Genomic DNA, 72,089 nt, shown 5'->3' with positions numbered 1-72,089 from the left:
AGAGAAAGATAGTCTGTACCGTTTTTTCCCGGAAAAACACAAGTGGCTGGAGGCGTGACGTGTTGGCGGAGCTAAAGAATCACGAGCGCAAGTAGGCTTTTGCGTTGAGAGCGTCTGGAAACTGTGACATTACCGTGAGGAAAAAACCATCATCCAAAACAAACCATGGCTAACAGTCAGATTCAGTGTATATTTATGATCCAGAATCAGATCCAGAGGCTGAAATTTAACAAGAGCAGCAGCATCAACGAATACAGCAGGACGTCTCTATGTGGTATGTATTGAAACTGTATATATTTGCACGGTTTTGGAAAATGACTAAGTTCCACTTTATGTCATCTTTTTTTTTTTTTTTTTTTTTTAAGGTGTACATTCGGAAAGTGCAGTTTTATGCCAACATCGCATGTTGTTTACTTGATGTGCTTATGCGCCGATAGCTAAGTTAACAACACCGAGATATTTGAAGCAGTTTTACTCACAGCCTGCGGTTCCAACACACAATCGTGACCCTTTTTCGTTGTGACTGCATTATCCTTAAGAAATAAACGATATGCAAACGATATGCAAATCCGGTGTCAAACTGGGCCTTGTTTGTAAAACAAGCATCTTCGAAATGCAGGGAACAAACATAAACACTTGCACAGCTCCGTTGATGCTCTGTAAAAATAAACTCCATCCACTGGTCCCTTAATGCGTGCTTTTGTGGCATTTCGCTCTCGCTCTGATCAGTGAATGTCTCTGCTCTCAGTGCTCTGCTCTACGGGAGCGCGTGTTCTTCCGGCAGAAGTGCCCTTAGGACCCATATTAGGAAATTCTGCTCCATCTAACGTCACACAAACCCATACTCGAAAAAAAAACTTTCAAATAACTTTTGACAAACCGGAAGGAGTGTTTTTGGAACAAACGTACAACTTAATTTTTGAAACTTTGTCCATGTTTAGCATGGGAATCCAACTATTTAACAGTGTAAAAAACTCAGTATGCATGAAATAGCATTTCACCCCCACTTTAAGGCCGTTATCGAAGCATCCTGGGCCTCCATACCACCTCAGCAGTGCCACAGGCTGATTTCCTCCATGCCACACCGCATTGAAGCAGTAATTTCTGCAAAAGGATTCCCGACCAAGTATTGAGTGCATAACTGAACATAATTATTTGAAGGTTGACTTTTTTTGTATTAAAAGCACTTTTCTTTTATTGGTCGGATGAAATATGCTAATTTTTTTGAGACAGGCATTTTGGGTTTTCATGAGCTGTATGCCAAAATCATCAGTATTAAAACAATAAAAGACCTGAAATATTTCAGTTGGTGTGCAATGAATCTAAAATATATGAAAGTTTAATTTTTATCATTACATTATGGAAAATAATGAACTTTATCACAATATGCAAATTTTTTGAGAAGGACCTGTAAATAGGGAACGAAGGCATCTGCGCGTAACCCTGATCATGCGAAATGGGTTTCCCCTCGTGGAGAACCTCTTGGTTTTCAACCACCACTGCAAGGGCCTCATGTGCAGGAGACCGAATGGAATGATATTGGATGCTGCTGCCATGAGACCTAACACTCTTTGGAAATGTTTTACAGTGATGGCCTGGCCTAGCTTTATCCTGGTCACCTTCGCCAGGATGGATTCGATCTGTGCAGGAGACAATTGTGCCCGCATCGTGACCGAATCCCACACCACTCCCAGGAACGTGGTTCTCTGGGCTGGTGCCAACATGCTCTTTTTTGTGTTGAGTCTCAACCCCAGGCTCTGGATGTGGGCAAGGACAACATCTTGATGCCGAACTGCCAGCTCTTGTGACTGGGCTAGAATCAGCCAGTCGTCTATATAATTGAGAACCCTGAGACCCTGAAGCCTCAGCTGGGCTAGAGCTGTATCCATACATTTTGTAAATGTGCGAGGGAAGAGAACTAGGTTAAACGGAAGAACCTGGTATTGGTACGCCTCGCCCCCGAAGGCAAACCTCAGGAACTTCCTGTGAGATGGAAGGATGGAAATGTGGAAGTATGTGTCCTTCAGATCTATCATGACAAACCAATCCTTGAATTTTGAATTTTGGTTCACGATGATGGGAATAGTGAGCTTCTTGAACCTGAATCTCCTTAGAGACCGATTCAAGTGCCTGAGATCTATTATTGAACCGCAACCCCCCATCCTTCTTGGGAACTAAGAAGTAGCAGCTGTAGAACCTGTACTCCCTGTCTGGAGGAGGAATACGTTCTTCTTGTTCCAATACCCCACTATGCTCTGGGTTGACTACAGTCCAGACCACCCCGTTGAACTTTGGTGGGCGGGAACTGAACTGTAGTCTGTACCCCTTTTGAATGGTGCGCAGAGCCCAAGGAGAAATATTCATGAGATTTGTCCATGCATATACTGGCAATACTGCATGCCGAAGACTCTCTTTTTGTGCCTATCTGTAGGCGGAGTAGCTGGCAGATGGCTGCGGCTGCCCGCTTGGGGCAGGCTTCTTAGGCTTTGAACAGCAAGGGAGGTATTGTCTGAAGGCTGCAGATTATTCTGAGCCTCCTGAAACCTGTCGATGATGACATTATACTTACCTAGTCGCCAAACAGGCCAGAAGGCGAACCTTCCTCAACTTCCGGAGTTGGATCCTCATCAATATAATTTAGAAGGTCGGCCTGGTACACTTGCAGTACTGCCATTATATTATCCCGACCCACAGCCGTATAAACCCTGCCCACTAACGTAGATGTATCAGCATGCTTAGGCTTAGTTTCATTCATGCTTCAGAGGCACTACGCTGAGGGGCTTCCCCCAAAGTGTCGTTCGACGTAGTTCGATGTTCCCTCGAAGGGGAATTTACACTGTAGAGCAGTTTGTCCATTTAGGGCTACTGTAGAAACATGGTGGTGACTTCCATGTAAGAGGACCAGTGGTGTATGTAGATATAAATTGCTCAGTCTAAGGTAATAAAACCATAACTGTTCATCAAGAAAGGTCTTTGTACACCTCTGAAAACATAGTTATGTATATTACATTGCATTTCTGTAAAAAGATTGTTGTAAATATTACACATTGCACCTTAAATGTCAGGAATCAGATACTTGTTGTTAAATAATCTATCTATCTATAATCGATTCCTATGCACTTTTTGTTTTTGTTTGTGTTGTTTGTCTGTTGTTGTCTGTGAGGACGGGACCTAGTGATCTGATCTGTTTTCCCAGTTACAAAGTTATGTAGCTGATAATTCAATGCATGAAACATTTCAGTCAGGCTTTTGCAAATGCCATTCCACAGAGACTCCACTTTTGAAGGTTCTTAATGATATTTCAAAATCCTGTTATTCAGGGGATTATGAAGTTCTTGTGCTCTTAGATTTAACGGCCACTTTCGAAACAGCTGACCATGCTGTTCTCAATGATCAAATAGACTAGTGTGTTGGCCCTTACAAAAAAGAAGTTTATTGAAATGTGCTATTAGTATACTTCTTTTAAACTAAATATAGGAAAGGTATGCTTTTAGTTAAATTTTTATGTAATTCCCAGAAATGGGCTGAATATGTACTCCTCAGAAATATATTTAAAATTACATTCAAGTATACTTGACTTAAACAATTACAAAAAGTCTAAATATATTTGAGCTATACTCCTAGAATCCATGTTTTCATTATTATACAGAAGAGGGCGCTACTACACATAATTTCAACACATAAAACAACAAGTGAAGAGAAAAAAGGAAACAACAGATACTAACACATGTAATCTAACATGACACGTAACACATTAGAGTTTCCACAAAACTAACATTATGGAAATTCTGTGGGTTGTTAATCTCTTATGGCTTATTTGGTGGAGGTGAAGGCTTAGCTTTCATTACATTTTTTACATTTTTAATGAAAAGAAAAATGAAATTGTTGTTTTCAGCCTGTCTGAATTTTCATACTACTCGAAATTGGATTTGGGTGGGATGTTATTGCGTATGAAATCATGGGTAAAATAACCTGGGTTTAATTTTTGACGAAGTTTGACCGTCAAATTAATTCCCTTGTCAAAACTTGCTTATTCCATCTTTGTTTGCTTTCTAAAGCAAAGCCTTTTATTTCTTTTAAAGATTTTGAAAAAGTAATTTACACCTTTATTTTATCTATCCTGGATTATTGTAACTCACTTTATTTTGGGATTAGCCAGACACATTTATCCCATCTACAGTTTGTTAAAAATGCTGTGGTTCAACTCTTGAGTGGGGTTAAAAAGAGGGAGCATATTACTCCTATTTTACGCTCACTACACTGGTTGTCTGTTTAATTTTATAGTAGATTAAAACAACTTGCTCCTTGTTAATAAATCTCGAAATGGTTTGGCCCCTACCTATCTATGCGAGTTACTGACTGATTATCAACCCAATAGATCCCTTCGGTCTTCCAACCAAGATTGGTTAATCCTAAATCCAAATAATCATTTGTAATTCCTAAATTACAATGATTCATCTGTTTTATTCCTCAACTTTGACATGTGCGATTACAGTGTTGTGACTTATTGGTTCATCCGTGCAGTTTATAGTCACATCAGTGTGATTTGAACTTTTACATTTGCGTTTGTGTTGCCAAGTGGAAAAAAACAGACCAGATTTTATTGAAAAAGTTTGTACTATTTAAATTTCAATAAAATAGGGTTTGTTTTTCCACTATATTTTGATAAACATAACACAGTATATAATTCATATATACAGTTTACATAAAAAGCTTTTACTGTTAACTTTTACTCTTTTAGTGTTAAAAAAAACTTGCGAATGTCCTATAAAACACACATCAGCTGTTTTACAATCACATTGCATCAATTAATAATAATTCACAAAGAAAAAGAGAGTATGTAAAGTCAAATTAAACTGGGGAATTAAATTAATTTTAGAGGTTCTGTAGCACATATGGCTCGACGGAGGTCCTTCTAGCATTGTTTCAATATAAAGACATTTTATTCTTAAACTGGATAATTTTGGGTTCTCTTTCAGTCGGTCACTCTCAATGTCATGTCGAGAACCGACGAAAGTGCGATAACGCTTCAATAGACCAATCTACTTCGAGTTTAATCTAAATGAGCCAATGCACATTGGCATGCAATTATTGCATCCAGCTGCCGCTGATCACAGCGTGAGTATAATAAGACAGCATAATGATCAAAAATGATAACGTATCAACACAAAATATACTAATATATATATATATATATATATATATATATATATATATATATATATATATATATATATATATATATATAGTATATTTTGTGTTGATAAGTTATCATTATCATCTGAATCTGAAAGCCTAGTCTAAAGTCTATAACATTTCTACAGTTGCTGCAAGCTAGCCTTCAAACCATCTAAAGCAGAAAAAAAATGTTTGCAAAAGAACCCGACTGTAAGTACAGTACATTAACATTATTAGTCTTAAATATTAACGTATGCCTTTATATTTCAAGTTGTACCTGCATTTTCCCAAGAAGTCTCCATTGTAAATGTATAACGGAATTACAGATACACTGTTTTGTAGAAAAGCAGAAGTTAGCTGACATCATTGTGAAAAGGGTCTATTGGATGCTCAGTTCAGTGAATGGGTAGTGCATGAGAATTAAAGCAAAAGTGATGAAAAAAAGCTAGCAAGTCAAGACGGCATAGACTGATTTAAAGTTACATTTATCTTACTCAAGCAATCCAATACGCAAACATTTTCCTAAAAACATGAGCTACTTAAAATGAAGAAAGTTATCAACATAACTGATATTCAAAATTGTAAGCAAGTTCTAATTTGTTTACATTTCGCAAATATGCGTATCTTGAATATCTTTGTTTCGTTTTTTCCTTTTGAATGATGAATGTATACTATATGCTGTTTTATAACAAAGTTCGGGAGGAACAGTCGCAGTTCATTAACCTGATTAACACAAGTGGAGACCAATCAGTAATCAACCCATGACAAGGTATAAATAACTGCAGAACCTACCTCTGTTCATTGACAGTTTTCAGCATCCCTCCTCCACCCCATTTCTCCTCACTTATAGATCCTTCTACTCTTACCACAACCGGGGGGAGTACTCTGGGTTCGGGCCACATCCCGAGCTCGGAGCCCTCCACCCGGACAGCACGACAAATACGCATAAACTTACGGTATTAATATACGTAGATGTGAACTCGTGAATGATACCTGCTGATATACCTGTTAATTCCTTGCACACAGGTGCAGAACGCACATGATCGTTGTTTTGTGGTAAATAAAAACAAACTGTTTTGTGGTAATTAAATTTTTATATTTTAATTTGAGTACATTTTTAGAAGATTGAATCAATTGTTAAAGTTATCAAGTTATTTCATTAGACACCATTTTTGATGATACATTTGTATTAAATTATAGAACAGACTCCAAAAAATAAAAATAAAAATAAAAAAATTCAGTGGAGAGCATAAAATGGGTTTCATAGGGCCCCAAATTGAGAGGTATCTTACTCTATGGAATTTGAACAAACAATGTATATTTGCATTCATTCTTGGCCTACCAAACATTGGATTGCATGTCCTTTTCCATTAATGGTAAATTAATATTGTGATATCAGTAATGTATGATATGGGACGAAATCTCATAATAAAATGTTTTAGTGTATCGCCCAGCCCATACTTTACAGCATAAGTTTAATAATAATTAATAATAATAATAATAATAATAATAAAATAATAATAAAAACCTTTGTTTCATGTTCATTTAATATGCTGATAACATTTTTATAATCCTGATTACTGTTTTCTCCTGCAAACTGAACTGTAATTCTGTTAAGAGCAAAATGATGAAACATGTTTTCAAGAGCAGAAGCTTATTCCGGTCTCGGTCAGGGCTTTAAACCAGATTACATCCATTTAATATTGGGATCCACCAACTTTAATTATCTTGTGGCGCTCTTTTTAAAGACATGCATTTCTGTGGAAAGATATTTTTATGTGTGAATATGACGTTCTTAACATCTTTTCATCAAAACTATTATTTCTTCTCAGCACGAACATGAATTAACAAGAAATAGACACATTAAGACCATTAGTGGAGGAAGTGGTTATTCACTAGTTCAGCTTCATATGAAGACATCTCTGAAATCCTTCTGTGTGCACTAAAAGCTGTTAAAAAAATGCAAATCAATAAACCAGCAATACCTAATCCACAGTATTCAGAGAGCTGCATGCAGTACAGTGTTCTCAAAGCAACTGAAGTTTATCGCTTTTCAAACCGGAGGAAAGAGTGACTAAGAAGGGACTCGTGATCATTTTCAAGGTGTATATTCTGTCTGTTTAAAATATATCACCTATGATGTTCCTGTCTGCAGCTGGTGAAATGCTTATTCCGGAGAGGGGGACAGAGGATGGATTTGAGCTGCACTTTGGGCTAAACTACCTAGGCCATTTCCTGTTGACAATCCTGTTGCTGGATGTGCTGAAGAAATCAGGGAAACCTGAGAAATTTTCCTGAATAGTCATTATGTCTTCAGCTACCCACTATGGAGGAAGATTAACTCTGCATGACTTATAGGGAAGGTTAGAAGCTTTTTTTATTATTATTATAATTGAGATTCTCATCTTGCCTCAAGTCTTTCAGTGAATGGAAAGGACAAGCCACTCATGATTCAAAATGTGAGTTTTGAGCAGTGTAGAGTAGGGCTTGTTGTTTGTTGTTTCTCCGATCACAAATGCAGACATGGTTTTATGTTTACACAGCACGATACACAACATGTAAAATGACAGTATAAGTTATTATAATCAGTAATTATGTCCCCACTGGATGCAACAAATGCCTTGTTTATAATAGGCTTTATTAATTTGTATTTATTTCATAATGGCATCATAGTATGGTAAAGGGCGTAGAATTTCCATAAAATGCATGAGGAATTCAGCCAATCACAATGCACTGAATAGCTGGCCAGTCAGCGTACACCATCAGTCAAAAGCTCTACAATGTGCATCTCAAAAGCACAAAACACTCTTAAGATTTTGTTTGTTTGTTGTTCAAACCTTTAACCTGGAGGGTTTGGGGCCTGTGGCTCAGCAGAGCGTTGCACTCAGTCAGTGCACACTCATCAGGCTGCTGAGTAGAGCTTTCACTGTGAGAATGATTACAAGCATTACGTAGCACGTTGACCTGATTAGCATGTTAAACTATATTATTGTACTAACATATGTAACAGGTAATCTGATTGCTTAAGTCACATTACATAAAAGAATGACAGCTGATTAGCATGTTAACAAATTACCAAGTTAAGCTAACTAGTATTAGTCAACAAACACAGGCACGGTCACATTTGGAGATGTATTTCTTGGGAGCGTTGAGAAATATCTTTTCAGTCTTTTTTTATGTGGCTCGGTCCAAAGATCATCTGATACGATTTTTAACAAAATTTGTAGGAGAAGAGAAAAAAAGTTTCCATACTTTAAAATGAGGGACAAACAAAATGTTGCGAAATTAAAAATGAAATTTCATCAGACTCGGCATAAATGAGCATTGGACAATGTTTTCAAAAGTTATAAGCATTTTTTTTTTTTTTTTGCCAAAATCCTTACATCTTTGGAACACTATAACTTATCAGGTACCTTCAATACATGATGTTGATGATAACAATTTTTGTGCTGATATGTCAAATTGTTCAAAAGATATTGCGATTTTCTGCAAATTTCTAAATTCTGTCAAAATTGGTGTCCTTGGATTTGGCATTGCCAAACATCAATCAAAAATTTGACCAAAGATACAGCTTCTGAACCAAGTTTGGGTCAACACCATAATTTGTGAACAAAGATGAATATCAAAATTCTATTTATTAATTTTTGTGCAGCTCGGTCTGAAGATCATCTGAGCCAACTGGGCAAATTTTTAAGAAGTAGCACCAAAAAATAACTCAATACTGTCTGTACTTTTCGAAATGGTATTTTATTTTTTTTACAATACTGTAATGGGTGGAGTCTTTATGTCAGCTATTGAATGTTATTAGCATGAGGAGAGTAATAGAGCAAACGCTATAACCATTGAAAAAGTTCATTTCTGAACTGGTGATGTCACTATAGAGTTGGTCCTAGGGCCCCAAAGTTGGTCATTTCACTATTAATGACCATCACTAAAAGTGATGAATTTCATAATTTTCCTACTAATAGTGCCATAGACTCCTATTGGGGGAAAATAATAATAAGATTAAAACTAACAGGTACAATATAGGGGTAGCTGCACCTCTGGTGCTTGACCCCTAACAAAACACATGAACCAGCAGTAATTGTCGTCAGATTCACAAACAAATTACTTTTGAGTCTGTACGGATCAGTCATTGAAGCCACCAGTCACACAGCATTAACATCTTACTTGTCATAACTTCCATATCCCACTCCTTATAACTTCCATTCCCAACGAGAGTTGTTATTATGCAATGTGCACTTAATGTTATGGATTTTATTATGAAATGTGGTTTATAAGACATGATCAGTATAAACAGTTATGTAAACAAGATGTTTATGTTTGTTTGTTTTTTAACAAAATATAAATAAATTCTACTGTGAGCTTGGAATAACTAGTAAATTGCATATTTATAAAACATGAATGTTTAGACATGAATGTATTTTTTTTGTTGTTGTTGTTGTTTTTTATGATTATTAACATGCAGGCAAAAGCAGCCTATTGTGCACAATTACGAATATATATATATATATATATATATATATATATATATATATATATATATATATATATATATATATATATATATATATATAATAAATATTCCACCTTAATATAAAAAAATAAATTAAGTTATTATTATTCACCATTTAGAAATTATTTAGAAAATGAATAAAATGGTAAATGTAGAAATAGTAAGTGTAAAATTGCTAATTTTCCTATTTCTGCATTTATTTCTACATTACACTTATTATCTTTCTCATAATTTTAACATTCAATAATTTTAAAACACTAATAATTTTGTCAAATAACACTGCAAAATGTCCGTCATTTTTAGCAGATCTTAAAATTAATATCCATACATACGATTAATTATAATACTGTGATGCCTGAATTCCTGTGTAGCATTTGAAACGATTGCCTTTAGTATTGGATTTTAATATTAACCATTCATCAGTTGCCATCATGAAAATAATATTGTCTTATCAGTATTAGCCAGAATTTTAATATTGGTACATCCCTAATATTCTTAAAGGCGAAAATGACTTTGTCTCATATTAAACAGGACTTCTTGCTGTGCAGATCTGTCCATCCTGTTTACATCTACTTTATTCCTCAAAATATTGCCGCCATTCAACTTTTTCACACGTCTGCATTTATTGCTTTTCAGTCTTGAGAGTCTTCATCCGTTACTGCAGTCATGTACTCCGCAGCTCAAGGACACTGTCGCTAAATCATGCAACGTGATTCAGAGCACCATGTGTCTACTGAATGCTGCAAAGACTCCTGGGAGGCAGGAAGGGGTGGTTATGAGTTTTCAATAAATACTGACAAATGATAAATCTAATACAGAAAACAAGGTGCCCGCCTGCAACTGGTGATGACTGGTGATGTCACACTGTATGAAAGGTGTGTGTTGAAATCAGAAGATTTTTTTCAAGGTGAGAGAGAGAGAGAGAGAGAGAGAGGCGGTGGTGAGTGCAAAGACATCTGCTGGTATAAATAACGAATAAATGAGAAATGCAAGATTTGTGGTTTGTTAATGTGAGGGTCACTGTCTCCTCTAGATGCCTGCAAGTGTATCTTATACTCAAACCTTCCTAAAGCATATAGCATCATCCTTAAACCAATGCTGGGGAAATGTCAAGATTCTCTATGACAATTTCAGTACCATAGCTACAACTAATATGCTTTTTAACAAATTATTTGATAAGTTGATTTTAAATATACAACATTACAAAATTAAATGAAAACTGCCATGTTGAAATCAAGAATTTATAATCGAACAATAAATAAACATAACATTCAAGTTAACAAGTAATTACAATAGAACAAACAGCCTAAAATTCGTTTTGATAGAATAATTGATGACCGGCCATTTAATTATTAGAAAAATAATGGACACCCAAGATCAGGTGTGCATTGCCGTTACACATTGGCTGTGCATTATTTTTCTACTAATTCAACGGCCCGGAGTCAATTATTCTGCTTCTAGTACAGTTGGCACACCTCACACCATCACATATATAACACAACCACCATTCTATTATGGAAAAATTGTTTTTAATTATCCAATCAATTACTGATGCATAAAATCTCTCTCTCTCTCTCTCTCTCTCTCTCTCTCTATATATATATATATATATATATATAATTGAATATCCAGTTTCATTCAGAAATGTATTATGATGGAAGTACTGTCAAATAATGAGTTGCAAATTGTGTTTGTGTTTTCTCAACACATTTTGAATGCCAAAACAACTTGGTCAACTTTTGGAAAGTCATCCAAACTAGGCCTGAGCCACTGGAGTGATGGTTTATTCAGACATCTCTTGGCAGAGTGTTCTTGAGGTGTGGAGCTTCCGTTTCTCTTGTGTTTGGGTTCTTTTTTGGCTTTGTTGCTTTTTATGAAAGGACAGAGAGAGAGAGAGAACAAGAAATGAGGTGGAATCGGACTAGACACTAGAGTGACTACCACTTTTAAGTGGGTGTAAATAAAAAATATATAAATAATAATAATTATAATTTTCAATATCAATAAGAGCAATTATTTTCAGATTATATACTTACTGTTGAATGAAAAATATAAAAAAATCAATACTATTTATGATAGATACCTTGGCTGGGACCCCTATTATCTGAAAGCTTTGTTAAATAGTTTTTCTAGCCCTTTCTTAGATCTTTCGAGTATGTGATGGCAAAATAAAAAAATCAGCAGAAGCATTTCTACCATGCACTTCAGACAAAGGTGCACTGTTGAAGGAAAACACTTTGTGACAAACCCACCTGCCCCAATATGTTGCAATAAGGCAATGTGTCAGGGCAGTGTATCCCGGGAGACACTGTTTTTACTCTTTCTTTTTTCTTCTCCATCTGTCTTCTCAAACAATCTCTTGGAATTTCTTATTGAAATCTAAAGGTTTGGAGCTGCTGTGTCAGGGTGAACAATAATTGGATTTATATTTTCTCTTTGCTTCAAAGGTGTGTGTCTGCTTGTGTGTGTGTGTGTGTGTGTCTGTTAATCAGATGTGATTCTTTCATCTTTGTTAAGAGTATTTGTTACACCTCTTGAATTTCAGATCAGTGTAAGAAAATGAAAACATGAGTGAGAAAGGAAACATTTAATATACAATTACATACACACATGCTCACACATATACATATACAATATCTTCAGGCTTTTAATGGGATTTCGGACTTTTGGATCTTACTGTTTACGCTGTGTTATATGTGTCACCTCATACAGTAGCTACCCATCTGTATGCTCACTGATGTGTTGGCTCAAAATTATCAAAATTGCTTCTATTTTCGCAGGTTGTTTTATTGTCATCCCTCATCCAATCAAAATGATTCTTTCTGGTCCATTAAATTCAGCTGAGTTTGTGCTAAAATAACTTCAGAGATGATCAGAATACCAAACAGCAGCACATGATAGTGTTGCCTGCCCTGCCAGAACAGTATATAATTAATTTTTATGTGTGAACAACTCTCTTTAGTTATGCGCGATGGACAGGGTGAGGTAGCATATGAAAACCACAGCAATGGGCAGTGACCTTCGCCTCTTCTCAAGGGGAATTATTTGTACTACAAAAGATAATTCAGTGTGGAATCTGTTGAATACAAATGTAATTTCCGTGAAACCCGTACCCTTGTTGAGGTGAGGTGTGTTGATACTGATTCATTGTGATCATTATCAGCATGGCAATATCCTTTTGCAGGGCGCTTATTTACGAGTCAGGTTGAGTCACGGTTCACGGCGTCCAATATGTATGCGGCACAAGAATTGCTGTAGAAAACCCAGAAATTACAGGGCTCAGCGAGGACAGTGTGCTCTACGTGTTTAAAAGAAGACAAATTATGAATGTCTTGAGGGGAGATATTGTTATGACTAAACAGGCAAAGGCTTTCAAAATAGAAAAGCGCAGAGAGAATAAAAATTCTCGGCACTTGGAGAGAAGAACAATGTGATAGAGAAGGTTTAGGGTTTATTCAAGAAGAAAAAAGATGATGTGTTTTAATAGGATTTTTGTCTCATGGAAAAGAGTGCTTGCTGTGCATGGTGTAAATACTGAACGCGTATACAATTTCTGATGTTTATTTCTGGAACCGTCTGTGTTGAGAGAAAGAGAGCGATATGACATATGTTCTCCCTATAAATCAAATGTGCTCAAAAACTGAAGTATACTTCCTTTTAAACACTCCTTTTTACATTTCCACCAACTTTCCATCAATGTTTATTTTTTTATCTCACCTGACTGCTTTTCTTATTGTCAGAACCCAAGCCGAGGAATACAAAATGTTTAGATATAGAACGTTACAGGAGGTGGAATGACCAAAATCTTCACTCAATTTTCAACAAAATAATGCTTTACATATGAAATAGCCATGTGGTATTGTCTATAGGTGTGTTTCTATTACAGATGCAAAATTTTATAAATGTCGATAAAAAGATTTTCCGAAATGACTGCGTTTCCACTAGCAAATGTTATGGGACTAAAACATAATATTTTGCCTCTCGCGATAAGTCATGGCAATGGATTTTGGTGGGATTTTGACAGATTCACAAATCTGCATGCTGCAGCTGGAATAAACACAAGCATTGACTAGAGTGGAATTATTTATTTTTCGCATTGCCTGAAAAACACCTAATGGAAGCGTAAAAACGTTTTTGTGATATTTGGGATTTTTTGTGAAATTGACACATTTCCATTAGGCATATTTTCAATTTGCGCAATTTGAAGGGTGAGGGAAGCACGCCTTATGTTTAAATAACCCATTGAATTAAACTGTACAAATTTAAGGTCCTTCATCTCTGTTGAATTTTTGTTTCTCTCTTTTTATTTGGAACTTGATGGATAAATAATACTTAGCCTATGTGTTACTTATTAGGAAACAATTAAGTTTCATTATCATTAGGTAATGCATTAGGTATTGTGAACAACATTTTTTTTACAGAATGTATCAAATGTCAGTTTATAAGTAAATTGGTCATTAGTGTTCGTTTATACTAATGTTCATTTATTCTTGAATATAATGTATACTTGAATTTGAAATGTATTAGTTTATTTAGAAATTGATAAATTAATCAATTAATCTAGATTGCTAAATCTTGTAAAGGTATTGTTCTCTCATGTCATGTAAGATTTATCTAATGTTAACTTATCGAATAGATGTTTTATAAAACATGATAACTGTAAACCACAGCTTCTTGGGTCTTTTTTGCTTTGTTATGAAACATAGCTTAGAGTCACAATTAAAGCAGTTGTAAAATAGCAGATGCGTTAAAGTATTGCCTGAATTCCGTCATTATTTTATTTGCGGAAAGGTGATATGAAAAAAAAAAAAAATCTTCACTTAACAACTGTTACTTCACTTTATATACCCTGAAAAGCTTATATAAAGTAAATCCTACATTAAATTGTTTTCACACAGAAATTGATTGTTAATTTAAAAAATACTTGTGAAGAACACATTGAATTACATTGAATTACATTCAGTAGAAAAACTGAAATTTTATTTTTGCTCTTGTAAAATGTACCCAATAATCTTTATTTTAAATATATATGTAATAGTGTACTGTCACTAACATAAAAATAATGTAAATCAGCTCTAATCACTGATAGTCTTGTAAATACATATATACGACCCAGCAAAATCTCTGCTGGTTGACGCGTTTCAAGCACTGCAGAATATGTAAATGTTATGATCAGCCCTATAAAACAGTATTTAAGGGTGTGGAGTCTTTCTGTAAATCAGCTGTTGCTCCATTTCAAGTTAAGCACACAGGCCCGTATGGCCCAATACTAACAGCTAAGAGAAAAGCTATTCTCACACTCTTTGTGCTGTATTGATTCAGCTCACTATAGAGAAACCTTGTGACTCCTATAGTTTAATCCAAATTCCCTCAGACGAAAGAGATAGAGAAAGGAGAAAAACAGTGCTCAGCCCCAATTGCCTGGCCTCAAAGAGAGCCGTTTGAAGTGCAGAATCTGGCAGCGGTTCGAGAGAAGATCGGCTGTCCTGAGTAATTGATCCGTATGGAGGTCATAGTCCAACTGACCGTCTGCATACCAATCTAACCAACTGTGCAGCCCAACTTTTAGATCTTCTGATGTGGAAGCGAGCCATAACATTTGCAATTAGAAGGATAATTTGAATAACTAACCATTGCAGCTGGAAAGCATCACGTGTAAACATGAGGCAAATGCCACATGAGGAAGCATACGAATTAGGACCAACAATAAATAAATTGAAATGTATATTCAAATTGGAGAGAAGCCCCAAAATAAAGATAATTTAAGACATTAGAGTGTAAAGTTATGTATTCAATAGATATTACAAAAATTCAGTAGTTTACATTTGAGTTGCATTTTGCATCGTGAGTACAGGATTTCATGTCATGTCAAAACAGTTAAAGGTGTCCATCCAAAAAAAAATAAAAAAATAACATTTACTAATGTTGATCTAATCCTATATAACGTCCCAAGGTTACGCATGTAACCCTAGTTCCTTGAGGGAACGAGACGCTGCGTCGATATCGCTTTGGGGAACGTCCCTGACGAGACCGGCTCTGAACATCTCGCTGAGGCGAGAGAACAGAAGAGCCCGGAGTGGCTCGCATATCAAGATCGTAGAATCTGACAAATGTAGAGGGCGTGGACCACCCCACAGCGTTGCAGATGTCCCAGAGGGACACACCTGCTGAGAAGGCCTTGGAGGCTGCCATACCCCGAGTAGAGTGAGCCTTGGCCCCCAAAGGAGGGGGAAGACCAGAGGACTCATAGGACTCGTTGATAGCCTCGACTATCCAACGACTAAGGGTCTGCTTGGTGGCAGGGGAACCCTTGTTAGTAGGACCGTAGCAAACAAGCAATTGGTCGGACTTTCTCCACAGGGCAGCTCTGTGGACGTATGCGTCCAGTGCTCGCACTGGACACATACAATTTAGCTTCTCTTGGTCTGGCTCCCGAAAGGGAGGAGGACAAAAGGCCTGTAGTACGATAGGTTGTGGTGTAACAGAGGGAACCTTTGGAACATAACCCGCTCGAGGGTATAAGAGTGCTTTGGCCATACCAGGGGCAAAGTCTAGATAAGTAGGGGCCACCGAAAGGGCCTGGAGATCTCCAACTCTTTTTAGTGAGGTGATTGCCAGTAGCAGGGCAGTTTTAAGTGTCAGATGTCTATCTGAGATATCTTGTATTGGCTCGAATGGAGCTTTACAAAGAGCCTCTAGAACCACAACCAAATCCCATGGGGGAATACGGGACCGTACTGGAGGTCTCAGCCTCAGTGCACCTCGGAGGAAACGTGTAACTAGGGGGTGTCTACCCACTGACTGATCATTGAAAGGGACATGGAAAGCAGCTATGGCCGCCACGTACACCTTTAAGGTGGAGTGGGATAACCCCGCAGAGAGCCTAGCTTGTAAAAACTCCAGAACTGTACCAACTGGGCAGTTAACAGGGTCAAGGTGGCGATCTCTGCACCATGAAGTGAAGAATGTCCACTTCAGGGCGTACAATTTCCTCGTAGAGGGAGCTCTGGACTGGAGTAGGGTCTCAACAACCTCGGTTGAGAGACCAGCTGCTAACAGTTGTGCCCCCTCAGGGGCCACACCCACAGCTTGAACGACTCCGGGCGAGGGTGAATTATCGTGCCCTGCGCCTGTGAGAGTAGGTCTGTCCTGATCGGTATCTCCCACGGAGAGCCGTCGAGGAGCGAGACTAGATCTGAGAACCATACTTGGCCCGGCCAGCACGGGGCTACTAACAACAGACGGACCCCATCCTGGCGTACTCTCGCCAGAACTCCCGGGAGCAGAGCGATAGGGGGAAATGCGTACAGACGAAGCCTCGGCCAGGTCTGTACCATAGCGTCCAGTCCCAGAGGAGCTGGATGAACTAGAGAGAACCAGAGGGGACATTGCGATGTCTCTCGAGTCGCAAAGAGGTCCACCTGGGCTTTGCCAAACACTCTCCATATCTGCTTCACCACCTCGGGGTGAAGCATCCATTCCCCGGGCCTCGGCCCCTGCCTCGACAGTATGTCTGCTCCCACATTCAATCTCCCAGGAATATACACTGCTCTGATCGAGAGGAGTTTGCCCCGGGACCAGAGAAGGATCTGGTACGCCAGCTTGTACAAGGGGCGTGAGCGCAGACCCCCCTGGTGATTGATATAAGAGACCACTGATGTGTTGTCGGTGCGCACCAACACATGGTGACCTCTCAGGTCTGGGAGGAAATATTTTAATGCTCGATAGACTGCTAACATCTCTAGGCAATTGATGTGCCATGTCAGATGGCGACCACTCCACAGACCGCGGGCAGGGTGGCCACTCATGACCGCACCCCAACCGGTGAGGGACGCGTCTGTCGCTAGCGTTACACGGCGACGAAGAGCTCCCAGCACCGGGCCCTGATTCAAGAACCAAGGTTTCTTCCACATGTCTAAGGCACGAAGGCATCGCCGCGTGACCTTGATAACTCGAAGTGGATTTCCCCTCGGGGAAAAGCCCTTGGACTTGAGCCACCACTGCAGGGGTCTCATGTGCAGCAGGCCAAAAGGTATCACGTTGGACGCAGCTGCCATGAGCCCTAACAATCTCTGGAATTGTTTGACAGTGAGTGACTGGCCTTCTTTGACTCTCTCGACTGAAGTGAGGATCGACTCGATCCGAGCAGGAGACATACGTGCCTGCATCGTGGTCGAATCCCACACTACGCCTAGATAGGTGGTTCTCTGAACTGGAGAAAGTACACTCTTCTTGGCGTTTAGTCTCAAACCCAGCTCCCCAATGTGTGCGAGAACGACATCTCGATGTCGAACCGCCATCTGCTCTGATCGAGCTAGGATCAACCAATCGTCGATATAATTTAGAATGCGGATGCCCTGCATACGGAGGGATACCAGAGCCGCATCTACACATTTCGTGAACGTGCGGGGTGAAAGTGCAAGGCCGAAGGGAAGTACTGGATATTGATAAGCTTTGCCCCCGAAAGCGAACCTCAGATACTTCCTGTGTTGTGGAAGGATGGATATGTGGAAGTATGCGTCTTTGAGATCTATGGTGACAAACCAGTCCTCGGATCTGATTTGAGCTACAACCTGCTTGACAGTGAGCATTTTGAACTTCAGTGACATAACTGAGCGGTTCAGGTGACGTAAGTCTATGATCGGACGCAACCCCCCATCCTTCTTTGGAACTATGAAATACCGGCTGTAGAATCCGGATTCCCTGTCTAGAGGAGGGACCACCTCGATGGCCTCCTTCCTTAATAGGGTATTCACTTCTTGTTCCATAACCAGAGCCTGCCGGGGGCCGACCACAGTCGGTGTAACCCCGTTGAACTTCGGTGGTGGACAACCAAACTGAATGCAATAGCCTTTTTCTATTGTACGCAGGACCCAACGAGATACATTTGGCAGTAGCTTCCACGCTGCTAAATAATCTACTAAGGGAATCAGTCTCTCGAGACTGACCTCTGGTGTAAGAGGCCCCCGAAGGGGTGGCGAGCCTCCCAGCTCCGGTGCGCTCACGGGCGGAAATAACTGGGAGTAGTGCTCGCGGGAGGCCGCTGCGCCCTGAAACTCTGGCAGGGTTGGCAGATCGACCTCCTGAGGGCACTGAGGTGAGGCGGGCACCGTATACTGAGGTGGACCGCGCTCTACCCCAGTAGGGGCTACCCTCTGGACCCTGGCGTCAGGGTCTTTTCGTCGAGGACTTCCGGGCCTCGATGACTGTTCTTAAATCAGGCTTTCTAGCTTTGGAAGTCCCCGACTCAGGGCGTCGCTGAGGCACTCGGTACCGTCGTGGGGGATCACGAGCGGCGACACTCTGTTTTTGCGCTTCCCGGTATGAGGAGTCGGTATGTGGCGTGGTGATCTCCCGCCCAGATGCACCACGAGAGCGACGAGGGAGGAAATTCTGGAACGCCGCCGCCTGTTTGCGTGCCTCCTGGAACCTGTCGACGACAGTGTTGACTGTGTCACCAAACAGGCCCGAGGCTTGAAGCGGGGCGTCCAGAAGGCAGACCCTGTCCCTTTCTTTAATTTCTGACAGGGTCAGCCACAAATGCCTCTCCGCGGCCACTAAGGCTGCCATAGACCGCCCAATTGCGCGAGCGGCCTCTTTAGTGGCGCGGAGGGAGAGATCAGCGGTCTTTCTAAGCTCTTCAATCTCTTCTGACTTAATCCCCTCTTCCTCATCGATATCTCTCAGCAGGTCGGCCTGATAAGCTTGTAGGACTGCCATAGTGTGAAGGCAAGCCCCAGCCTGACCTGCTGCCACATAAACTTTGCCCACAAGCGATGATGTAACTCGCAGCGGCTTAGTGGGCAACGTCGGAGCCTTTAGAGACGATGCCGAGCCGGGCGACAGATAGCCCGCGAGCGTCTGTTCGACCCGTGGCATCGTTCTATAACCCCGCTCTCCCAGCCCCACCACGTTGCCATAGTCTAGTGAATCGGGACCAAAGAGGCGGGTTGAATACGGGTGTTTCCACGATCTCGATAGCTCTTCATGGAGATCGGGAAAAAACGGAAGGCTCCGACGAGGAGGTGGTTGCCTCGGCCGCAGAAAGCGTTCGTCTAGTTTGCTTTTCTGCGGCTCAGTGTGTTTTTCTACAGGCCATTCGATTTTTAAACTATCTACTACCCGTGTAACCACCTCCAAAAGCTCCTCATACTGGGGCGACAGGGATGGCGAATCCCCAACAACAGTCTCCACATCGACCTCCTCGGAGGAAGAGAGGCGAAGAGCTGAGCCCTCACCCTGGGGGGAAGAAACCGACGAGCGTGCTTCCGAACCCAGGGTTTGGGTGCCTGATCTGGCAGATGAGGAAGGAGATAAGGACTGGCCCGTCTCCATTCCCTCTGACAGATCCACCTGCGAACCCCACGAGTGCAGCAGCCGCTCTGCCTCGGCAGAAGCGGGGCCAGCACCGCGAGGAACGCTGGTGAAGGCTCCCTCCTCGAAGAGAGCCCTCCGGGATCGAAGCGCCCGCATTGGCAATCGCTCGCAATGCCCCCTCGAGAGCCGACTCAGCGTGCTTCGATCCCAGGCAAGCCACGCACAGATTGTGTGTATCCCCGCTCGTGATGTAGCGAGGGCAGGGAGGAACACACAATCTGTAACGTGGCTTGGAATCACCCTTTAAATACTTGGTCTTTTGCTTTGATTTTGGCATTATTGAGCTGTATTAGCGATCTTTTAATGGCTAAGAGACAGACAACAATAAATAGGACCAACGGGACAGACTTTTTAACATGCACACACAGAGCGCTTGCTGACAGAGCGAAGCTGAAGCCAGCTGCACGGCACGTGCTTATATAGCTTCCTGGTCGCTACGTCACCCCGCTCCGTGACGTCACGCCCGTCCATTGGACAGATTGCACACGATGTTCAGAGCCGGTCTCGTCAGGGACGTTCCCCAAAGCGATATCGACGCAGCTCGAGTTCCCGAAAAGGAACTTATATTCTTCTAGAACTCAAAGATCATTTGTAGAATGTTGGTAACCAAAACCATTTGTCATTCATTGAAATCCATTGTGAAAATTATATGAAAATTCTGTCATCATTTACTGACGCTATTTTCTGGGTGATTTTTTTTTTTTTCATTCAATTCATTCAAGTGTGTTTTAAGAATGTGTCCTGTGTAAACATCTCTTTTCTCTCAACTGACTCTCTAAGGAAAAAAAAAAAATGATTAAATGTGTGAATCTTTGCATATACGTAATATATTTTTTAGCATTTTAACAAATTGTTTAAGCATTTAGTTAATGTGTATTCAGTGTATTTGAATGCGTTGCATGCTATAAAAAAGCCATGATACCAAATGCATTAACTAATGTTAACAATTGAAACCTTATTCTAACGTGTAACCAAATGACACATTGACAGTCCTAATACAGATCTAATACTAGTATTTTGCCACAGGTTTATTTACCAAAGCAACTTACATGAAAGTGCAGATGTAAGTGACAATTCCCAAAGCTTGCAGCTAAAGATATAAGTGCTAGGGTTAGACTTCAAGTGCCAAGAATAACTCTACAGCACAAATGCAGGAGCGCTGTAACAACTGCATTACTGTAACATTGGGATGGCTGTCACGTACAAGGATGAGTGAAGTCAAGGACATTGGCAGGAATGGCAAATTTATATTTTAACTCCCGGAACCGGGAACATCTTTTCTGTCCTTCTTAGATATTTAATATCCGTCTCTGTTTAAATACTCTTAACGTGGCCACAGCTGTGTTGACTTCATCTCTGATTCCTGTCCATCCACAGACGCCTGCAGAAGGAGCATCCACTGCCATCGACGCTGCAGCTGCCTCCGAGCTGGAGGGGATCGGAGGACTGTCTCCGTACAACTGGCGCAAGACGGAGCCTTCAGCAACTTTCTTATGACGAACGGCTGCAAAGCAAGATGTGGAAAGAAAGCTGTGCTCTAGTGGGTCTCCAGCAGAACTGAGAGAACATCAACTTTTTGCTCCTGATCACTGAGACCGGCCCTCATCTTATAGTTCGTATAACATCAGCCTGAAAAATGTCAACCACATGCCTTTTTTAAGTTAGAGTCCACATTTGCCAAATTTTCATTCTCTAAAACTGTCTCTTGGTCTTCAAATCATCTCATTACCTTTATAATGTTCACACAAGCCATCTTTAAACATCTTGAGAATGCGTACCTCAACACAATACTAACAACTGAGCTGTTTTCTGTCCTGAAACGGCTCTCTTCCTCCTCACCTGGGAACTCTCTGAACACATTTTTTCCTGAACTAAGCAAATAAAACAATGATTTTGACTAATAATCAATTCTCTTGTTCTCTGCTAAACCTTTTTTGGGGGGTTCTTAATGAATCCGGATCGTCGCAATGGCTGTTCTGCTGATTTTCTTTTGGATTTTGACTATAAAGACTATAAAAACAATCAAAGGATAAAAGGATTATATTTGAAATCTCCAGCTCTCTAAACTGGACAGATACCAGCCTGTCTCTGTTGATTTTCTTTGTTTCTGTGCTGGGATTTTCTCATCTTTCTTTGTTAGTACAGTTGTATATCTTTAGTGGCGCCTATGTTGGGTTACTCTGCCCATCAGTCAGTGTCATTCCTCCCTCTGCCTACCGCATCTAATTGTTTAAACCCAAACTGCAGAAGGGCTAGGTGGGAAAAACATTCGTCTGGCTAAGCCCTTCATTTTTCATTCCTCCTCTGTGCAATTGACCGTGTTTTGAATCTTCCACGGAGACGGCTGCCCTCCCACCAGGTGCCTCACCCACAGTACATTCACCTTCTTTCTCCCAGAGGGCGAATTTCATCCAACTGTTCTGTTCGTGACTGTGACGTGCCGAGAATTTGTGATTCCAGTGTGTAATAATGTTGTGTAGGTGTTTTTTTTTTTTTTTTTTTTTTTCTCAATAGACCTTGAAACTGAAATATTTTTAATATGCGCACATAGGATTTTCCTTTGAGATGTTGAGTCTTTTAAATATATTCAGGCTATCCCTTTTTTATGTATCTATTCAAGGTAGGTGTGCAATAGCAAACCAGCTGATTAAGTCTTGAAATAATGGAAAATTTAAGATGTCGCTTCATAAATACCATTATATATATAAGTACTGTAAAATAAGTTACTTTCTACCCGCTGGTGTCTGTGACAACTTGGTGGTGTCGTCTCAAGTTTGGCTGCTTTTGGTAAAGTGCTACTTTGACCCTTTTAAACTCTAATTTAAATGTACTTGTGTTAAATGTGCCTGTCATTTGTGTGTTTTATGTGGCGTCAGTCATGCAGTTGACCAATTACGTTCACATATAAATATCTCTCAACTAATTCGGTTCCTTTTCTGTATCGTACAATGTATGGGATACAAAGCTATTAGGTGAAAGAGAGATGAAGAAATTCAACCATTTGCATTGCTTTTGAGAATTTCCTTTCATCATCGCCTAGTTTTGCTTATTGTACTGTAATTATGCACTAATGGAAACTGGTGCTGCTGTATTAAAATTGTCCTTGCATTAAAGGAAATGTAATTCTCTTCCATGCACGTATAATAATGATCCAATAGATAAATTATAGGGTTGTGACACTTAGAAATAAATTAATAACAATATTTGGAAGCACCAAATGGTTGATGATAAATGAATTGAGAAACAGTCTCAGTACAAAATGTGCAAAGAGGATTTTGCGTACTTGGCTCCTCAGCCACATGCACAATGTTTCTGTCATTTGTGTGTGTGAAAGAGAGGGATGAAGACGGAGAAAAGAGTGCAGCATCATCTTGCCAGGAGACTCTGAAGTGTCTTATCTTCAGCTCCTGTAGAAAACAGAGTGAATGGGTTTCTCTTCTAAAGCTCTAAATAAAAACACAGATTTTTATTGTTGCAGTAGCTGTTTTTGTGTCTCTCTGTGTATGCTTTTAGTTTTTTCTGCTAGTGAGGAAGTTTAAATGAAAATATGGAATGTAAAATCCAATTTATGTTGTGTGGGTTTCAGAAATTGTGCATTAGCCATTTCAAGGACACTGAGCAGAATTCATATAATTATCAATTGCTATTGTTAAAAAAAAAAAAAAAAAAAAAAAATGTCTTCCTTTGTTCCAGAAATGTAATCAAAAAATATTTTGTTCTCCCTAATGCAAGTTCAGTCATGCATAGTCACATGTAACATGATACGTTTTTCACTGGTTTAAAGTAATAGTTGTACATTTTGCTTATGGTACATTTCAAGAGATGACTGTTGCAAACCGTGTGTGTGTGTGTGTGTGTGTGCATGTGTGTGTGTGTTGTGACCTGAAATCCTCTACAGGAGCAGATGACTCATTTCAGTTTTTTTTCTTTGGCAGTTTGTGGGACATCCATCTCAAGCACACAGGATCCACTCTCAAACAGATGCAATGCTACGCAACACTTTCCTCGCTCACCTTTTAAAATACTTTTCCTGCAGTAGTCTTCAAGTGTCAATGATTCAGTGGACTACTTCTGAAAAATGCAAAAGAAGATATATTAAAGAATGTTGGTAATCACATAGTTGTGTTTAACATTGTATGAAAAAAAAAAAAAAAAAACATTTCTCAAAATATCTTCTTACGTTCCATTAAAAAAAAGGAAAGTCATCCAGTTTTGAAGTGTCACTGTTAAGTCACATTTATATTTCGGTTTATAACAGGAACTCGTCTAAAGACATGACTGGGGTTGTGTTTCAGCTGCAGTTTGACAAAGTTTAGGATTAAAGTTTAATGAACACATCTCTGTTGTTATATTCAATATGGATTTGTTTTGCTTCTGATGAAATCAAGAGCACTGAACTTGCATAATCATATTTCTAAAGGTATTTTAAGCAAAAGAGAAGCTGCATATTTAATATGTAGCCTATGGTCATAACAATAAGTCCCTAGAAAATAGAAGTAAGAAGATTCCTAGAAATTTCCCGAAGCCCTATATACATATAAGGTATCCCCATGCAGGGTTAGTAGCTTGAGCTACATTCTTAACAAACTATCATTTTTCTTTCATTTTTTTACGATGATTATTTGATGGTAACATCATAGAACCTAGAAGGTATTTCATTATTCTACAGATTCACCTTGGAGGTCAAGTCACCTTTATTTGTATATCAGATTTGCCCAGGACCAATCCTCCTGCTCTATTCCACTCTCAATGGGGTGGGAAGAAAGGTTTGTGCAGAGAGCCATTGTCTTATCCATAAATCTCTAATACGTGTCCACGGGCCACATTAGTGAATGTCGTTTATTTTCCTGGAAAAAGGATAAATCTCTAATTTATCACTGTCACAGGCTTGCCAGGGCTTGTCACACTTTGCCCATCACTCGATGGCCTCCGTGATGCTCCAGTTGGTCCCCCATGGTGTTTGGAATCCAGCTTTTAGTCTCACTATTCTGATCCTTCTCTGGCCGTTCTTATGCCAGATCTAAGATCTGCTTTTCCTGGTTTCTGGTTAGAATTGAGGTGAGAGTTACTGGCTCTAGGTCCATATAAAAGAACAATTTTAGGTTACATCCACATGAAGCCAGAGCTTTCCCTATCCGATCTTTTTTTCCCCAATCTCAAGAAATATCTGCATCCACACGAAACCAACACAAAATGATGTAGAATAGATGACAGACCAGTATGTGGGCTGTAATGATGCTACTGAGATACACTAAAAACCGATAAGAAGACATGGACTACACGCATAAGCCTTGCATGCAGTATACAAACGAACATGGATCAATACATTTATTAATCATGGTTTATGTTAGTTAATAAAAAGACAATCATTCAGTGTTTATTGATGTTGGTTGCTGTTAGGTGACGTAGCGGTGTCTGACTAAGGGTGAGACGTGGGCTGATGACGTCATAGTTTCAGAAAATGTACGGATTCGTTGTCCACGCGAAAACACAATTTTCAGATTTATCCACTCTGAGACCTGTTTTAAAAAAAATATTGGTTTCACTCTCACAAAATTCTGGATACGTGTGGACGAAATGCCTATACGATACAATATGTATGCGTATACAGCGGAAAATATCTCTGTGTGGACGGGGCCTTAGGAGCTGTTAGCTGAATGGCTGAATGGCTATACTTCTCTATCATCAGGACATTGATTTCCCTAAAGACTGTATTGCTCTGTGGTGATTTTTTGTTTGTTTGAGGTTTCAAGAATTAGCTGGTTAGCATGGTTTAGTTAGCCTGTTTGCTAAGTTCACAAGAGTTCACAAGCAATTAGTTTTTCAATCTTTAACCTTTGCTTCAACATTTTGACAGATACCCAACTGCTAGGCTGAGGCAGAGGACATGATTTCTGATTCCACAAATGCTTTGAATCAGCTTTAGAGTAGTCATCACCGGTTACAGATGAATGGCTAATGGCTTTTATGTATAATCAGCAACATTTCTACTGCTGATACAGATTAATCTTTCAAGAAATCTCCTTCTGCCTCCAATGAAGGAAGGATTATCCCACTCTCTTCAAAACATGCCTTAAATATATATATGTATATATATATATATATATATATATATATATATATATATATATATATATATATATATATATATATATATATATTAAAATGCTGTCATTATTGGTTAGCCTTATGTCATGCCAAAACCCTATGTAGATCTCAATGGAATGCAAAATGTTTTCCAAAGTAACCACATATTAACCTAAAATATTACATATAAAACAATACGTATTAACCTTTTATTCTGTGTGGACCAGAATTGATTGAATTCATTATTTACTACTATTTATGTATGTTTTATGTATTTTTTTTATTTAACTACATTTTAATAACTTTTATAACTTTACAATTTAATTTTGTCAGATGAACTGAAGTTATGGAAAGGCAGAGTTTTTATTCTGTTGCCAGCACTTATTGTTCTTTGGATTTTATGAATGTGAAGGTTGGTTGTTTACCCTTTGTGTGAGCTTTCAGATTAGCAATATTGTGGTAAAAAGCAGTTTTCATAATGAAAAGGTAAGGAAACAAGGTAGCCTGGAACAGTATCTTGCTCCCTCTGGACTTTTTTGTTTGCAGGGAGGGCGAGGAGCAGAGTGAGACTCATGCTTAGAATCTTTATTAGCAGACTTGCTTTCCCTCAGGCATGTTCACTCCAGGTCAGAGGTCAAATACATACTACAGTTCTCCATTGCTAAGACATTAAAATCCATTCTATTTACCATAAAGTACATAGTCTTAAACACTTTACAATAAGGATTCATTTTGTAACATTAGTTAACTAAATGAACACACAATAAAAATAGTGTTAATATACTAATAAAATCTGGAATTATTTAATGGACCTGAGCTAATATGAACTAACAATGAACAGTTGTGTTTTTTAAGTTAACATGATCAAAACATACTGTAACAAACGTGTTCATTGTTTTTAATATTAATGCATTAACCAGCACTATTTTTTTTTTATTCCTTAGACAAATGAATTCTATTTGTACAAATATTTAATTTATTATTATTATTATTATTATTATTATTATTATTATTATTTCAAAACACTATTCTTACGTTTAATGCAAAAAAATGAATAAAATGAAATAAAATTCTCAATCGTTTCAGTGGGCTATTATAGTGTTTATTATATTATCTTAGAAAGTTGAAGCTTCAAGATATACTGGCTAAATAAAAAATAAATAAGAAGAATTACATCTCATACAAATACACTATTTCATTACAATAGGCTATTAATTTATTTGGTGGTCATTAAGGCTAAATTATGATATACTCATATTGTTTTCAATAAAGACCTTTTATTAAGGTTTTTTAAAGTTTAGTGTATGGTGAATTTGATGGTTTTGTAATGCAATTTTGCAGCTGAGTTTGTAAGTTTCTGCTTATTGTTTTCAGAAATATGTTACAGCGATATTATTTTGGAATTATGTCTTAGCAAATAAGAAAAAAATAGTGTAAAACCCTTGAGACACCGGTGTGATGGTTTCAAGTCTGACTGCTTGCCAGCAGCATTATTAAGAATGCAACAGAATATAGCATGGTTACATCTCTGTCAAATTAGCTGATGCATTATGTCAGTTCTCATAAATACCAAACAAGCATTAAGAACAGATGCCACAGCAAAAACAGAAACAGCTTCTTGTTGCCACTTTGGTATTATCGCTCCAATATTATTCTCATTTTTTTGCATTTGTTTGAAGTAAACATTATTAGCCTAAGGCTGAAAAAAATATTATATTTAGCATATTCCTGATATGCTAATGATCACTTAAAGGGATAGTTCACCCAAAAATGAAAATTTGATGTTTATCTTCTTACCCCCAGGGCATCCGATATGTAGGTGACTTTGTTTCTTCAGTAGAACACAAACCAAGTTGTGCAGTCTAACCCTCTTATACTGTAGGTAAGAATCAGAGGTAAAACTATATAAATACTGTATTTTCGGACTACAAGTCGCACCTGAGTATAAGTCGCATCAGTCCAAAAATACGTCATGATGAGGAAAAAAAACATATATAAGTCACACTGGACTATAAGTCGCATTTATTTAGACCCAAGAACCAAGAGAAAACATTACCGTCTACAGCCGTGAGAGGGTGCTATATGCTGCTCAATGTAGACTACAGGAGCACTGAGCAGCATAGAGCGCCCTCTCGCGGTTCATTTCTCTCGGTTCATGTCAAATTAATTTTGATACATAAGTCGCACCTGACTATAAGTCGCAGGACAAGCCAAACTATGAAAAAAAGTGTGACTTATAGTCTGGAAAATACTGTATAAATACTGTTCAGTTTCTAGCACAGACCAATTGTATGTTTTAGCCATGATCTCCATCCACTTACATTATAAAAGTGAAAATGAAAGTGACGTGACATAGAGCCAAGTATGGTGACCCATACTCAGAATTCGTGCTTTGCATTTAACCCCTCTAAAGTGCACACACACAGCAGTGAACACGCACACACACCGTGAACACACACCCGGAGCAGTGGGAAGTCATTTATGCTGCGGTGCCCATTAAGCAGTTGGGGGTTCAGTGCCTTGCTCAAGGAGTGAGAGACTGCAAAGGTTTCAGTTAAAAATCTCTGTTTGTGTTCAGCTGAAGAAACAAAGTCACCTTTATCTTGGGTGAAGATAAACATCCAATTTTCATTTTTGGGTGAACTATCCCTTTATGTGCCTCACTCCATGAATGAACAATTTTAATAACATTTTTGAGCAAAAATATTTCTTATTCATATGTATTACTGAAAACCTGGGATTATGGAAGAAATATTGTACATTGGGATTTAAATAAGGTGTCTGAAACAGATTGGTGAAGGGTGGAGGGCACACATCTGAACATCTCCAGCTTCAGGGTAATGGTAGATCAACACATCTAAATCATTCAAGCAAAAAGTACTCTCATTAGTTACACTGTGAACATCTCCTTCAGCAGTATGTGTAATCTGTAATTCTGCTGGATACTTCAGACTTTAAAGGGATAGTTCATCCAAAAATGACCAATTCTGTCATCATTTTAGTCTCCCTCGACTTGCTCCAAACTTGTATGAGTTTCTGTCTGTTTCTGTTGAACACAACAGAAGATCATTTGAAGAATGCTGGTAGCCATCGACTTCTATAGTATTTTTTTCATACTATTGAAGCCATTAGTAATCCAACTCTCCAAAATCCAAACTGTCCCTTTGAATACACTTTCTTAGGTCCTGTAGAAACTAACATAATTTTTAGCCCGAAACAAATAAACAAACTAAATGAAGTATAACTCTGGAGGTGTGTATGAGATTGATACATCTTCATTTTCTCAAGACACTTTATGTGCTAAAATTTTGATTTGATGGACACTAAATTTCATGGTTTCAGCATTCATTTTCATCGAAATCTTCCAAAGATTCCATACGAACATAGCCAGTCTTTTCCCCAGCAACCTTCATTCAGGGTTCTAAATGTACCGAATATATCCATTATCATATGTTATCAACAATTCTCAATAGGCCACTGCTCAGATATGTTTGTAGCTGAATGACAGGTGACAGAAGGAGCTCTGAATTTAATCAATAAAGCCCCTTTTTCTGGTAAAACTGTTTTCAGTTAGGTCCCAGATGAGAACTGTCAGGATCTTGACAGAATTTGTTTTGGCTAGCGCTGAGTTATGCTAAATGAGATTCAGAATTCCAACAAGATATTGCCTACAGTTTATATTTCCACTTAGAGCCACTATTTACTGTTCATTTATGCTCATGGGGACATTTTTTTTTTTAAATAAGGGCCAAATAAGCAATTATTATAACAGTTATTAGCCGTATTTATTTTTTTATTTTTTCAGACAAAAATCCAGACAGTTAATTCATGCACTACCATTAGAAACATTTTTATTAATTTGGGGTAAGATTTTTCAATGTTTTTGAAATAAGTTCGCTCATGTTCATTAAGGCAGCGTTTATTTGATAAAAAAATAGATATTGTGAAGTATTATTACAAAGCTCACTTCTTGCTATGATAATTATTGGGCTGTTTTCCAAAACCAAACAAAGCACTTGGAAAATGAACAATAAGCCACCTTTTTTGCTGACAATATTGAGTGTTTTATATTAATTTTTGGGCTTTATAAAGCAATAATAATAAAAAAAAAAAAAAAAAAAAAAAAAAATGAAAAAAAAAATTGTGCATATTTCTCTCCTGATTCAAAGACATAACTTTTTACTTAATAAAGCAATATTATGGTTAGAGGACTTGCATTTTAGATGGAAGCAACTATTTGAAGTGACAAATGTCTCAATGCTTTCTGTTTCACAAGTTGCTAATTGATGGACTGGAGTCGTATGGATTACTTATGGATTATTGTGATGTTTTTATCAGTAGTTTGAACTCGGCACCCATTCACTGCAGAGGATTCCTTTGATGAGCAAGTGATGTAAATGAAGGATGTAAATTGCTCCAAATATTAAATTTATGGGTGGACTGTTTCTTCAACTCTAGAAACACCATAAACCAACTTTTCTCATCCTTTTTAATCAGCACATGCTTTCATGAATTCACGCATCAGTGATAAATGACCTAATTTACTGTAAAATGGTGACGTGTAGGTAAAGAAATATCTGGATTGATGTATGACTGGCACACTGGCGTTAATTTAGACATGTTCCCATAAATCCTGCTCTGTCTTGAGAGCACTGGAGAACAGCGGCGTATCATTAGATGAGCTGGTGTGTGTGTGAGCATGCATGTCTTTGTGCTTGAGCAAACACAAATGGAAGAATTCAGCAGACAGAACAGAAGAAGGCTGGGTTACTCTCCATAATCACCAGGCTTTGATTTGCATTTCAAATGGAGTTTGCAGGAAGAGAAATGCAGGGCCAGCAAGTCTCAGAATAAAAACATGGATAAGAGACTGTGCGGCTAAACGTGTGACTTTGTTGGGGCTGCAACTGATCTGAAGGTTAAACATATCTTTGGGGGCACTGAGGCAGTAAATAAACAACTAAAATGATTACAGTAAACATTGTCATCTGAATTATACAAGATTGTCAACCAAACAAGACCAGACACAACCTTAAATTGTGCACTACACACATACTCGTTACTGTATGACAGATTTCACAGATTATTGATAAAGTACAGTTTTCTCAGTGTAAAAATGTCTTCAAAAACATATGACATATGTCGCTATATACAGTACTGTTAAAAAATTTTGGCAGCAAGATTTTAATGTTTTTGAAAGAAGCTTATTTATTCATTAAATATATAATAAAATTTGCACAATTTTAATCCAAAATTACATGATTTTTATGTGACTATGTTTTACAGTCTTAAGTCTCGCATGATCCTTCAGAAATTAGGCCAATATGCTGATTTGCTGCTCAAGAAACATTTCTTATTATCAATGTTATGGTTTCTTTAAAAAATTCTTACAGAACAAAATTCGAGGTACTGTATATTGATATTTTAGGTTAGAAAATCCTTCAAAAAGAAATCATCTTGTGAGATTTTGGCATTAAAAGGTTTGAAAAGCCCAGTTTTATCATTTAAATTTCATATTTTGCCCATTTTATGATGTTGTACATAAACTTGTAAATGCATAGGTACAGATTCAAAATTAATCATAAAAAATATTTATAATTTAGGGCTGGTAAAAATATAATGAGATTATTGTAAAGGCTGCAATGAACTAATTGTGAAACATAATGATTACAGCATTCTATTTAGGTTTATCCCCTTTGCATCCGTTTTTTTTTTTTTTTTGCAGTAAAGCTGTGTAACCAATCAATGAGATGTCCGCTGGAAGAGCACAATGAATAGGGCATTACAATGACTAAATCTGTCCTAATTCGTATCAGAATCTATCAAATTCCCCTCTGCGTATTCCAGACTTTGATTTAGGTGGGTGCACTGACCTGTGCAATATTCCCTGTCTGTAGATATTCAGGGGTAATATGTCCCATCTGTTCTCCCTCCCACCCTTTAAGCCACCACCTGTAATGACGGAGCTCTCAAGGTCAACAGCACTGTACTGCAGCTATTAATCACAGGCCATAGAGAAAGAACCCACCTTTACGCACAAACACACACACACACACGCAAAGACACAAGCACTGTAATCAGAAACAATGCTCTCAGACCTCCGAATCTCCACTTCACGCTATAACAATTAAAAATAATGTGTTTCGCAAAGTGTAATTACAGAGTTGACAGGGAGCAGAGAGGGAGACAGGACGAGAGAGAGAGAGATTTTATATTATATTAAAGCATAATCTATCAAATAAACCCATTATATTTATTACATGTTGACCCTCTGGAATACTTGATTCAAATATTTTGCTTCATGACTGCTTAAATGTATAAGAAAAAACAGACAGCAATTCAACATTTCTGAAGTGGGCTAATAGTATTTAACGTCCCATTTATAAATGTTGCAGGTAAATATGATTTCATAAAAACTTAAATGGCCAAATTTCATAAACAAGGCCTATTTATACATTTCAAAAGTCAAAAATCAAGTTCAAAACAGTGAATAAAAATGTGTAGTCTAAAACTAATGTAGAACCAATGTAGAATTACAGTAAAATAATGGCTTCAAACATTCATGTACAAAATTATTTAACCCAAAAAAGTTAATTATTATTATTATTATTTATTTATTTATTTTTATAAACTTGAAATAGACATTGCCTCTAAGTGCTCATAAGCTTCTGAGACTTCTCTACTGGAATCTTGGCCCATTCCTCACTTGAAACAACTTCCAGATCGCTGATATTCTTTGGTTTTCATGTTGCCACTGCTTTCTTCAAATTCGGTTTGCTTTGGTTTTGTTTGACTTCAGAAGACAAGTCATAGACATGATTTACACATTAAATGTCCTTTTATGGAAAAGACCTGTTTTAAGAATCTTCAAAATGTCTTCTTTTGTGTTCCAAAGACAACTTTATACAGGTTTGGAAAAAATTATGCAAGCATTTTTGGTTGCACTTTATTTTACAGTACGTGTACTAACATGTACTTATAGTGTACTTACAGTGTATTTATCTAAGAAAGTTCTGGTAATACAAGGTAACTACATGGGGTAGGGTTAGGTTTAGGGGTAGGTTCAGGATTAGTACCGAGTTAATACATAGTTATTGTAATTACTATAATAAGTACATAGTATGTACATGAGGAACAGGACTGTAAAATAAAGTGCTTCCGCATTTTTTTTTTTTTTACTATTCCTTTAACCACCAAGCTAATCATGACAATGTAATGAAAAAGTTTTTTTTGTCTTAAAAATAAATAAATAAAAGAATGTCCATATGTTTTTCTACAGCACATATCCGTGATCAATCTTGCTTTCACAAGTAAACAGGATTTGTATTGATTATAAAGGTCAATATGAGGTCTTATAAGGTCAACCCAATAAAAAAGCAATATCGTTCGAGTAAAATAATCAGTGCTCAAGCTATTTGTTTCTTCAATAAGCGAGTCCACAGGGGGAGACAGCCGAGAGGAAATGAAAGAGGTGATCAGCATCTGTGTTATTTCAGCATAATGGAGAAGAACACTATTACCTTACCGAAAATGGGAAACGCCAAACAGCACCACTGCAAACAGGACTGGATTGAGGGGCGGTTGAACAAGTGTTGAAAGCATGGTAGTCACAGTCTGTGACCCTGCTTTAAAACACAAACACACACACATACTCACAGAAGTGGAAATAGGATGAGGCCTTTGGTTTGCTTCGTAGTTTAACATTTTTCCAATCTGTGTGGAGTTCCATTCTACAAGTAATCTTCAGTGCACACATCTGGTGTTCATTAATTTGTATTCATACCATGATCTGCCTCAATACTTTTGATTCTGATTGGCTGGAAGTTGTGCATTAAACTCCTGAAATGAGCAGATAGTTCCAGTCCATTTAAGTCTTCTCCAAAGCACGGTACACATTAACTCCCACAAAGAGTTTGGAGCAACATTCAGGAGCACAGAAACTGGCCCCTGACTTTTAAAACTGAAATGTCACATTCTATTTCTCTTACATGTACAATTTTGTATGATTTGTCTAGACCCTAGTGACGGGTAGGTTTAGGGGCGGGGTTAGCTGTAGGTCATTCATACAAATTCATATAAATTGTGCATCTCGTAAAATACGTATGATTTCGCACAAATCGTATGAATTTGTATGAGTGAGGAATCAGCCACCTTGTAAAATATGGCATTGGGCTGGGTGAGCAGTGTCATATTGCATATATCAGGTTTAGTCCAAACAAATGTAAATCTATGCTTCCTATGCATTTACAATGTCATCGATTTACACAGATGTCAAAAGAAAAAAAAAAAGCTGTTCTTTTTACCTTTATCCATCAAATAATCCTGAAAAAATCACTTGTGTTTTTCCAGAAAAATATGGAGCAGCACAACTGTTCTCAGCTTTGATAATTATTAGAAAAGTTTTTTTTTTTTTTTTTTTTTTGTGCAGCAAAGCATCATATTAGAATGATTTCTAAGGATCATGTGATACTGCTAACTAGAATAATGGCAAATTCAGCTTTGCCATCACAGAAATAAATTACTTTATACAATATATTCAAATGAAAACTGTTATTTTAAACTAGAAATCATTTAGCTTTTTCAATCATGAGGTCTTGGCACCCTGGGTAATGTGATCATAAACGGTAATATATATATATATATATATATATATATATATATATATATATATATATATATATATATATATATATATATATATATATATATATATATATATTCGTTTTTTATTGAAAAAGTAATATTTGTATAAATCAGTTTGGTTGGGTGGATGATTAAACTAACTCATGAAGATAACTTATCGCCATGCAAAATACTCAACACGTAACAATATTTTTTCAGTGTACAAAATGTAAGTCACTCAGTATTACTTTATTGTTCATTGAACTGTATAATTACACAATGTCACATATGGAGTTGATGGTTTGCCAAGCTGATATTTAGAACAACACCACTGCTAAACTTGGGTTAAAATTGTTTTGTTTATTCAGATATAAATGTTTACAACAATTTTGTTTTGGTCAAAATCAACTGCCCTTGTCTCGCAGCTTACATCTATGAGACAGTGATATATAAGGATGTGTACTAAATTAGGTGCATAGCAATGGCTCGTTGCTCATTGTCTCGCAAAGCTGCATGATGATCACACAAAGATGAACCGCAAAAATCACCCATTACAGAGGATCCTTATTGCGAGAAAATGGAATGTGCCTGGACACAAATTCGAAGGCTGGACTCCGTATGGTGAAAATGGGATTTGTAAGTGTTGAGGGAATAGATATATTCATCATCGCTGGCTGACTGTCACAGTCTCGTCGGGGTGTTGAAACACATATTAGGGGGTAACACACTGAGCCAGCTTCATCCGTGTCTGAGCCAAGGAGACATCAAGAATTATCAGTATAAAAATGTTTTAGCTCTCCCCGCTGCCAAAACGGTAATCCAGATTTTGGATCACTTTCTGTTTTGTGAACTAACAAGCTTTGAGCTATCCTTTTTCACTCTGCATGTGAATTATTTGTGTAGCCACCCTCTTCGAAATTTTCTTCAATTCTGAAGCATTTAATGGCATACACATTAAATGTCATAAACATTAAATAAGAATATTTATGTAGATCAAATATCCTTCACACCGGATGATAACTTTAGCAGTAACTGTAATTATAAACTTTACCATTCTTGGTTTGAACAGGCCACCTAAATCCACTTCACGATTTAAATTACAGATACGGTATTTATTCAAATTTCATATATTTTGTCATCTCTTATATTTCTAGTGTTTTTTTTTTTTTATTAAACTTTTTTTTCTATTTTTTATCATTTTTTAAAACATATTTAGCTGGGCGTCAGCTTATGAATTTAAATTTTACTTAATGAGATTGGTTAAAAAAATGAAATAGCAGATCTGTTGTTGTACAGCAGCTGCTCTCTAATTAAATTGAATGATTAGATTGATTGATTAGATTTTAACTGATGAGATTAATCTTAAATTATAAGCTGTTTTATGAAAAAAACTCACTAAGTAATTTCCTGCCCTGCCAATTCATATATGAGACACACTCAAATTTAATATTATTTCATTTGCAACCAATTCATTTGACATGCTTCTCTGCCATATTTATCCTCGAAATATTATCCATATCTTCTCAGCGTACCAAAAAGAGCAGGGCCTGACAACGGAAAATAAATAAGCAAATTTGCTCCAGGACCGAATGGAGAAATACCAGTGGAGCGAACCATTCCCTCTGCCCTGCCTCTGTGTAATTAGATTGCAATTGTAACACAGTGAGACACCCAAAGGAACACGTCTTCAAATCAGTTGTGCTCTCTTCGTTCATTGCCATGTCTGTGGATGAACATCTGAAACATCTTGCAAGGAACAAAAAGCTTTGGACCCTTTGTTCCTGCAAAGCTTCTTAATGAGTGATGAATAGATTTTTGTGAAAATGTAGCCAATGCTAGGAGGCCACATTTCAGTTTGTTTGGCAATATATGATCCTTAGTCAATGCAACAGAGATATTACAACTAAATCATGCTCTTACATTATCATTGATCAGAAAGTGGTGAAATGTGTCGGGGGGAATATATATATTACAATTCTTTATAAAGAAAACAGAAAACAGACAAATGGAAGACTGGGTGTCGGCTTATTTCTTTTTATTTTATTGATGAGATTGATTAAAATGTAACAAAAAAATGTGTTCTACCATAAGCCACTCTAATTAAATAGCTTATATATCAAAATGTTTTAATTTATGGGATCAATATCTTACATTTGGTTTGTTTTATGTGAAAGAAAATCAATAAGACATGAACATAGCTGAAAAGGCCTGAAAATAGTATTTTTACTATTTAGTTATTGTTTTATGTATTTGTATATGCATTTTATTTCATTTCATTAGTAGCATATACCATTTGAGTGAAAATATTAATTGAAATATTGAATGAAAGACATGACTTCCATATATAAATGTGTCTGTGTTAGCATTTTATTTCATTGGTAAAACTTTAGTATAGGGACCAATTCCCACTATTAACTAGTTAGCAAGCCTATTAATTACATATTTTCTATTTATTAGTACTTACAGCGCCTATTCTGCATGACCATGTTTTACATCTTTAATCCTACCCAATACATAAACTTAACAACTACCTTACTAACTATTAATAAGCAGCAAATTAGTGGTTTATTGAGGTAAGTCGTAGTTAATGTTTTATTAATATTATAATTATTTTAGGCACAAATGTGCTTGTTTGGTTTGTGAACTGATTGATTGACTCATTTTTTATTTATTCTTACCTTTAGGCTCTTTTATATATGGAGAACATTGGGAGAATAAAATAGATTATGTTTCCAGAGATTTTCTCCCAAACTTCAATTCATAGCAGAAAAACACTTCTGTATCAAAAGGGACAAAATGGACATACAACAGACACCACAACACCCATACTGGCAGTGGAGTTCATACTTCACTTCATACTTCATTACAATCAGTCTGGACCACCTCACTATACCTAAGAAGAACAATCAAAATCCAAAACAGAAGTCAAGCAGACAGGGTCATGAAGTTAAATATTATAGAGTGTGTGAGAGAGATGAGGAGGGAGTTCATGCCATTACTACCCTAAAATCCTTCATCAGAGCATCAGGACACAGCTGTATGAGCACGAAAGCAATCACACAGAGCATTTCAATAACACTTAATCAGATCTGATTAACAAATGACCAGGTGCTGAAACAAATGATGGGCAGATAGTTTTTTTAGTCCATTCACCATGGGGCAAGGACGGTTCTGCTGATATGCATCTGACAGTTTTTAAGAACATGCATAAAAAAAAAAAAAACTCCTAAAATAATTTTCAAAACTGCCACAACATATTTATGTATTTTTCTTAAAATGCTTTGTCATCATTTACATTTCATATTTGAAACTCATATGAATATATTTATGTCCCAATTCCTCCCCCCAACTGAATTTCGATCAAAGATCATAAAAGCAGTTCATATGAATCGAACATTTGACCGGTTTACAATTATATGTGCTATATAAACGTGCATCGATCAATGTTTATAAGAGCACATATTAAAACTGTTAATCAAACCATGTCTCTTAAAGTGAAATGACGTGACATACAGCCAAGTATGGTGACCCATACTCGGAATTCGTGCTCTGCTTTTAACCCATCCAAAGTGCACACACACAGCAGTGAACACACACCCGGAGCAGTGGGCAGCCATATATGCTGTAGCACCCGGGGAGCAGTTGGGGGTTCGGTGACTTGCTCAAGGGCACCTCAGTCTTGGTATTGAAGTTGGAGAGAGCATTGTACATGCACTCCATCCACCTGCAATTCCTGCCGGCCATAGACTCGAACACACCACCCTTCGATTGCGAGTCTCTAACCATTAGGTAACAAGAAAACCTGTATTAAACTACTCAATTACCCAGTTAATATGGATTTCTTTTACCATGTCTTTCTGAAATGTCAAAACTTTGGTGGAACGGACTTTCAAAGAAGGGACAGAAATCTCTCAGGTTTCATTAAATTTATGTTCATTTGGGTTTCAAAGATGATCAAAAGTCTTATGGGTGTGAAACAACATCAGGTTGATAAGTTGATGACAGAATTTTTCATTTTGGGAGAAGCAACTAGTGTTGCTTTCGTCAACGAAAATTCTGACTAAATATCGTCGTCAATGAACCTGAATCATGTCGCAAAAACGAGACGAGACAACATAAATGCTGGTCATGTGACGATGACTATAATTAAATGTATAATGCAATATTGTTGATGAATAAAAACTAGACTAAATGTGGTTTACAAAATAAAAACTTTGCTAAAAATCTGTCGTCATTTTCATTGACCAAAACAAGACAAAACGAAATGCTATAGCATTATTTCGTCTCGTTTAATCGTGTTATTATTTTCTCACTTCAGGGGCTGCATCAGATCGAACTGCGCAGACGCAGGTGACGTAACATCCTCAAGCCCCACTCGTGGCATTATTTAGAAGACGACAAACAAAGTTAAGTCTGACGCAGAGAAAGGGGCCATTGTGTGTACTTCTAACAAGTTTGGTTGCTAAAATAAAAGTAAAATAAAAGTTGTAAATGTTTTCACTGGAGACTGATGACAAGACATGACACGACAAGGTAAGTACACTGACAAACTAGAAGATCGGAGCTATTGATACGAGTAACACCAGTCTGACAACGGACAGAGAAACACAGGCATTGCCGCTGCTAGCCATTTTGGTGCCCTAAGCATAATTCCTTTATAATGCCCCCCACCCCGACAAATTTAAAAAAAAAAATTGTTTTTGCCAGTCTAACTTTTTATTACCAAACATAACTCAATACCAATAACACACAATAGCATCACAGTATAAAACTAAAAAGAGAAAGAAAATCTTCACAGCTTTGCGGACTTTGTAAACAGTCAACAGAACAGCAAAATAAAAAAAATATCAAAATAATTTTTTTTTTTTTTGCAAATTCAATGTCACTTTGAATAAATTAAATTAAATAATCATCAATAAGTACTAGGTCTGTCACTTTTGTGAAAAAATAATTTTAGATTTTTAAGACATAAGTGTTTATTGAATCGATTGTAAAATCGATTTTCAATGTCTAAAAAAAAGATGTTTCCCTTTTCAACGTCAATAAACGGATGAACGTAAAGTAAAGAGAGAGCTGGAAACACTCAAGTCAGCAATATTTCTTATTTATTGGCATGAAGTTTAATGGCAAAATTTCCGGGGTCCACAACACACACAAAAACAGTCAACCACAAAACCTAAAAGGCACCCGGACGATCGGCTGCGGTCTTGGTTCGGCCAGAGGTTTGGACCAAAACCCTCCTGGCTTTCTCTCAGGTGCGACGGCAGTGCTGGACGAAAGCCAGGGTGGATGGAACCGCTGCATCGGGTTCCTGTGGTGGGAACAGAGGTGGGTTAAAACCAACAGCACACTCAAAAGGAGACATACCTGACGTGGCCACAGGAAGGGTGTTATGAGCGTATTCTACCCAGGAGAGCTATTAGCACCAGGAACTTGGAGCATTCTTCCTAGATCCTGGTTGGCCCGCTCACACTGCCCATTGGTCTGGGGATGGAAACCTGAAGACAGACTCGCAGAGGCCCCAATCTGTCTACAAAATTCCCTCCAGAACCGGGAGACAAACTGGGGACCCCTATCTGAAACCACATCCACCGGCAATCCATGGAGATGGAAGACTTGATCCACAACCAGTTGGGCAATCTCCCGGGCGGAGGGCAGTTTGGGCAGGGGAATGAATTGAAATGCTTTGGAAAAGCGATCCACCAATGTAGTATATTTTCGTCTGCCATGAATCTGAGGAATCACACAGTCTAAGGGTTTTGTTTCCAGAAGATAGACTTTATTTCAGTGAGAAACAAATCCGAGATGTTCTCTGCAAGGAACATCATTATCTTTATGTTTACAATTTGAATACCTCCCTAGAGGGAAGAGGCCCCCTCTTTTGGTATAGACAAAGGCCATGTCTGTATGTCTGACCACATGTTTCTCAGCTGGTCTGACCATGTTTCTCATCTGGTGTACAATTTGGCCCCGTAGGCATATTCCTTTCTATACTTAACCTATAGGATTATAATGGAATAATAACTAGCAACAAAAATGGCTAGATTCACATTGATTATACTTGATTGATTAAAATCTTATTAATAAAAATCTTCCACACCACCATGAGAATCACAGTGTTACCCTTCGACGGGGGAAGTCCAGAGACAAAATCAAGGACAATGTGTGACCAAGGGTGGGAAGGGATAAGGAGAGTATTCAACCCTGTAGAAAGCAGACCATCAGGAGGGCGATTCACAGGCTTACATTGGGCACATGTGGGGCTTGCCAACACGAACTGTCTAACATCCACGGCCATAGCAGGCCACCAGCAGTGTTGCCGGATGGCAAAGAATGTTCTCCGAATACCTGGATGGCAGACCAACCTGTATGCGTGACCCCACTGAAGGACCTCAGAGCGCAGCACAGCCGGCACGGCAACCTGCCCACCGGGCACTCTGCCGGCACTGGCACCCCTCAACCGGCCTCCTCAACTCGTTGCTCGATACCCCACGTAAGGCCCAGACCACCACCCCTTCAGGAAGGATGGCTTCGGCTGCACTCTTTCCCGACCAGGATCTGGAACCAACAGAATAGGTGCAGAGACAAAATGGGACTTTAAAATGCCAAAGTCTACCTGAGCCTCCTGGTTCCATCTGAAGGACACCTTGGTGGAGGTTAAGGCCGTGAGCGGTGCAGCGATCTGACTAAAATCCCTGATGTATCACCGGTAGAAGTTGGCAAAACCCAGGAAACACTGCAGAGCCTTACAGGAATCAGGGACCGGCCACTGAGCTGTGGGAATGGAGCAAGGCTGGAAATGATAATGAGCTACACCTGCACCACTAAATGGTCTCTACTCCTTCATGTTGCCAAATGTCCTCAACAGCGAGGGCTCTCTGACAGTGTGTCCCTCCTTCCTACCAGGTTTCGGCACCAAAGTAGGAACGTTTGTAGACTGGGAAGAAGGAGGCCGGTACCAGCAAACATTTAAACATAAAATTGAAAAAAACAAATAAACTAACATAAAACAAAAGTTAAAGCAGCAGCCCCTCACGGACGACTGCTGCATAAAACATAATATAAGAACAATACCATAAAGTCAAGGACTGGTCCTCTCTTCTTCATTGTTGTTACTCCTCCTTTTATGCTTCCAGAGCTCCTCCGTGGGACTCGAGACCGGTGCGAGGCACAAGTGTCGATCATTATCAATTACTCTACTGGCCCCGCCCCTCTCAAAGCACAATACAAGCAGAAACATGGCTTACTAAATAAAAGTTTGAAGGAACCCACAGACATTGTATTCGGTTGTTAAGTGATGACGTAAGAAGCGCTGCTTCCGGATCCAAGCCACAACTTGCTTCACTTGAGAATACTACCTCAGCAGCCGTTTATGAGCACTGTTTATTCATAATAACCATTTAAGCTAAACGCTTTCAAACTTACGGTATACACTACAGTCTCCGTGCTCACAGCGTCTCAAACACAAATATTAAACTTTTTCGCTAGTATTCTATCACATTGTGAGTTTATATTAGCACCTTTTGTTGTTTTCTCGTGGTAACTGATAGAGCGTTTGGACACGGAAGCGCTGCTACGTGACGTCAGACTTAACAAGCGAATTGAGAAGGACATGCTAGAAGAACTGTCAGAACACTCTAAAAAATAATTCAGAGGGCCTGTTACCAACTTGAATAAATGCAAGTTAAAAAATATTATTGATTCATTTAATTAAATGTTTTAATTTGCAAACATTATTTTGATGGGTTCTATTGATATAAAAATAGTGATTATCATTAACTTAAAGGCACAATATGTAAGATTTTTTTTTTTTATATAAAATATCCAAAAACTACTAGAAAAGTGTTATATATTTTGCTGACTTGTGTAGGCGACTTACATTATCCCAAATGTTTCGAAGATAAATCCAGTGTGTGGTCATTGAAAATTTGTTCTGATTTATGTTCTTCACAGAAAATGAGCCAAGGCCACTGAGTCTGACTTTGAAAAAAAAAAAATCATTTCGACAAAAAATGAAAATGGGTCCCAAAGACCCAAACACCATACAAGGGATAACATAATTTAATTAGGAGTCTTCATAACTTATAAATATTGATGAAAAAAGTTGCATTTATGAATTCATTCGTTTCTTTCTTTCCTTCTTATAAAAAAATAAATAAATAAATTAAGAGCTAAAGATATTCATATACTCATACCCTCTCCATGTTTTGAGAGAAGAACCACAATACTTGTAACAAATTATGAATAACTTAAAGGCAAATCAGATCATTAAATTCTAGCATGGAAAAGCTCTGTAATTAACCCTTGGCACAAATGATCATTTTTAATCATTTAAGGTAGGCTATTGTTAATAATACAAATCAGTGCTAATTGCTGGAGTCCACAATCACTGATCAAAAAACCTTTTAATTTAAGGCTCTCATTTTGTTAGCAATCAAACCAACAGACTCATAGAGGTTGTTACAGGTTAGATTTACACCGAGGGCCGTTTAGCACCATTTAGTACCCTGATTTATTTTATGAATAAGTTTGCTTGTGGCCACTATCAAAGACTGGAGACCTTGAACAGAATACAAGCAATCAGGAAGCTCTGCGCTGTTTTGTTAAAAGCAATGCCACAAAACAATCAAGATTTCTGTCTCTTATGCAGTTTAGGCATCACAGACAATTTACCATATATCCATCCATTTTTTTAATTCACTTAAACTATAGGGGAGTGATTGGCTGAAGCAGTGCTTACCGGATGCCATCAAATAACCTAAATCAGTTCAAGGCATCTCGTTCTTCCAATTCATTCAGATACTTAACTGATCGATAAATGGCCTGCAAATTGCACTCTATGATTGCTGTAAAATGTACAGGGTTGCATGCATTTTAACAGTGTGTGAAATAGCATAACTCGGCATATTTAGTTCTGTTTAATTAATTAAACATGGTTATTTAGCATTTTTAATCCTTTTTTTTTTTTTTTTTTTTTTTTTTTACAGATTGTCCAGTTACTTCTAGTTTGTTTATCACTCTGGTAATGTGAAGGTTGAAGTTGAGCACATTCCATTGTGGGATACAATCTTGTTGCGGTTTAGACTGGTCTTTTATTTTGATATAAATATAGGTAATCTGGATATTTTATGCATAGGAAATGTGCATACTGAAAACAATACTGTTCAAAAGTTTGGGGTCGGTAAGATTTTGTAATTTTAAAATTTTTTGTAATTTTAAAATTTGAAAGAAATCTCTATGCAGTGTACAAGAAATATTTCAGATTTTCAATGTTAAGAAAATAATTTTTGCTGCTATATATATGTGGTTTTTGTTTACTCAGAATTAATTAATGAATACAATGTTGAAAATCTTGAAATGGAAAACTGAAATCTTTTGTATGATAAAGGCATACTGGTTGAATAAATGTATTACTCTATTTTAAAAATAACCGATAAATCAAACTTTTGAACTGCACTTGAGTCATAATAGTAATATGATGTGATCACAACCCACAATGTTACTTCAAGGTTGTTCAGACCTTTCTGCAGAGATTAGTTCTCTCGGCAACACTTTACAGTAATGTCCAGTAGTTAACAAACTTCAGGAAACATTAACTACGCATGAACAACACTTCTGCAGCATTACAGCAATGTTCATTTCAAGATTTACTAATGCATTATTAAAATCAAAAGTTGTGCTTGTTAACATTAGTTAATGCACTGAATTAACAGACTAATAATGAACGACTGTATTTTTACTAACATTAACAAAGATTAATATATACTTTGATGCAACATTAATTGTTTGTTCATGTTAGTTAATGCATTAACTAATGGAACCTTATTGTAAAGTGTTACTGTTCTCTCTAACACACCTGAACCAAGAATTACAGACAGGTGTTTGAAACAAAACCTTTGAAACTGGTTTGAAATGAACTTTACAGGTGTGCAAAGGAGCAGGACTGAACAACCCTGGACTGAAGCAAAGATTAATTAATGATATTTAATCCTCACAAACATTAAATACAAAATAAAACTACCTCAACACATTTGATTATGAACAGCTGCCAAATATGTAATTGCTGATGAGAGACTGCACCAGAATGCTTTTTTAACTGATTTAGTTTACACATAAGCAACATTTCTTAAAAATACAATACATAATCCAAATAATACATTTTTTTTTAAATGATAGTAATAATAATAATAATAATAATAATAATAACATCTACATGTTATGGCAAAAGACAGAAAAGAATAACAACAGCATTTTCATCACTGAAAAATTTCCACTGATCAGAGATTAATTTTGTATATCAAAAATCTTTGACTAAAATATAGAGGTATCACCACAAATAGTCTCTGATCAGTGTAGATGGCACCAAAATTACCTGTAAAGTCTGGCATAAATGAAAAATTTCCAATATATTACAATATAAGCACATTTACAAGTTAAAAAAAAATGATTTTCTGATTATGGGCTATCGAATGCTCACTGAAAATCACATAGAATATTTCATTTACCTATTTACAACATTTTTTCAAATGTCATCATTCCATATTTCAAAGCGTCCACCTTTTTTTAATTAACAAATGTGACTTGAGTTTTTTTTCCTAATAGCTCTTAATGTGTGTGTGTGTGTGTGTGTCTAAGAACAAAAATAAGAGTATATGTATTAGTAACAGAAGCAGTAAAACAACATGAGAGGGCACAGCTGATTTAATCTCAATCATTAAAGACCCATGCTGCAAAAGTGAGAAACTCCATCCCTCTTTAATCATGCTCGCAGGCAGCGCCAGCTACGACTGGTGCAGTGTGGGAAAGTCTTTCAAAAGAGTGACAGGAGCAGGTCTCAGAAGCAGCACCCTGGGCTGTTTCCATGATAAACCCACATAAACATTCATTCCCTGTCACGGTTGCAACTGAAAGGTGCTCTTTACGGTTCGCATCGCTCCTTAAGTAGGGCAACGTGTTTGATAGCGAAGCTGTACCCTGCATTTAATTTTATTATCTTATAGAAACCGACTCGCTTTCTTCTGAAGACAAAAACGGAAATAAAAAAGTTTACACATAAACTTACAATGTATTCCTGATAACTGGATTTTTACAGAAGATTATATTTTTTTTAAAAAGGAAATTGAAATGAAAAGAGCCAGAGATGCTGTGCAGGTGCCTGTGGTTTGTTCAGAGTCTCTGTCTCTAGAGGCACCAGAAGAGATCCGTTCAGCACGTGTGTGTGTGGGCCGTTATTCAGATTTGTGACAGTAAAGGTCCTTTAGAGCTTTGAGCTCCTCGATGAGCGTTTTGTTCTGATTCTCCAGCACGGCCACTCTGTTTTCCAGACATTTAACATACTCTTTCTTTTTCCTGCGGCACTCCCGTGCTGCCTCCCTGTGGTGGAAACATATTATTACAGCCAGGCGATTACAGAGTTGACATATATACTCCACATTTTGAGTGTTTTTTATTTTTTTTAACTGTGATAAAAATCTAAGGATTCTAGATTAGGGTTCTAAGAGAAAACACGGTACAGTGGCGATATTTAGTCACAGTTAGAAGAAAAAATATCTATACGCAAACATAGTGCTAAAAATATTCAAGCATTTTTATCAGACATGTCAAGAGTTAAATACAAACAAGAAGAAAAACTATTTCCCCTCAATCAATATTATTATAGAATAACATTGCTAATAAAACACACAGCAATTTTTCTCTGATTTACATAATTTACCTGGGTCCTTTGTAGCCCAATCTTTATAGTCCAAAATGAGCTAGTGCATTAATCATGCAAATACGTGTTTTTTTTTTTTTTTTTTTTTTTTTATGAATCATACCTGTTCTTCATTAGCCGAACCTCCCGCTTGCGTGTGACCTCCTCAGTTCCTCCCTGGCCGGGCAGTGCAGGAGAGGTGGCCATGACCACCCCTGAAGCTGCGGTGCGGATCTGATACGCCTGAACATCTCCCGAGGCCGCTGAAAAACACACAAGCAGCACAGATTTATGTTTTGACAAGGAGACATTTAGATGCCTTGTGTAGCTGTCTGCCAGATATAGATGAAGCCTAGCCAAGATTTAATCTACATGCCAGCACACTTGCTTTATCTTTAATTCAAGTATTTTAGGTACTTGTTTAGAACCGAAATGACATTTATTTTTGTCAAATATCACCTTGTACAACCACTTGATTGCTGGGCACCAGTATCTGCTGGCCGTCGCTGGTCTGTGCATATTGCAGGATGGTGGTGCCGGGCTGAGCGCCTGCCGCGTTTGTCATGGTCAGGGTTTGTAGCCCTTGAACTCCATCTGTTCCATTATTGGCTAACTGGATCGCCCCACCCTGAGTGATAGCAACTGGGGGGAAACAAATGCCATAAGGTTGACTGTATATTTAGCAAATTTACCATTTCAAAAGCTGCAGTAGTGTATTTGTACTAGAGAAGCAAACAACTTACTGTACTGCCCACTACTTGTCTGGTAGATAGGTGTTGGCACAGTGACAGTTGTAATGGCTGGTGTGGAATCCTCCTCTGATCTCTCTTCTTCTATCCGTGGCACTGCTGGAGCATCGGATGAAAGGTCGTTCAGGATCTTTCTGTGTTACAAGATGTTAAATCAAGCTTGTGAACATTTCTTAATGTTTGCTAATGAACTAAAAGACTACAGGATTTCCATAAGGAATGTTGATCTGGACATTAATTCTTCTAAATACCTTCTTTTGTGTTGAGCACAAGAAATACATTAATACAGGTTTGGGACAACATGAGAGCGAGTAAATAATGACAGAATTTTAACTTTGGGGGTGAAATATCTCTTTAATGAAAAGCTTGTTTAGTTCTATTAGTCTGCTGTGGGGCTGCACAATTAATTAAAATTAATTAAAAATCGTGATTAGACAGAGGCTGCCATTCTCATGTATATCTTTCAATGAAGCACGTTTCTGAGATCAGTAGTAAATCTTCATCCAAAGGCCAGAGGGCGCTCTCGTGCAGAAAACAACGCTAGAGCTGAATAAACAGAAGATTCAACTGCTTTATTTCAACTTGACTAATGAACACGCGACTATGGCAATATGCGGTTTATCTGAGTTCTTCTTATTATATTTATTTGTTAAAGTATATTTATAATGCAATGTCTATATCACTGCTTAGTATACTATGAAATATGTTCCGTGCCTTATTCTGTGTAAGAAGTCACATCATCTCATAGAAGGATTTATTTCAAACACTCGGCTGACATTATGAAGTGAGTTTGGAGTAAAAACATCTTATTAAATGTGGTATTTTCACGTGCTCTCAGAAGGAGGAGAATTTACTTACATTTACACAGAGCCCTAGTTCACCGAGAAGCTACGCAAACAGTTGTCATTATCGGGAATGATTTCTTCGATTTCATAAACGTACGATTATATCATCTGCAATTTTTGGCCGTTGTTTGTCAGTGAACTACGGCTCTGTGTAGTAAATGCTGCTCCACCTGAAAGCAGGTGATTGAGATTTACTACTAATCACAGAACCGGCTTTACTGATATGATGTGCATGACGATTGTGTTTGATTAATTGTGCAGCCCTAGTCTGCTGTCACTTGTAAACCTTGTGCGTTTTTGACAGTATTAGCCCAATTAGATTCAAAACATAACTTAGATCAGTAATCAGGTACAGGTATCAGGTGACTGGCTTTTTTAGTGTTCATGAGGTATACACTCTCAGAAGACGTATGTCAGAATATTGTAATCACGATTATTTAACACGATTATGAGGGGTCCATATGACCAAAAACTTATGAGTGATTTATTTAAAGATTTTTTTTTTTCCCTGTAAATAAGGTTGCTATGACATCTACATTGTAGTAAGCAGCGGAATTTTAAACAAACAAACAAAAGTCCTAAAAATTATTGAAAATAATTAAATTGTCAGTAATAAAAAAAAAGCAAATGACAAATATACTGGAATAAAAAGATACAAATTAAACAAACTGCTTTAATATTCACTATACTATTTATTATTCATGTCTCATTTCAGTTTTAGTTTTTGCTCTAGCTTTGTATTTATTGCATTTTCTATGAAAAGGTTCATGTAGTGTTACTTCTCTACAGTCTCCTATCTGATTAAAAAGGCATAAAAAGCCGATAAAAATTACTTCCATATGAAAATAATTCCATATGACAAGGGTAACGGTAAGGCAATGTCTATGGTAACTAGGGGTGCACGATATATTCCGGCTAATGATTAATGCACATCTAGTAGGCTTGCTGCGATAGACGGTGTTGATGGTTTAAAGCTGCAACACCGGATACATCACTTTTCCACCGTGACACAGTCGTTTAGATTTTTTTAAGTATTTGTTTTTTCTATATATTTTTTTCTATATATATTTTTTCTATATATAAATTATTATAAATAATTTAGTTTAAAAGAAAGCATACACTATAATTAAAAACTGAACGCAGCTACAATGCTGCGTGTCAAGAGAGTCACATCACAGATCAGCATCACCGCATCATCTCTTCTCCCTATGCTGCATCTCATTAAAGACGACACGTTGGCCACATCGGATGAGGATGGACAACTGACAGCCAACCTGAAAGCCGGAATCATATCTATTTTAAGAGGGTCGCACCCCAGACGAGAAGCACAACGCTACGTCTTTAAAATTTGAACATATTGTTTTCTATGAGGGTATGCACACCTGCGGCGACATTCGGTGTCTGTCCGCGGCGCCCAGCTACGACTCAGGACACTCTTCAAATTCCTGCCGCGCCACAGAGCACCATCTGTATAGTTTTATATTAAACTAGCTGTAAATTAAGCTTGTGCATATAGAATTTGCATGTCCGGTGTGCGATACCTCAAAATGTCCTAGACGTGGCACAGCGCTTCGGTGTGTGACCGCTTTTAGATGATAAATATGAAGCTCTGCCAGAAGCAAGACGGCAGCTTATGCGCAAGACACGACTACGACCCGAATGTTGAAGAGACCAAGAAACGGTCATCCTCAGTAGAAAAGTGTAGTCAACACATCCCGTGAGAGAAGAGGGAGAACAAAATGCCAATTTATGGTGTTTTTATTTAGTAAGTTTAAGTTTTTATTTTATATTTGTTTCTTATTTATATGGTTTTATCTTATTTAAACTTTGTGTAATTTATTTAGGCCTAGCCTGTTTTATTTTCAGAAAACGGTATTTGGTTCTTTGCTTCTTTGTTTTTTGCCTATATATGGTGGTATTTTTAATTTGATATGTTAATAAAAGGTCTGTATTTAATATCAGTGAGCTTCTTTGTTTTTTTGTTTGTTTTTTTTTCAGTTAAGCTATTGACGCCAGATTGCCAATAGATGCTGAATCGAAAGTGAATCTATAATGCACGCATTTATAATCTATTTAAAAGTGAGGAAGCGAGGAAAAAGACACCACCTTCCATCCCCCCACCCTGCATTGATACCGGTATTACCAGTGTTGTCACACATCGATTAACCAGTGGGAAATCTTCCTTACAGCGGCAACCCTGACAAGCTGCGCAAATCCACGTTCATTATCAGCTTGGATTTGCACAGCTTGTCAGTTAACAACGGCTCCGTGTAGTAACAGCTGCTCTATGTGAAAACATGCACCTGATGGTATTTAGCGCTGATTAGAGAACCGGCTTTACTGACTAGATGCGCATTAATCATCGGCCGATATATATTGTGTACCCCTAATGGTAACATAGGCCACATTCACATAGCAGCAGTATACAGTTGTCATACCTGTATTTGAGTCCTTAAAAACATGGGTTGGCTTTCGCTTTGGTCTGAACAAAAACATCAAACAGGCATAGTGAAAAAGCTAATATTTTTGTTTCAAAACTTTGATCCAACTAAATTCAATACTCTTTAATATTTTTTAAGGCCTGCGGAAACCCTGATTTACTTTTACCCGATCTTTAAAATGGTCTCAAACCTCGTTTTAGTTGTGATAGTGTCTCAGTCTTCATTATATTCATAAAGGTGTTTTAGCAACCCAAACCATTTGAATAATATAATATAACATAAGCATTATTATATAATAAAATAATAATAATTGTATTATTATGATCCCTAAGACAGTTTAATAATATGTAAAGGTATAGTTCATCCAATAATACAAATTTTCATTATTTACTCACCCTCAAGGAGTTTCTTTCTTCTGTTGAAAACAAAATAATATATTAAAAATAATAATAATAATAAAATCCATAGTATTTTTTTTTTGTCCATACTATGGAAGCCAATGGCTAACAGCAACTGTTTGGTTAACAACACTTGAGGGTGAGTAATGCAGGTTAAACTCGCAGAGAACGTAACGATAAAGCTTGCTGCATTTACTGCGAATCAAGACGCTCTAATATGCTGGAAAAACTGGATAGTGAGCTACTCACATGAATATAGTGCTGTACTTCACTTTGAAAAACAACTTGCAGCTTTTTGGGATTTAATAAGTACACAAAGCCATATTACCATTCCCATTCTAGATCAGCTGACAGATGTTTTGCCAAAGCAATGGTGCAAAACACAACACCCAATTAGTTATTTTAAAGTCATCAAGTACAAATATTTTTGGTTCATTATGAAACTCTGGTGGCCTGCCAGAGTCAAGGTAATTAACTGGGACACTGCACCGAAACTACAAATCCGTTCAGGTACCTGTATGAGGGCCGTCTAGACAGGATCTCTCTTCTTTTCTGGGAATCCGTCACACTGTCCACTGACTCCTGTGAATCATCACTCTCAGCAATGGTAGAAATCTAATACAAAGACAACAAAGGAACACATAAATATTGATAGCAAATAAGGCATATCAAGTTTAAAAACTACCTGCAAGGTACCTGCATGTAATTTTGAGTCGTAATTTTGAGATGTAAATACATCTCAAACCGAATTATGTCGTGAAATCTTCACAGTTTTACAGTTCTCATATATTAACCGAGCAGCAACCGCCCGCTCTCTCTCGTGAAGCCACCAAGGAAGTGACTAAAACTGTAATTCATCGACTGGCCGCAAAAGGGATTCAATCCCATAGACCCCCCATGTTAAAATGCCCAACTTTACAGCAGAAAAAAAAAAAAACGTGTACAGCCTGGTGCAAAAAAAAACATTTTGGTCTATATAGCTAATTTTGCCATTCATGACAACTGTGAGGGGGGTGAATATTTTAATAACTAATATTAATATTAAGCCTTAAAGTTCTGCATAATTAAGGGCGTGGTCACTAGAGTGACAGGTCGATTGGCTTATTGTCACCTGCTGTCGAGCTAGGTGGGCGTGGTTTCAACAACCATCTCCAGCCTTTTTGCCTATTTTTGATTACCCCTGAGCTACCAAGATGGCGATGGCCCGCTGGTTTCAAAAACTCTCTTCGGAAACCTATGGGCAGAGCTGGGTAGTAACGGATTACATGTAATCTGGATTACGTAATCAGATTCCAAAACTCAAGTACTTGTAATTAGAGTAAACTACTTCTTAAAATACTCGTAATCAGACTACAGTTACTTTTTTTTATGGATTACATGATTATTTTTTTTCAGGTTTATATTTTTTTCCTAATAAACCTGCCGCTTATATAGTAGCCTACGTTCATGATTCTTTGCGTTTTTCAGCGGAGGGAGGAGTCAGAATCGCACACAGGAGAAATCAGCAAGATAAAAGGAAAAAAAGGAGGGGAACACATCCTTTAATCACTGGATGTTTAGACATCATTTCATTTTTAAAGAAAGACGGGAAAATGTCACTATTCAGTGTAAATTAATTTGCTGTCAATGGAATTCTTTGACCTAGCAAAGTTATTGCTGGGAATTTCATGTCCTATAATATATTTTTGTAATGTTGATTTTTCATCATTGTTACTACCTCATGCACTTCAAGTGTTTTGAGATGAAATATTTGACCTGGAAATGGTCTTTATATATTAGCGAGGGCTCAACATTTAACGCTTTTCCGGGACAAGTGGATTTTGTGAAGGGGCAAGTGAAAGAGAATTATACTTGCCCGACTGGACAAGTAACCTTATCAAAATTTTAATAACAAACAATAGCTAGGGCATCACCGAAACTTTGAAGAGAATGATTCTGATTTTATTACTTTTAGTGTAAACGGTTACTAATAACAGATAATGTATTGACAGTATCAAGGTCGAGTCAGTTGAGGCTCGTCCAGCCTGTCTGACTCATGGAGAAATCAACACTATAAGAACAGCACACACAAAGAAACACAGATATTGCGGTAGAATAAATATAAATATTCATCACACGACCAGGAGTGATGATTTTCGGACTTTAAGCTCGATTGCAAATGTGATATTGATTTTATACATCTTAAGTTAAATAAACAAGTAATATTAACTGACTTACATTTTAGACACATATGGGTCGTTTTTGTTCCATTTCAAACAAAAATAGTTCTAAGCAAAGCCAAAGCAGAACAGTTGCGCATCCGCAAGCAACATCTTTCGTTACTAACTTTCTTTTACTGTCTATGGTTATTAAATGATTAATTTTTAAACTAATCAATGATTCAGTGAGCCATTTATGATAACCGTTACTTGCTTCATTTATTAACTGAATCAGCCGTATGAAAGAATCGGTTGAATCAATGATTCACTCATTAAGACAGTGACTTGTCATCACCTACTGGTGGTTTAATATCATATTTACAAGTATCGTTGCATTTTCCAACATTTCATATTTTGTATGTCAAAAAAGTAAAACATTAATCTAATAACAATTTATTAATTTGGATGGATGGAGTTTGTTGATACTGATTTCATTTTAATAATAATAACAACCACAAAGACTTATTATTCTAATTTAATGTAAGGATAACATGTAATAATTTAATGTAAATGTAGATAGACATCTACATTTAATCAATTTAATGCAAATATCAAAAATATACTGATTAAAGTAATACCTGATAGAGCACAGATTAGACTGCTTCAGAATAAATTACATTTGTGCCAAAAAACAAACACTTTTTCCCCGGACAAGTAACTTTTTTACTCTGACAAGTGAATGACTGATTTACTTGTCAGAAGGACAAGTTCATGAAAAAGCTTAATGTCGAGCCATGTATTAGCAATCTTATTGCTGTGAGTTTCATATTTCATATCCTCTTTAATATTCATTTTTGCAATGTTGTTATTGTTTGTCTTTTCCTCATTGTTACTTTGCACTTAAAATGGTTTTAGATGGATAGAAATGTCCTCGCTGTGTGAGTTTAGTCTTTAGTCAAGTTCATGTTCGCAATGCAGCTATATTGTTTGATGTTTTTCATTGATACAGTCTTTGAGTCTTATTCACTTCTAGTGTTTTTTTTTTTGTTTTTTTTTTGATTAAATATTTTATTTTATTTTATTAGTGATACTGCTGTGAATTTCATGTTTTTCAATATTAGTAAGTAGGTATGCTTTATAAGGCTAACTGAATATGTGATATCAAATAAGGGTTAGCACAAATGTAATCTAAATGTAATCCCAAAGTAATCAGATTACGTTACCAAAAATGTGTAATCTAAGAGATTATATTACTGACTACAATTATTTTTCATGTAATCTGTAATCAGTAACTGATTACAATTCATAAGTAATCTACCCAGCTCTGCCTATGGGTGACGTCACGGACACTACGTCCATGTTTTTATACAGTCTATGATATTAACCACCATCATGTCAGACTTACTTGTACAGTTTGCACCTGTGGGGATTGGATGACAGAGGGCTGGGCTGCCTGGATGACCCCGTGAACTTGCACCGTTTGCCCATTGGGCAGCTGAACTAAGGTCACTGTGGGTGCAGTGGCTGATGCCTGTGCTGCAGCAATGGAAACCTGCATCAGGGAGGAACAACAGGGTGAGACACAGAGACTAAACTAAGCTAGAACTGAACTGGATTCAAATATAAAACCAGTCACATGCAGAATCACCTGAGCTGTACTGATTACAATCTGCATTAGTCTTGCTAGCAAATGTGTTTCCAAGAGCCTCGGAAACACGTGATCCAAGAAACTCACCTGCGCCAAGGTGGCAATCTGTTGAGTGTCTGTCTCTGAGACTGCTGTGTTGCCGCCCTGCTGGACATCTGCTCCTGCCTCCATGGTCATTTGGATTGCCTGGAAATGTAATTTAAAATCTTTTACTTCGGCAGATGTACAGGATACTATAAATATCCTATGAACATACAGAGTAGGTCATCAAATTCTCTGAAAATTGTGTGACCGCAAAAGCACCCTGCCCACAGACTGGGTTTGTCAGAGTTTCATTTTGAGTATTTTGTGTATTCAATTTTGTAGCCTCAAGGATTGTCCTATAAAGTATTTATGTATTGCATCGACATTACATTTTAAGTTAATCGTTTAAAATTATATGAATGATTCGTTCATAATAAATCATGCAATGCAATATCATATCAAATTATTTTTTGAGAGTAGAGGTGTTAAATGTCTGCATTCGTATAGTCTAAATGTATTTACATGACAAAAAAAATGACATTGCAAAATAAATGTGAAAAATACAGATTGTAAAAAGCAACAAAAGTAGCTGCAGTCCTTAACACGTGTATGAGAACATGCTTAATTTATATTAACGAAATTCACTTTAATAGACCTATGACGGTTTTGGAATGACTATTTATGTTAAAACTGACAGATTAGGATCGTGCTCAATAAACCATGTTGACTCCATTTGCCGCCTTTTTTTACTTCCGTATACAGCTGTCACTCAGATCTTTGTTATGGATGTTGTTATAGAAAACACAAGCAGGGTGCCCTCAAAATTGCTTCATTTTGTGAAGTACGTATGTATGGCTTTTTAAGGTAAACCAGAACAATAAATACAAGTGCTTGCGTTTCCATGCGAGTGGCGACATGCAAAATTAGTGTTCCCGATTGAATGAAGCAAACGACACAAAATCAGTGTTTTATGGTGTCATTTAAGGAAATAATACTCAAGCACAATACATTTGTCTCTATTATTTTATTACCAGTTTAAAAAAACACAAATTATTACAGAGGATAATTGTTTTAAGTGGTACAGAAGACTTTTGCAGGGGAGATTCGACTGCTCCATTGAGCAAAGCTAGAACCAAGATAAAAAAATAAATAAATGATTTAATGTGTTGTATCTCCATCAAAGCGTGCCAATGACTCTCGCATTCATGACACTAACTTACACATCTCTTATCATTTCCTTAAACACATATACTTTGTAGAACTGTCGCGCTTTCCTCCTTCGACTGCCGGACTCATTGTCTCCCAGCAAGTATGAGCTGCTGAGAAACATGCCCACCGCCGCCATGATCTCTTTGTTACAGAAGCATCGAGCAATGCGACATGTCCACTAAAGCGCCAAGTGCATTATCTCTTTCCCTCACGAATGCGTCTCTTCTTACCCGACACAGACTCGCCTCGTCACTTCCAGGCCTCCGGAGCTCCACTTTTATTTAGTCCGACACGTAAGAGACCGCGTCAGGCTACACCTCCGTCGCGTCACCGAGGACAACAACACAGAGAGAACGAGGGGGACGAAATACAGCCCTGGCTCACGATCGACAGGATCCGATGTGTAGGCGGAACATGCCGAACTGTGTGCGAAGATCTACGAACAGCTGACGAGCTGAATCGGAATCACTCGAGCGCTCGCTCAACGTCTTCTTCTTCTTCTTCTTCTTCTTCTTCTTCTTCTTCTTCTTCTTCTTCTTCTTCTTCTTCTTCTTCTTCTTTTTTTTTTTGCATTTTTTTTTCTCTTTCGAAAACAAACATACATAGATACTTAACATCAAATAGAACATAGACAAAAAGGGGGGATACATATAAGAAATATACATTATGGACGGTAAAAAAAAATGAAATTTTACAAATGAGAGTATCATAGTTTCATCTTTTTTAATTATTCATCAAAATTATATATAATTATATCAAAAACCAGCATGGATTCGGTCAACGTCTACCCACCCGAACATGCGTCAAATCTCTGTGCTGTGATTGGCTGCCTTTTGTCGTAATAAATATTTTCAATCTTTCAGGTGCAACAGACTCCCAAATATGACCATTCTCATGCCCCATACTACAAGATAAAAGTTTATAAAATATGTAAAATATTATTTGGAAAGTATTTGGTTTCCATTGAGTATTTTGTATTTGTCCTACTCACTTTAACTCACTATAATTCTGTTCTGTTATATAAATTATTATTAATTCAAATAATTATTTATTTAATCAAATGCACTTAGTTTTACTCTATTTGTTTTAATCATTTTTATTATTTGTTTTAATATAACTGAGCAATTGTTAATATGTTCACGTCTTTAATTTATTTATAGTTATATTTGTTATTACCTTGTTTTTTTTTTTTTTTTTTTTTTTTTTTTTTTAATTCTAAACGTTTACACGGACCTCCAGTCCTCCCTTTCTTTTACTTGTGGCCCTCGTTCCGTGTTTCCTCTGTTTTGCGGTAGCTTGGGGTGGTGCTTGTCAACGTGAAGTTATGATTGGACAACTTGAATGAAACGTCACGGCAATGTTCACCAATCAAAATTAAATAATCTTTGCAGAAGCGCACAAGTATTCCGCCTACCTGCCAGGAAGCAGGAAATAGTCATGTTGTTTTGATAAGCGATTCTCACTTGATTTTAGTCGTTGTGTGTTATTTATTTTCTGTTACTTTCGTGGTCGAAGGAGTGTGTTGCAGTTATGGCATCGTTATTCAAGAAAAAGACCGTAGATGGTAAGTTTCTTGTTGCTACTCTGAGGGCTTGTTTGTTTGTTTGTTTGTTTGTTAAAACCGCCCAGCAACACTCTCATGTCAATCATTGACCGCTTTCGGTTATACTCTTAATTAGTTTAATACATTAAATTTAATTTGGACTCTTCCTCTGTGCTATCTAAAACAGAAGCGACTTTTTATTCTGAAACTGTGTTTGGGGCAGCTGCCACCGAAAACATTTGGACTTTAAGAGTCAAATATTGTCTATAATACAATTCTAATAGTTTATAAAATCACTGGGCCACTACTGTAACAATAAGTGGTCTAAAGTGACTTGCTATTTAAGTAGAACCCATACATTAATTTGTTGTCTGACTCAGATATTTCAGCACTTATAATTTACATGGTGATCGATAACTATATCTCCTCTCATATCCAGATGTTATTAAAGAACAGAACAAAGAACTGCGGGGAACGCAGAGACAGATTACAAGAGACCGGACAGCACTGGAAAAACAGGAAAAACAGCTGGTGAGTCTCCCCACCCATCAGTGTCTCGTGAATATGATGCCAAATGTTCCCCTTTCTCAGCACTGGTGTGTGAGATCACAAGTTTATGTCATTCATGTCAGTGGATTATGACTAATAGGTCACGATTTTGTTTGGAGTTGAGATGAGGCCTATTTATTTCTCAGAAGTTGTTGGCGGAAACTGATACTTTTCTTATAGCCGCCAACCTCCATAACATTCATGCACTCATACCCGTGTAAACCTAGCTATGATCAAACACTGTAAAGAATATCCTGTTAAATTTACATGTAAACCGGCAGCTGTGGTTGCCAGAAATAGTATATAAAATACTGTCACAGTGTTTCCGGTATTATGGAATGACATTGGTCACTTTGTCTGTATTTTATCACTTTGCAACCATATATTTCATTAAGTGATTTAATTTTAATTTTAATTTATTAATCTAATTCAAACTACCAAAAACTGCTTTTTATATATAAATGATGAACTTCATATAAATACAGGTTTAAATCCACTGTGCGACACAAAAGTGTCCCTGAGCAAGACACTTAACCCCTAGTTGCTCCAGAAGCGTGCGACCTCTGACATATATAGCAATTGTAAGTTGCTTTGGATAAAAGCGTCACCTAAATGAATAAATGTAAATGTAAGGCAAGGCCCTATGATGACTGAAGTTCATTGTAAGTGGCCATGTCCTTAACGCATAGCCGATACTTGTATATAAACACTAAAACAATGCAATAAACACGAACTTAATAACAACTGAGAAGGTGCGCAAATCCACGTTCATTTCCAGCGGTTATTTGCGCATCTTCTCATTTAACAACGTCTCTGTGTTGTAACAGCTGCTCTATGTGAAATCATGCACCTGATGAAATTTAACGCTGATTAGAGAATCGGCTTTACTGACGAGATGCGCATTAACGATCGGCCGATCGTGATCGGAGCAGCCCTATGTTAAACCATTTGCAGTTATCTCTGTATAACATAACGCACATTAAAGGTGTTGTATGCAAGCTTTTGACTCTACTAAACATAAAAATATGTTTGCAGATATTAAAGAAACATGCTAAGTTATCATAACTTGTTGATTCTCCTTTGAAAATGTGTGTTCCAGAATGTCAGTCTCTGTTTGGTTTGTGAAACCTGCCCACTACCAGTTTCCCCAAATGTATTTCGACATACCGGGTTGCCAGTTGGGGGAAAACACAGCGTATTACATTTCATTCATCGTCAAGTGTACTCGTTCTTGTTGGTGTTGTCAATCTGGCAATCAAGTCTAAGGAGGAGGGGCCAGGTGAAAAAAAAAAAAAAACCTAGGGATGCACCGAACCGATATTCATATCGGTTATCGCCTCCGATAATGCATTTTTTTTTGTCAGAGGGTTACATTTAGTCATTAATCACTTATGCCCATCTTGTTCCAAACCCGTAAAAGCTTTGTTCCTCTTTGGAACACAATTTAAGATATTTTGGAAGAAAACAGTGAGGCTTGTGAGAATCCCATTAGCTGCCTTTCCACTGTCAGTTCATTGCGAGCCAGTGCTTTAAACGGGCCGGGCAGGGCTAATAGCCTCGGGCCTGTAGCACAGAGGCCAGAATAGCGCTGCATTTCCACCATCGGGCCAGAAGCTCTAAGGTGCCCTATACACGCCTCTCAGGAACAACGTCACGTAACCCCATCATTTCAGAAGTTATCAGAAAACTAATAAGAAATAAGTCTCGGAAACTAGCACGATCACAAAACGAACACAATAAAAGCGGCCATTTGTTTGCATGCTTTGTTATTTATTTATTTATTTATTTATGAGTAAAAAGCATCAGTGTTTTACTATAATATGTGATACATTGATCATAATGAAAAAATTTATCAGGATTTAAAATTTGTAACACAGAAATAAAGCATTATGAACACAGCCTGCTTATTCAGTCGAGTCGGTTTGTTTATTTGTAGTCACAATAGCCTACGTAGCCAACATCACATTTAGAAAGAATGATAATTTCGACGTCTTTATAAAAGCTCCCTATGCTTACTATGATAACGTTATGCCTAGCGAGTATTTTCTTTTGTATCGCTTATAAATATTTCTGACCTTGTATGGTGATTATAATCCACATCGGATCAAGTTATTTCAAACACTCGGTGCTGACTGAAAGTAAGTTTTGAGCTCAATTTATTTTAAATTAATTTGCTGCTGTTAGCTTTAGGAAATTATCTGCGGCACTGATGCTCTCCAGACGTGGAGATACTCTGCCTTTGTTCAGAACCACTTCTGTAGCCCCAGCTGGCCCGCTTTTGCCCAATGTTAGCGTTTGGCCAAAAAACCCTGGCCATTGGCCCCGAGGAAGCCCTGACAAGGCACGATCAAGCCCCGGAGGTGACAGTGGAAACGCGACTGGCCCTGGCACACACAAGCACTCCCGCTTTTGGACGGACAGTGGAAACATGGCTATTGACTTCCAAGTAAATTTCACTGTCAGGGTCCAGAAAAGTATGAAAGACATCGTCAGAATAGTTCATCTGCCATCAGTGGTTCAACTTTCTCTGCTGCGTCTGTCAGTCATTCATTCAGCCTTTAAACCCTGGTCACATTCGGTTACGACAGTCAGCTCGGAAATATTTGATTTGTAAATAAATGTCTATGATTTTGCAAAAAGGACTTTCTCTTCTTGCCGGAGTTTTATGTCGTTTTGTTACTTGCTACCAGGTGTCTGTGAGAACAAAACATGGGTGTAGAAAAGAATATAAATGGTTTTTAACGCTCACAGTAACTGAAATCTAAAACCGTTAAAAGAAAGGTTTGATAACTGTTGCACAGATATAAAACACTATGCATCAATTTCTCTTCCCTATGTGTTTTGCGCTTTTTAATGCAAAGTTCAGCAGTCTTTTAACGTCTTCACACACGGACAATACATCATATACCTCTGTAAATAAATACAATTTAAATTCATGTCTCGCACACTTCACTGCACTTTGAATGGAACATTTACGTTCGCTTCGAACTGGAATTGTGGCAGAACATTATGTGATGTCCTCTTTGCAGGGCACCAAAGTTTGAAGCGATAAGAGAAACATTTCACCATATTTAGTGCAACAATTTTATTTATTTCCCCCTAAATATTGTTTATTCACTAAATGTTCTAACATTTAGTAACATTCTAACATTTTTGTGCACTGATTTTTCTAGAATAACTTTTGCTGCTGAATTATCACACTAACCTTATTTATTATATATTTTGTCATAGATTATGAATATACATTTATTTTTTTACATATTTATTGTTTGTTTTTCTTTATAATGAAGTAGTCTGTATTTAGTAGATTGTGAAAGAATGACTATCAGTTCCACACACCGAGATATATAAATTCTACATATATAAACTTCATTGGTATAGGTATCGGCCAATACTGAACCTTAGGTGTCGGAATCAGTATCGGTGATGAAAATGGTAGATTTTTTACCAAAATTTTTTATTTGGACTGCAATACATATTTCAACCACTCGGTGTCAATTCTACATACAGCATAATCAACAGGGTTTTACTATAGCATTTTTTAAGTTTTATTTTTTGGCATTTGTTTTTTCTTTTTTTGGCTTCTTGCACAAATGTACAAAAATATGACATAGAATTACTTAAATTCACATCATGTCACAATGTATTTCACATGCACATTTTATTTTAATAAGTTCTGTGCTCACCTGCGAAGCATTTTACCTATCAAAAGTGAATGAAATCGCCTCATTCCAGTTCTTCTTCTACTACTGCTACTACTAATACTCTCACCACTAGGCCTGATTCTGAATAACTGTGTGATGCATTTCTAATGCCAGTAGGTCCATATTTTAACTGTTTCCTACTGTTTGCTTTCTTTATCACAGGAGATGGAAATCAAGAAAATGGCAAAGACAGGAAACCGAGAGGCCTGTAAAGTTTTAGCCAAGCAGCTTGTTCAAGTGAGGAAACAGAAAACGCGTACATATGCCGTCAGCTCTAAGGTCACCTCCATGTCCACACAAACCAAGCTAATGAACTCCCAGATGAAGATGGCTGGTGCCATGGCCACAACCACCAAAGTAAGAGCCTTCTTTCTTTTCGACCTAATTTTTCTAAAGGTCTGTCCTAAGCCTCATGAATTTTAGTTCAGTTTATTTTAGGCAATCCTGACAGTGATTTAATACTAAACTCTAAAGTTAGGTTGAATATTATGTCCAACTGCTGTGATTTCACATCTAAGTAAATAGGGCTCTTTGTTTTGTAGTATTAGCATTTTAGGAGGATTAGCATTTTCTTTCGAGCCATGATTTCTCTCTGGAATTTCTATTGGGTATTTTTAGTTATGGTTTTGGATTTATGAGTAAAATGAGGTCTGTGGTAAACATTACCAGAAGCTACTTATTTTTTTCTTTGTAACATTCTCTTTAATGTAAAAGGGTCTTAAAGTAATCTTGACCTTATTTTACTCATAAATGCAAAACTATTTTTAAAAAAACGCATTATAGATTCCCATGGGAAGTCACGGCTCAAAATGCTAATTTGTTTCTAGCTGGTGCAGCAAATTGACGTTGTGCCCAACTTAACAGCTCTATTAATTATATACGTTACGAGCTGTGTGGTTTTGGTTTCATTAGTATTTGTACTGATTTGAGCACATATGTTGGTCTATAAATGCATATCTGGCACAGTGTACTTACTTACTAGAACTTCAATACACGACCATTATTCTTTGCATAAGTAGTCATTTTTAATGGACGTGAATCAAACAGTGACTCATTTGTTTGTGTCTCTGCCTCTTGCAAAACAACGAATAGACAATGCAAGCTGTCAACAAAAAGATGGATCCACAGAAGACAATGCAGACCCTGCAGAACTTCCAGAAAGAGACGGCAAAGATGGACATGACGGAAGAGATGAGTAAGATTTACTTATTGTTTCTTCGTGGGTGTTTTTGTTAGTGGGTTTTATAAAATAATGTCATAAGAGTTTTGAGACAGAGACAGCTTATATCTCAGAGTGACTCCTGTGATGAATAACCTTCTGTTTCCAAAAGAAGTGAGTGGAGAAACAAAAAAATAAAGATTACCTGCACAGTAATATCATTATTCCAAAATAATTTGTACACGCTACCATTTGAAAGTTTAGGGTCATTATTAATTAAATATATTAACCCTTTTATTGAGGAAGGATTAATTATAACATATAAAACAGTAAATGTTCTGAAGTTTGTTCTGAAATATTTTCAGGTCCACCTTTCTTACGTTGTGTTCTTCAGCTGTAGCCATCTTTAGCTAGATGTGCATACTGTTTTGTAATTTCCCATTGTTTTGGAACAAAACACAGCATCATTTGATTGTAATGGATGCTTTTAGACCGTGTTTCCTGTGTATTTGTCTGTTTCCAGTCAATGACACCTTGGATGAGATCTTTGAGGATTCTGGAGATGAGGAAGAATCTCAGGACATTGTGAATCAGGTGTTGGATGAAATTGGGATTGAGATCTCCGGAAAGGTGAGATATAATTGATTAAATTGTGTTGAGGCGCCTGATTCAATAAACAGACTTATAACTGTAGTGCATTAGTGTTGAAATCCATTTGTGTCCATTAAGTCTGCACAGTATATTGAATTTAAAAAAAGCAATATGCATTGCAATATGATTTCAGTGCATTATCCATAGACTTTAATGCAAAGAAAACATGCGTTTATGTATCATATGGACAACTTAAACAGCAGTAATGCCAGTGCAAAGCAGAGAAACTACAACTGAACTTGTTTTTGCATTCAAACAAGGCAAAAAAAGTACTTTGGCTTTAAATGTGATGAGAATGCCCAATCAGAAGTGGTTACAAAACCGGTCAACCACATTGACTATTCAGAGAAATAGGCCAAACCTCTTCAATTGGTCTGAGCACGAAATCTTTACAAAAAAATAAAAAAAATTCCGCTAGCGTAGTTGGCTTTAACCCTCCTCCTAAATGGCACCAAAGCAGCAATCCAGTTACTTAAGTTTTAATTTTCTTATTAAGCTTACCCTTTGTTCAGAAGGACTGCTTTTTCAGATTGATGTGTAACTGTTCAAAGCTGCAATATGAGAGAAGATCATGTTGATTTAGCATTTGATTTACAGTAATCCTGGAAAATGCATTTTTTTTAAAATGTCACTTCAGTACAAGATGTTTTCTTTAACTGGAAAGAACCAGAGAAATCAGTCTAAAAAAAAAAGAAAACATTTATGTATCGGCATCAAATTATCCAACAAGCTTTTTATCTATATCGTGATCGATGATACCCATATCCAGCAGTGTCAGATCAATGTACCACATCAACAGTGGATTTCATTACATAATATTAGCGTACAAGTGTTGTTCATGTAAATGTTCGTCAAGTTTTCCATGTGAACTTAACCTGGTGTGTATGTGCACGAATGTGTTCTTGCCTCTTAATTTGCATAAAACCTGCCTGTCTCCATATAAAGGTGTTCTGCACGACATCATCTGTACAGCTATTTATCACTCTTTGCAAATGTGTCCTTGTGTTCTGCACTCTCACCTGAGAGCACACACAGCTAAATCTTTATATAAAACACATTTTCTCATCCGCACAGCATGGACATTTTTTTTAGTTGTGAATGGGTTAAATACCGAAAGTTAACATTTCAGTATTGACTTGTACCAAGACAACATTAAATAAGTGTGAACTTATTGATTAATCTCAACTTCTGTATGAAAACATTTTCATTCGTTTTTTTTTTAATTTTTTTGAAGATGAGATCCATAGTGAATTAATTTTGCCGTGAAGTGTCATGACTATCGAGTCTGGGATTGTGGAAGCACTATCCATCACGTTGTATTTTGATCCATAATGGATTTTTCGTTCCCCCTGCAGATGGTTCAAGCCCCTTCAGCCGGCCGAAAGCAGCCAAGCGCCGCTACGTCCAAAGCAGATGGGATCTCAGATGAGGAGATTGAGAGACAGCTCAAAGCTCTAGGAGTGGACTAGTGATCATGCACACATGCCCCCAAACTCCTGATTATTGCCTGACAACAGGAGGCGACATTAGCACACAGTCCAGATTCACAAACACACATTAGAACACATTCATAACAAATACAAATGCATAGGCAGATGCTGATAAATCGACCGTCCAAAAGCTTACATTCACAGTCACGGACCTGCCTACTCTGGGATAACATGCCACAGATTGCAAATGCAATTTTTTTTTTTTGTGTGTGCTATTTATGACAATGAGAGATGACTATCGAGGTTGATTAGGACCCTTTGAATCTTAGATTCATCTGGCTTCAGAACGGCGAAAATAAAGAAAAAGTTTGAATACATGTGTAGTAAATGAATGCACACAATGCCTTCGAGACTAAGGCAGGTGTGTTCCCTTGAAATCTACAACTTCAGTCTCTTTGAATGATAACTCAGAAATTCACATTGGTGTAAACAAGTTTGACAGGAGAACTCTACCTCTGTAAACAGAAGAAGTAACAGGGCTGCGTCTTTATTCCTCTGGGTACCGTGCTGTTCTCCCGGGGCATGACTAAACACTTGTGAGTCACAGCTTTAGTTTCCTGTTCCTCACTCTGTTGATCGAGTTCGTCTTCTAGGTTCATATTGGATATTTCGAATGCACATATTTTATTCAGCTGCTTTTCAGGGGAGACGCCGAATCACAAGAAGCCTGTTCCGGTTGAACACATTATTCACCCTCCTGTGATGTCTGAAGATGGAGGAAATCCTTGATTTGTCATGTGCCTGGGGTCTCGGGGTGACCGTGTGTGTGGTTTCTCTTGAGGTTGTATAGGTGCATTGATCAAGTCAGTTATTCTGGCTTCAGAGATGCTCAGAAGGTTCCTGTTCTCGTCAGTTTTTCAGGGTGTGATCAAAGTAAGGGTTGTTACATCGAGGGGCATGTGAAGGCGGCATACTGAGCTTGGTCTTTGGAATTATCCGCAGAAATGGTATTTAGGCTTAGACCTTGGATATGCACTGCATCATATTGTAAGGATGTGAATAATATAGGCATGGATGATCATTTATTATTTAATCCACAGTAAGAGTTTTTGGAATATGGGAGATGATTTTCTTTTTTTCTTTTTTTTTGTTTACTGACATGTATTGTTCAAATATAAGGGGATTTTATACCCCATTAACCATAAATAAAATTTATAATGATATCTAAATTGTTTGCGTTTTTTTTTTTCTTCCGTAAGTGGTAAGTTATGTTTAAATATCCACTTACCACTAGAGGGCAGAGCCAAAATATGAGAAAATTGAGATAATTATTTTTTTTTATTCAGCAATCATGCATCAAATTGAACAAAGTAACATAAAAAATTATAATATTACAAAAATATATATTTCTATTTCAAATACGTGCTGTTTGTTGAATTTTTTTCTGAAGAAAAAAATGTGCGCGTGTGTGTGTATCAAGGTATTTATTTATTTTTTGAACAGAAAATTGGCACTCCTGGATGAATGATGAATTCTCATTTGACCCTGTTTGACATTGGTAGCTGAAAATGCAGCTTTGTCATAAGGCATAAATTACTTTTTAAAATGTATTGCAATAAAAAACATTTTATTTTAAGTTTTTTATTATTATTAAATGCAGACTCGATAAGTGGAACTTCCTTTAACATTAAATAATTGTACAGATCCACATCTGTACCACATTTAAGGCAGTGTTTTAGTCAACAGAAGTTTTATCTAAAATGTGTGAAATGTTAATATTGTTTGTGATAATAATAACCAACTGTTATATAAAACCTTTACTGACATTTAAATGCAGGTAGAAACTTGCACATATTCACTGGGATATGTAAAAAAAAAAAAAAAAAAAACTTTTCAGTCAGTTTCTCTGACCTTAATACTGTATTTTAGAAAGTACATTGGTTGGGAGACTTGAGTCTGAGATGATAAACCTTTTGGGTTATGGTCGTTCGGAATCATTTATCTCAATTTAACAGCTTATTGACTTCAATCCCAAAAAACTGCCACTAGTGTAGGAGTCCTTTGAGGGTTACTGAAAAATGTGTCACCCTCACATTTTCACTCGATTTCACAGAGAGACTGGAGATGCACACAATCCTTCCAGCTTCCTTGAGCGTCTGGAGCCGCAATGACAAGTGAACGTGACTCAGAGGCAAACGCTGGCCACCCACTCGCAAATACTTGAAAATCTCATTCAGGTCATGCCAGACTAGCCACGAAGAAGAATCCAACTTAACGTCCAGTGGTATTTTTAAGGCAATTTTTAAATTAATGTTTGCATTCTATATTTTATGTATTATTATTTTTTTTTATTGCAGTATGATTAGAGTAACAGAGACGTCGACATAAGACAGGTATAGTTTCTGGTCATGGCTATGATCCTGCAGGCATTAGTTTGGCAGACGCAATTGATATTGACTTTTCTTCAGAAGCTGACATTTTTATTTCTATCTATATCATTCACTCAGACCCCAGAGGCGGTTGGTACTTCATCCCAAATAACCAATCAAATGCTAGAAGGAAATGATGGGGGGATGTTTCTGTGTCAATATGAAGAGATGAAAGTCTATCATATGTCATGAATATGGACATGTCTCAGACTGCAGAGAAACCGCTCCTCTACCCTCGGTTATATAATATAAGTTTTTATCTAATTTCAAAGTGTAATGTAATAGATTTTTTTAATTCATTTTTTTATTTTTTTATTTGATGGATTCAAATAATTTGACCCTTTTTGTATGCTTTTTGGCATTTTATAATCTTAAAACAGCTTCTTCAGACATATCCTTATAGATACATTCATCTTTTACCCAAAATTAAATATCTATATATTTATCTAAATAGATAATATAATTAATATATTTGAAAAAAATAAAAACTGCACAATGTGTTGAATTTTCTAGTTTTTATTATATGAAGATGACTATTGATAGATGATATGAATTAAAGAATAATTAACAGTTCAGAAAGGGTGTGAATTTTTGGCAGGAATAAAAACAAGGCAGTGCTGGATCGAAGTACAGTGTAGGTTTATCAATTTTGTAATTTACAACATTTATTACTTATTAATGTTAATCAAATATATTTTTCATTGTTCGCTCATGTTAGTTCACAGTGCATTAACTAATATTAATAGATAGGCTACAACATTTAATTTTAAAAATATATTACTAAATGTTGGAATTAATAATGATCAATAATTCCTTTGTCTCCGATCTCCTCCGCTTCACAAGGAGGACGCAGCACAGTGATATGGAGTGACACAGGGGAGACCGTTGACAAAGGAATTATTGAATAAAGTTTGTTTTCTTCTCTTACAAAAAGAGTGGTCACTTCATATAACCCAGATTGCACATCTGATGGCAGATGGAGTATTATGACGACAACTTTTCATACCTTTTCTGGACCTTCACAGTGTAACTTACTTGGCAGTCTATGGGACGGTCTCAAGCCTCAAGATTTACATCAAAATATCTTAAATTGTGTTCCGAAGACGAACAAAGCTTTTACGGGTTTGGAACAACATGGAGGTAAGTGATTAATGACTACATTTTCATTTTAGGGTGGAGTATCCCTTTAATGTTACAGAAGTTTTGCTCATTATTAGTTCATGTTATTTAAGTAATGTCTGCAAATTAAACCTTATTGTAAAACGTTACCATTTGAAAAATCTTAGACCTTTAAATTTGCGGTATGCTTTTACATTAAGCGACATCAATAATAGCATAAAATATTTTAACAACAGAACAACATGCAAATATTTAATTTAAATTGTTTTATGGAAGAAATTTAGATTGCAGCATCTGAAAATGTTTGCCAAAAGACAGGAGATTATGGGGTCACATGGATCAGACATCTTCAGTGTTAAACAGTTCATTACAATAGGCCATGTCATCACAAACATTCAATGAGGACTGTGAGGGGGTGCTCCTGTGGGGTGCTCCCATGTGATGCCTCTAAGTGAAGCAGAGAAAAGCCTAGTGGGGAAAAAATAATAATTAATGTTGAACAAAAACACTCCTAATAATTCACTTACTGCACACACCTATCTACTCTATTCATGGGATGGGAAAATTGTTAAATTGCATTGCTGCACAACAGCAATATTTTGTTTTTGTTTGTTTCTTTGAATGTATTATTTAAATTAGTTAAACTAAACACACACATTTTTTTCTTCTTCCTCGAAACAGTTTGTGCTTATTTCAATAATTTGTGTTCGCCAACAGCCATTTCCCTTTTGAAACAAGACAACAAATCAGTAACTGGTACATTACTCCTGTTGACTAAGCAAGAACCTTTTATACTCTAAAACAATGAACAACTATTTAATCTTCAAATACGAGCAACGTATACTTCTAATACCTTTTTGTCAACAACTTGAGCATTAAATCCTTGTTTGATCTAAAATAATAAAAACGTCAGCAGACAGCACAGCTAATGCTTTGTGTCTGGGCTTTATTTTATAGCATTGTCAGAACTGACTGTCCATAGAGGCATTTATCAAACTCACTCCATTATTATCATTCTGGGCAAATACCCTAAGAAATTAGCAATATTTAGAGCAATAGTTCACCAAAAATGAGAATATGCTGAAAATGTCCTCACCCTCAGCCCTTCCAAGATGTAGATGAATGTGTTTCTTCATAACGGATTTGGAGAAATATAGCATTACATCACATTCTCTGCAGTGAGTGGGTGGATTTATTGTATTTTTTTTTTTTTTTTTTTTACCAAAACTTTGATATTGGCAATCTATGAAATTGCTTCCTCCAGTGAAAAAAAAGTAGTTCCGTCTGAATCAGGAGAGAAATGAGAAAAGATCAAGCACCATTTACTGTATAAGCGAAAATGGTCCAAAACTGTTCTAAACAAATATGTTGGTGGATTATGGACTCATATTTAAAACATTGGGATGATTTATCACCTGTTTGGACTCTCATTCTGATGGCACCCATTCACTGCAGAGGATCATGGGCAAGCTAAATTTCTCCAAACTCATCTTGGATCACCTGAAAGGGAATAAAGCACAATCTCCAAGTCTATGTTGTTTTACTGGACTAAAGTAAAATGGACTAAATAATTAAATAATGAAATATGTTTATCATGCTGCTTCCACATTCCCTCACAAAAATGCCTAAAATACCCATATATCATTATATTTTCGTGAGGTATGGACCGTTCCATTTTCTTTTCGTAGATTATGGGTTCCTTAAAATGGTATCCAATCAGCAAGTCAAGTCATGTTGTTATGAAACACATTGTAGTCATAATAATAGCAATATACAGCAGTGATAAAAGCAGCAGGATATTTTCACTCGAGTTCAAGGGCATCTATGTTCTTCTGCCTGCACATAGTAAATAGGGGTAGCAGATGCTGGGTTCTCATTGCATTTGAATCCATTTAACACTCCCATGGTCAGTGTTCCCTCTAATTTGTGTTTTTGTTGAGCAAAACCTGGTTTTATTGGGCAGATCCTTTAGACATCTGAGCAGAAACACCCCATGTACCAGAAACTCTATATTTTCAGTTCCATTTGGTATTGCATGATAATGTGATGGATTTCTGTGCTATCCAACCACGCTGCCTTATGGTTAAGCTACATGGCTTGGTTATTTGTCATTTTGTCTCAGTTCTGACAAGATGATAAATGTTGTATGTAGTGCTCTTCCAGACCTGTGACGTAAATAACACAGGTTTGGTTCAAGAAAAAGCACTTAAGTCCAGATTGCACCAGGTTTGTAGAACTATTTGTACCAATTTGTGTTTCAGTTTGCTTAACCTCGTCTCAGCCTCAGACGGCCTGCTCATGGACCGCTCACGGACCATCTGATACATATTACACACAAGGCTGCTGATAAGGGGCCAAGTCAGGCTTAAGGGAGCCTGTGATGACGGTTTTGTACAGGGCCCAAGAATTGCCATCCTGATTACATAAAAACATGGCAAGCAATGGCTTCTATGTAATTTCAATGAGTCAGAATATTAGAATATAAAACAACATAGTAAATTATTGTAATGTTTATTTTTTTCTTCTTCTTCTTTTTCCTGTGATGGCAAAGCTGAATTTCTGGCAACCATGTTTTTTTTTTTTGTTTTTTTTTTTAGGATTATTTGATAAAGAGGAGGTTCTAAAGTATAGCTTTTATTGGAAATAGGCATATTTTGTAACATTAAAAATTTCTTTATTGTCACCTGTGATGAACTGAATGCATCAAAATATCAGCGTACGAACACAGGAGTTTTTATTACACAGTACCAGACGGCTGTAGTAACTGAATTTGACAAAGTTTGTTCGGTTCGTGGCATCAAAAGTAACTCACAAATAAAAATAATATATTTAAGTATAAATGTGCCATGATAAACAAAAATTCAAAGATTTGAGCGCCAATTTATTTTGGTGTTGTCTGCAACCTGTCGTGAAGACTGCTATGATAGATATGATTGGAATCAGCCCCTAATATTCTGGTATCATCAGTTTTGGTTTTTGGCCTTAAACATGTTAAAGAGTAAAGTGGTTGGAGGCACATTTCTGTCAGAATGAGTAGTTGTAAGCAAATCAATTTCATGACAAACTATGTGAGATTAAACTTAAAAGGAAGTGTTTGTTTAATCATATCATTCTAAACCTATGGCTTTATTTCTTCTGTGGAACGAAACTGTTTTTGTCTGTACTATAAATTGCATTTGATATTTGGTCATGTAAGAACGGTTTGACTTGACGTTTGAGGTTTGTGTTGCCATATTTGATGTAGTCTTTGTATGTTTGCACTGATCAGTGTTTTGATTTGATTTGAATTTATAATTTGACCTGTTCATCTTGTCATATCAGAGTATACAAGTAGTATAGATTCATTTCACGCTACCCTTTATGTCCTTCTTGAAGCTTTGACAAACCCAGTGACTTTATTCATAAAATATTGTTCAAAATCGTCTGGTGTTGTACAGAAGAAATAAACTCAGAGGTTTGGATTGACAGGCTGAGTAAATAATGACAGAATTTTCATTTCTGACTGAACATTTAGACAAAGTGGTAGAAAGATACCAAAGAGATTCCCGTGAGAATCGAAAGTGTCGTGGATTGCATTTGAT

At 37.1% G+C, this 72,089-nt stretch overlaps 2 protein-coding genes across 3 annotated transcripts; one reads left to right on the top strand and one right to left on the bottom strand.

Annotated features, from left to right (window-relative positions):
• Positions 1-44,868: 44,868 nt before the first annotated feature.
• Positions 44,869-56,378, bottom strand: LOC113110806 (cyclic AMP-responsive element-binding protein 1-like). 2 transcript variants are annotated; one of them, XM_026275120.1, is made up of 8 exons: positions 55,936-56,378; positions 54,779-54,877; positions 54,449-54,595; positions 51,420-51,520; positions 47,216-47,355; positions 46,932-47,114; positions 46,597-46,735; positions 44,869-46,153 (listed from the first exon to the last, which is right to left on the bottom strand). In XM_026275120.1, the coding sequence occupies exons 2-8, from the start codon at positions 54,866-54,868 to the stop codon at positions 46,009-46,011; spliced, it is 945 nt and encodes a 314-aa protein (XP_026130905.1). In that variant the 5' UTR covers positions 54,869-54,877; positions 55,936-56,378; the 3' UTR covers positions 44,869-46,008. The 2 variants fall into 2 exon arrangements, with proteins under 2 accessions (XP_026130905.1, XP_026130818.1); XM_026275033.1 differs by having other exon boundaries at positions 56,155-56,370.
• Positions 56,379-57,317: 939 nt separating this feature from the next.
• LOC113110725 (charged multivesicular body protein 2b) lies at positions 57,318-66,185 on the top strand. Its single transcript, XM_026274913.1, has 6 exons — positions 57,318-57,488; positions 57,907-57,998; positions 61,883-62,077; positions 62,813-62,915; positions 63,403-63,509; positions 64,886-66,185. The coding sequence occupies exons 1-6, from the start codon at positions 57,455-57,457 to the stop codon at positions 64,997-64,999; spliced, it is 645 nt and encodes a 214-aa protein (XP_026130698.1). The 5' UTR covers positions 57,318-57,454; the 3' UTR covers positions 65,000-66,185.
• The last annotated feature ends 5,904 nt before the right edge of the window (positions 66,186-72,089 follow it).

The sequence above is a fragment of the Carassius auratus genome, chromosome 1 (assembly GCF_003368295.1).
Source record: "Carassius auratus strain Wakin chromosome 1, ASM336829v1, whole genome shotgun sequence".
Classification (NCBI taxonomy): domain Eukaryota; kingdom Metazoa; phylum Chordata; class Actinopteri; order Cypriniformes; family Cyprinidae; genus Carassius; species Carassius auratus.
This window is presented reverse-complemented; position numbering and strand designations above follow the sequence as displayed.

What these genes read in the sequence shown, in the direction of transcription:
- LOC113110806 (XM_026275120.1), bottom strand. Translation starts at nt 54,868, where the DNA reads ATGACCATGGAGGCAGGAGCAGATGTCCAGCAGGGCGGCAACACAGCA. An exon ending in TCTAGACGGCCCTCATACAG is followed by an intron (nt 47,356 to 51,419) that starts GTACCTGAACGG and finishes CTTGTAACACAG; the next exon opens with AAAGATCCTGAACGACCTTT. An exon ending in CAATCAAGTGGTTGTACAAG is followed by an intron (nt 46,736 to 46,931) that starts GTGATATTTGAC and finishes TGTGTTTTTCAG; the next exon opens with CGGCCTCGGGAGATGTTCAG.
- LOC113110725 (XM_026274913.1), top strand. Translation starts at nt 57,455, where the DNA reads ATGGCATCGTTATTCAAGAAAAAGACCGTAGATG. An exon ending in CAAGAAAAAGACCGTAGATG is followed by an intron (nt 57,489 to 57,906) that starts GTAAGTTTCTTG and finishes TCTCATATCCAG; the next exon opens with ATGTTATTAAAGAACAGAAC. An exon ending in GGATTGAGATCTCCGGAAAG is followed by an intron (nt 63,510 to 64,885) that starts GTGAGATATAAT and finishes TTCCCCCTGCAG; the next exon opens with ATGGTTCAAGCCCCTTCAGC.